The sequence below is a fragment of the Lepisosteus oculatus genome, chromosome 12, assembly GCF_040954835.1.
Source record: "Lepisosteus oculatus isolate fLepOcu1 chromosome 12, fLepOcu1.hap2, whole genome shotgun sequence".
Classification (NCBI taxonomy): Eukaryota; Metazoa; Chordata; class Actinopteri; order Semionotiformes; family Lepisosteidae; genus Lepisosteus; species Lepisosteus oculatus.
The window spans coordinates 11821365-11893453 of NC_090707.1; the positions used below are offsets into that span (position 1 = coordinate 11821365).

General features: G+C 34.9%; 2 protein-coding genes across 3 annotated transcripts; one reads left to right on the forward strand and one right to left on the reverse strand.

Annotated features, from left to right (window-relative positions):
* Positions 1-319: 319 nt before the first annotated feature.
* On the reverse strand, positions 320-28477 carry prpf40a (PRP40 pre-mRNA processing factor 40 homolog A). 2 transcript variants are annotated; one of them, XM_069196639.1, is made up of 27 exons: positions 28268-28477; positions 26763-26843; positions 26505-26630; positions 23232-23315; positions 18206-18236; positions 18090-18112; positions 17279-17356; positions 16298-16408; positions 15899-16019; positions 15640-15664; positions 13859-14062; positions 13622-13727; positions 12291-12355; positions 12034-12198; positions 9329-9437; positions 8783-8933; positions 8308-8441; positions 7415-7529; positions 6920-7011; positions 6634-6750; positions 5544-5681; positions 4980-5075; positions 4686-4772; positions 4506-4599; positions 3744-3805; positions 3432-3611; positions 320-708 (listed from the first exon to the last, which is right to left on the reverse strand). In XM_069196639.1, the coding sequence occupies exons 1-27, from the start codon at positions 28388-28390 to the stop codon at positions 619-621; spliced, it is 2808 nt and encodes a 935-aa protein (XP_069052740.1). In that variant the 5' UTR covers positions 28391-28477; the 3' UTR covers positions 320-618. The 2 variants fall into 2 exon arrangements, with proteins under 2 accessions (XP_069052740.1, XP_015214219.2); XM_015358733.2 differs by lacking the exon at positions 26763-26843 and having other exon boundaries at positions 28268-28476.
* A 50-nt stretch (positions 28478-28527) lies between these two features.
* Positions 28528-48399, forward strand: arl6ip6 (ADP-ribosylation factor-like 6 interacting protein 6). Its single transcript, XM_015358735.2, has 4 exons — positions 28528-29241; positions 29876-29929; positions 32788-32920; positions 46579-48399. The coding sequence occupies exons 1-4, from the start codon at positions 28902-28904 to the stop codon at positions 46670-46672; spliced, it is 621 nt and encodes a 206-aa protein (XP_015214221.1). The 5' UTR covers positions 28528-28901; the 3' UTR covers positions 46673-48399.
* Positions 48400-72089: the final 23690 nt, after the last annotated feature.

Genomic DNA, 72089 nt, shown 5'->3' on the forward strand with positions numbered 1-72089 from the left:
TAATGTTGCACATATGTAGTGGATTGGACATGAATCAGTTACTTAAAAATCTTGTATAAATGGGCTTGGCAAGGACTTGTCTGGACTGATGAGAAATTAAGAGAACAACAAAATAATCTTTGAAAGCACATGGGTAGCAAACTGAACTAGTCTATGCTCATATCACAGCTTTGTACCATAACCATTTCAGATATTAAGTTACGCTCATCCCTAACAATTATATACAGCTACCACAACTCAAAAATGTTGTTTTCAATTAGTTAAACTGGAAATATTCTAGTTTCGAACTAACGTTTAAAAAAAATACAAAAGGTTGTCATTTTTCATTAAACAATATATTCTGAAACGCATCAGTTACACTTTATGAACCTACACTGAACATAGATTAACAAAAAAGTAGAAAATGTGGATGGATTTCCCCTTGTGTAAGGAAACAATATATTTAACTGGTAGTAGTTCTGTTTGCATTGTATTCTTGGATTCATATATAGCTATTACAGATCACATGAATCCAGTGGTTTGCTAGAGCAAGACAAGCACATATGGGATGGGATTAAAAGGGGAATCGTAAAAATCCAAGGAATTAAAATGTAAATGAGCTCAAACAACAACAAGACATCATGGTGCATCCAGCTGCTCCAAAAGAGTTCTCCTCCGTTTCTCCAGTTCTCCTTCACTCAGTTCACTGCCCGAAGTGTCCCATCCACCCTAGAGAGCAAACAAAGCAAGTGAAGATCAAAAAATAATTTTAAACATAGGGCAAAACTCCCCAGAACAAAACACCTGCTAATCTTTAACACAAAGTTACCACATTCCATAGTACACATTCAAATTAACTTGCATATAGGCTAATTAGTCCTTGAAACTAAAGTCTAAAAAGTCAGGTCATCGGATATTTGGACATCATACAAATCAGATGAATTGTGTTAACAACAAGAAACTACAGCTATACATAGATGAACACTATACAATGTAAAGTCATCAGCACAAAAGTCACATTAACGTGTTTTCACAAATAAGGAACCACATTTAAAATGCAACATGTAAAACTAAATCAAAATAGAAATTACCATTGATGTAGTATGAACCCACTACACTCTGTATCTGGGGCTCGCCATTAGGTTTAGTGCAAATCATTTGCCACGTCTTCAGAAATCAAAATGCTACAAAAGCTTTGGTTTTTAAAAGTACAATCAAATTACAGAGAAATGTCAATAAGGTGATATGTGCCGTATGTAAGCCATCTGTTCATGTTCTGATTTAATATTTTTAGCATTATTTTACATAGGTTAGACCACATCTAGTGTAACTAAAAAGTGAATTTAAAATTGCAGAGGATATAAAAGAGGTACATTATGGATTTCCCGACACCTGCTGTTTGCTGGATGTTTATGAGAAAATGAGCAATAGCGGAAACAGTTCATAGATTATTTTTATAATGGTAAAAGCAAATAAAAAGCGAAAGATGTGTTTGTAGAAAAATATATTGTCTATAAGACCATATATGTGTATATTGGGTTTCAATTAGGAATTACTGGTGATCCTTGGCAAAACCTGAACCAGGAGCAGTTTTTGTCTATAATAGCATCTAAAAATGCACCTAGGAAATACAGCACTTAAAGAGTTCTTAACAATCCCATAAACAATTCAGAAACCATTTGCCAAGCATACACTTAGTCTAATTCCCACTGATGTTAACAGAGTAAGTGCCAGTACTCAGTATTCAGTGTTGTACTTTTAATGTATCACTTTGCACATACAAAACAAGTGATATTACTGTAACTTCGTAACAAACAGCATTCACTGTGCTTCCTCTACCTATGTTCAATTTATATTTAAATAAAATATTTTTTTCATAAATGTGAATGGGGAGCCAACATGCTTGATTTGTACAATAGGTAGCTGTTGTCAAACAGCAATAGTTGTAGAAATGAGTTTTTCCAATTATCATTACAGTCAGTCTCAGGGCGGAGTGGTGGCTCTGTGGTGAAGGATCTGCACCTGTGGCTGGAAGGTTGTCGGATCAAATCCCGCGGCCGGCAGAGGAATCCTACTCCGTTGGGCCCCTGAGCAAGGCTCTTAATCCCAGGTGCTCCAGGGGCACTATATAAATGGCTGACACTGCGCTCTGACCCCAAGCTTCTCTCTCCCTGTCTGTGTGCCTGTGTGTCTCATGGAGAGCAAGCTGGGGTATGCGAAAAGAAATTCCTACTGCAAGAAATTGTATATGGCAAATAAAGTGATCTTACCTTCTTATGTATGTAAAACTGGTGATAGTGACAGAGGAGTTTCCAAGTGATATTGATCACTAATCTCAGATCCCTCAAAACATTAAAACCATGAACTTTACCTGTGTATATACATTATACACCCATCCCTTGGGTTTAAAAAGACTATTCCTCAAAAACTGTTAGCAATGGGAAATTAAAAGAAAATTACCACCATTTAAGACCACATAACAAGATTAAAAATAATTTAAAAAACAAATCTCTCCTTTTCAGTCCTATTACTTCCAGGTTTTACAGCTAGGATAAACGCTTTCCATATTTTCTTTGTTTAGCATTGGCAATAAAAGCAATGGCAATAAGTTCTGCTCCCATCACATTACAATTATAAAGGATTAAACAGGTTGTTCAATGATCAAAATAACTAAGCTCACATAGTAAGTAGCTGCAAAGCAAAGCGCCTTCACTATGGTGAGAATAACTTCACACAGGAAAAAAAATTGGGATTAAAATACACCCCGCTTTTTTAGTAAAAATCTGTATAAACAAGCGTTTGCACAGCTGATTTATTTTTACCAGTAACAAAAACATAGTATTTTTTTTCCAATGGAACAGATTTAACGAGTGTACAGTAATCACAACAATATTTAAAATAATTCTGGTACATAACGCTAAAAATATTCAATACTAGGATGATTAAGAATTTAAAGTTTTGCTATACTGGCAAGATGCAATGACTGCTAATTGCATTTATTGTTAAAGGAACACCGATAACACAAAATGCTATATCATGGTTGTGGCTAGTATTTCTATAATTTATGGTACGTATGGCCCGCTTGAAATACATTTATAATTGTACCAAATAGGTTTGAATGCTCACTTACTGATCAGCAACAAATGCTCATATACAAAATTATATACCCCACACAGGTGTTGTATTTATTATTGTTTTGTCATTGCTACCTTACCGTGCAGATCTGCACCTATATAATATAATGCACATTACTGTGTTATAACAGGGCAAGAAGATTAGGTCAAAAAGTTAAGCACTTTTCCAGTGAAGCCTTTTCATGTACTGGACCTGGATTAATCACTGGTATACGAGATACCATGTTTACAAGCTTTTTAGAGTAACAATGATTGAAAATTTTCACACCAACAATGAAAACATGACAGTAGCAGAAGTTCCACCGATCAGGAACTTACTTCCTCCTTTGTAGGCTTTCTCTTCGGAGATTTCTGCTTGGATTCCGAACGGGATTTTCCTCTAGACTTTTCATTCTCCTTTTCTTTTTCCCGTTCTTTTTCCTTGTCACGCTCCCTGTCCCTCTCCCTTTCCCTCTCCCGTCCCTTCCTGTCCCTTTCACCATCGGACTCGGGTGAGGCCTTGAAAGGGTAAAATAAAAAAATATATAAAACAAGCATACAAATACCATGCTGCTTTCTTCCCAAATTGATTAATGGTTTCCGAGTGATACTTCACAGGGTTGGGGAAAATAATACAAGGGGGAGACTTACAGACTTGTGGCGCCTTTTTTTACCCTTCTTTTTGTGCTTCTTTGATTTCTTGTAACTCCTCTCTAAAAAACACAGGTCAGGCAATAGGAGTGAACAAAATGTAGTCAACTGAATACTAAAACGTAGCAAATAAATAACCACCTGGGATATAATTCTATATACAATGTTTTTAAAGTTGGCAAAACATATTTCGAGTTGCACAACTGTCACAATACAATATGTTTAAGAGGACAAACAACTACCAATGCATACTGCAGATGTCCAAAGACTACAATGCAATCGACTGAAATATTGCATTTTATGTTTTTTGTAAGTGATTAATAATGATATTACTTTAATATGCTTTACATCTTGTAAATGTTTTATTTACACTTGAGAATTAAAATTCAGAAGCAGGTAAAATTCCTTTGACCTAAAACCACAGCTTATTTTCTATTATTACATGATCTACTAACAGCTTCAGAAATAGTGAATTACTATGATCTGTAATGTGAAAGAAAACTACACGGCCAGTGTCTGCATTTGTCTTGAAAAAGATGCATCATAAAATGTACTACATATAAATCAAGTCTATAACATCACTGTAACTGAACTGAAAATATTTATCACCACGTCAAATATTTTTATATTGCCATTTTTTTATTAGTTGTTTTTTTCATATGTAACTTGCATTTCTGAGTTTCTCAGGTAAAGGAGAAATAAGAAATCAGCTGCAATCAGAATTTTCACAATGCTATTTTAAAGCATTTTAAATCAAATTACCCGATTCAGCACTAGAAGAACGCTCAGATGGGGATTTGGATGGAGATCGCTTCTTTTTCTTGGAATGATAGTCATCATCCTCTGAATCAGACCCCTGGAATAACACAAAGTCGGTTTCCTTGAGAAAATTAAGTTTTGGATTCGGCAAAGAGAATAACTGAAATTAAAATAAGATCTTACTGAGCGAGATCGGGAGCGCTTCCTGTGGTGCTTTTTGGATTTTTTAGAATGCTTCTTGTTCTTTGAATGATGATGCTGGCACTCGTGCTGTTAACAAAAAAACAAGTCTTACTTTTCAAACTAAGCACAATAATGTATGTTAAGTACAAGATTTCTAATAGGTTAAACATATATAGTTAATTAAAAAATTATTTCCAGCCAGGCAAGTGTTCCTGATGATGAGAGCAATGTCCAAATGAAGGAAAAAAATAAGTTGATTTTTTGACTGCATAGTATTTTCGGGGAATTAAGTACCTCTAAAACATGTATGAAATCTTTAAATATCCTTCTCCTTTCAGATTCAAGTGTTATATCTTCAAAGGCTGATTCCTTTATAAATCGGTCTCGAACCTAGGTAAAGAAACAAACAAATGAATTAATTATGGGTAAAAATCAACAGAACCTCACTTCCAAACTCCAATATAAATTAAACCACAAAAGGAGATGCTTTACAAAGTCATGTTGAGCAGTGCATTCAAAAAGATGGCCGCTAGAACAATATACTATATAGATTTAGTCAACATGGAAAGAGTAACTTCACTCTGTTAAAACAAGTGTCAAAAATTCAATTTCCAAGACCATTAAGGATGTTTAGATATGATCTCACACTTAATATATCACATACTTTTTCCCCCCACACACATAAAAAGAATATCATCCAATACAGCGAGATGAACACTGGCTTTCCTTTGGCATGTTAACTCGTGGATGGAATGTTTGGTATACATTTAAATCATCACTTTAAGGTTAATTAAAAAAAAAATCACACTTGACTAAATGAGTAGAAGCAAGCTTAGACAAAGCTGCAAGGAAACATACGCTCTCCCACACTGAATCGGGCTCGAGTGGTGGGGTGGCCTGCTTTAACATGCTCTTAAAAGCAGCTTCTTTTCTTTTCATCTTGCGGGCTTCTTCCTTCTCCCTCTCTCGCTCTCTTGCTTCTGCTTTCTCCAACAACTGAAACAAAAAGGATTTCCACAGAATACAAAGTATTATAATCCACTTTACCACTATAATCTGACAAAGTATGTCAAGAGTTTCACACTATATTCATTGGTTACAAATGAGATGAAGCCAATTGGTCTATCAAGCATGTTTTTGCAGCAGTTAAAGGATGTTATTCAGTGGTATTGTGAAAGAGACCATGGTATTGGCTTCAACAACATGGTTTGTTTGGTATCCCAATTCACACTACCACAACACTTGAAGTGAAAAGTGCTTCCTGTAGGTTTTAAAAGTACTTCCACATAGTTTTCACTTCACATCTTGATTTGTTTTTCTATATGCCTTTACCAAACAAAGAACTAACCAAAGACATTCCTTTACAACAAGTTAAAAATACTAGGAAAGGAATAGGTGGCCAAATTAATTTTCTTAATTAATTTACCATTATAATTTTATTAATAGAACGAATCTAAAGAGTCGAGAAGGTTCTACTTTTATAAACTAAAAAAGACTCAAGATTCTATTTTAATGAATTATCAGGTATTCTGGTCTTGGTAGGTGTGACATAGAAACCATTTAAGCATTTAAAATGGGCATGTAAAATTCTTTAACCGTCAATGTAGAACTATGAAATGAACACGGGAGGTTTTAAAAAAACTTGAAATATAATGGGTTAGTCTTTTTTTCTTACACATTTCTGTTTTAAATGTTACCCCGACTCTCGGCAGCAACATACACAAGCTCCTTTACTGTAAACACTTTGAAGGCTTTTCTGGTTATTAGCAAGAAAACAAACTTGATTTTTCCATTATCCTAAGTTTATTTGGATGAGGACGTGCAGGGCAATTATCCAACACGTACATATTTCTAAATATTAACTCCTTTTTTGTGCATAAATGAATTGGCTAATATCTGATGTGGCATGGTTCATAAAGGAATTGAAGAGAAAGAATTGCAAATTTACACTGTTGAAGGCGAGTTTGATGTTTCCAGCATCAAGTGTTGTGGCTCGTTTATCTGAACTGATAACGGTGCCAAAGTCTTCAAAGCTGGTATTGACTTCAACAGTAAATCCTTTGTCCTGCAAACAGAATAAAATAAGACTACTTTAACGGTAAGACTGGACAACAGTATTTATTTGATAAAAGGGGATTAGGGTCCCAATCCAGGATGCAATCCAGTCTTTTGCCATGTGCTTCCAGGACCAGCCCCAAATTTCCAAGATCCTGACGACTTTCCAGGTTGATTACCTTGAGTATGTCCTTTATAATTCTTTTCTCGTCATGATACCGTGCTTTTAAATCTTCAACATAAAACTTAAAAAGATCCAGTGGTGTAGTACCTAAGAACAAACATAAACAAGAGAAATGTTAAGTTCAAGTTTTCTGACCGAAGCCCTAATGTAGTTTTACTAAAACTGTTTATTTGTATTGATTTTAAAAGAGACAAGTGATAAAATTAAGCACCACATATTTACTATTTCTTGATTATAGTCCATGAGCCCCACCACATCTTATTTATGTATTCCTCCATTTGTTAATTTCTTATGTGTCTTATGTCACATAATACTGGCAAAAAACAATAATCAAAGTGTTTGGCTTTTCACAAAATAACTTGTGATCAACTTGATTGTATTGGTTTCTCTAGCTTGTTCATTTAATGGTTCTGTAAATTAGTGACTCAATAACTGTAGCAGAGAAATGCCTTTACAATTTCAGCTTATAACACAAACACAACATTCTTACCAGGCTGTCCCAGCATGTTCGCAAATCGGATGTCTGAGCTAACAGTTGGGTACATTTCCATCCATGCAGACATCGAATGTAGCTGACCATGATCATGAAGCTCATCCAAAAATTTCTTTAAAACAAAATTGAATTAATTAATTTCAGAGAACAAATTCAGAAAACCTTTAGGCCTTCCAAGAACTACATAAAAAGGTGAATGTTATTACCCCTTTGATGCATACCAAAAACCTTAAATATACCTAATTATTAATAATACATTTAAAAGACACTTAATATATGAAACATATATAATATATATATTACATATAATATATTATATATTATTAATATATAATATGAAACATGTTTCACACTGATAACAGTGTTAAGCAATTATTTTTGCATTTTTATCATATCATACAAATGACTTGCCTAGTATATATTAGTAGAGGCATCCCTTGCTTTTCATAAACTACATGCAGCCTTCAGCTTTGCTCCACATTGCCTATCTTCGCTTACGTGTGCATTGTCTGAATAATTTCAGCAATAAGTTTACTTTTACAGAGCTACCGTTTAAGTCATGGCTAAAAAGCATTGAAGTGATGTGAAAGACCCTACTGCTGTGAAAAAAAACACTGTACATTGTACTTTAATAAGACATTATTAGATGTTATTAATAATTATTAATAAGACGTGTTATTACAATTCTATAATAGCCAAACAACAACAGTCGTAAGTGAAAATGTATCGTATAATACGTTTGCATAGCATAAGCCTTACATTTGTCGATTAGACGTATAAAAAATGAGCAGGGAAATGTTTCTGCTTTTACATTTGCTATAGCTAACAATGCGCCGTATCCCTTGGTTCCCGACCTGCGCTACATTGCTGTTGGACAGCCAGTCTCTTACCTGAAAGGCCTCTCTGTTTTTGCGGTGTCGCCGTCTTTCCCTCAACAACGACTTCTGCTTTTCCTCTTCCTCTTCTTTCTCCAGGGCTCGTATATGTTCTTCAAAGCAGATAAGAGCATCCTCCTTATCCATATCTAGAAAACAAGCAGAAGTGCATGATAAATATATTCAAGATATCAGTCTTGCTAGAATAATCGATTACCTTGATATGCCAGGAAGACATTAAGTTAAAAGCTCTGAAATTATCTGATTCAATTCAAAAGGATCAAATGTTTATAGGATTTTCTTATGACTTAGCCATTTTTAGTCATCATATAGATGTTTTTTGATCAAGAAAAAATGACTGTGCTTTTAAATATACTGGGAAAGCTGTATGCAAAAGACTGTGAAAAATCTTATTGATTAGTAGCAGGATACCCAGTACTCACATCTGCAACTCAAGAAACAATCATCAAAATAAATTATTTCAACCTACTCTGCAGTTCTTCGTCCTCAGCAAATGTAGGGTTATCTAGCAGGTACTGCTGTGCCTCTGACCACGTTGTACGATACGTTACATTGGCCATGTTGTCCAAAATATTCTTCAGGGCTTCCCAGTTTCGCTTTCGTAACTGCTTTGCTTGTTCCTGAAAGTTATGTTTTTTATAGAAATTAAATAATCGATTCTGAATGCATTTTAGAAATGGCAGACAGACAAAAAAAAATAATCAGTTACCTAATTCTGTGCAGACCATGTGTAAAGACACGTGGTCCACACATCCATGAATATGTATTCATTTTCCAATAACCTTACAATGGGATTATTTTTTTTACATTTAATAGTGTACAAACAACAAGCACTTAATCAGACGAGGGACACTGATGAGAAAAGCAGTTGTAAAATTAAAATGGAAAAAAGTTTAATACAAAACTTTATCAAATGTATTATATATATTGCTGGCTATGAGTTATGCAGAATACATAAAGAAAACAAGTGGTTATAAATGAGAAGAGGCCACATCTACTGGTACATTTTCCCCACCTTCTCCTTTTTTGCCAAATAGAACAAAACATCTTCATAGATTTCCAGCCGATCACGCTCTGGAACAGCAGTCCATACCTCCGTCTCTCCAAACATCTGCTCAGCTTTCCTATTGTACAGATGTAATTTCATGAAAAAGGGGGCAAGGCAAAACAGTGTGGTAGAGACGTTGGTGGTGGTGGAGGGGAGTCCCCATTACCTGTAAAGCGCTTTGAGTGGTGTGTCCAGAAAAAGCGCTATATAAGTGTAAGCAATAATTATTATTATTATTATTATTATTATACAGCGAGACACAGCAAATAAAGTTAGATATAAATCAACCTGGATCCCAAATTATTGCATGAAACCAGTATTTTTACATATGTATGCACCATCCAAATTGACTACCCCATATCCCTATCTGCCACAAGATGGCAGTGTTGTACAAGAAAATAGCATTCAAAAATGTTTTTAACGAAAATCTAACTTTAATCCATGATTTGTATGTTTTGCAGATTTTTAAATGTAATTGTTGGTAACCAACAATAAGCATACCACTTAATTTAAGAATACAAATGTTTTAATAAACTCCCTTTTCATATTTTCAAACAACTCTATTTATGATCTGGCCAAGGTACAATAATCCAGATTGTTAAAATATTTCCATACAGTATATCAAAAGAACACTTTCAAAACTTGTAAAGGGTTTAATCTTGACTGAAATTATAACTTAAAACGCATGTGTTAATGCGCACACACACACAATTTCAGGTGTATGGGTGATGTTTCACCAAATGTTAACTAAAGCACATAGTGTGATGTCAATACAATGGCACCATGCCTTTAAGGAACTGCAACCAAGTTCTTTCAAAATGTAGTCCTTTTCCCTGAAGGCACACTGCCCATCCCATAACTGGATCAAAACTCCAGTCAGCCTACTCTTTAAAACACAGTTTGAAATGCACCTAAATAAGTGCAGGACCTTTATTTGTATACTCAAACCATATCTTACATGCAGGGTGAAGTCTTAATGCATCTTAAAAGCATAGCTATTATTTTTTGTTCCCCCCCAAACTTTCAATTACTATACATGTTAAGAAAACACTATTTGTAGAAATGTGAAGCAGGATACCAATAAAATAAAACACACTTTACAAGGTGCAGTATCAGTGAAGCTGTTGGTGTATTGGTGTACAACACTGCTATGGTACTTTTAACGCAATATTAATTGTATGATCCTGTGGTCATCTCTCAGCCTGTCTCGAAGAAACAATGTGCAGCTGTGCACTAAATAAAGGAACAGTCAGCTCCAGGAAACAAGCCTAATGACCATGACAATAATATGGCATGCACAATTGAAAGACAAGGTCATGAGCATACATTTTTGCCCTCAATATTTATTTTTTCCCCACAACTGTGTTCATTCCAGCACTGGTGAAGGTAAAAAATGCTCATAAGATATACAGAAGTTTGCATACCTGACATACTGTTAATAATCACAATAATAAAAGGGGTATCTGTTTTGCCTGTGAATAAAGAGCTATATTCTAACCATAGCCAAGACCAAAGAAGGTAGGAAGCTTTGGTGTGCAATACTGAGTTTAGAACAATTTTGGGGAAAAGAGAATGCCTCTAAATTTTAAATGATAAAACATTCCTTAGTCCTCAAAACCAAATGGCCAATACCTAGAGTATAAAAATTGAAAAAGGTTTAGGAGCATCATGGCTACCCTCAGAAACAACCACTAAATGCAGAACTAGTGGTTTACTCTATTGTTTAGTTTACTCTATTAAACATTACTATTGTACAACATTAACAACTTCAGTTTTCAATTTCAGATTTGCATAATTTGTTTCTGAAACTACTAGAGAATGAAAGTTATACTAAACTAGAAATGGAAGTCCAGCCTCTTTCTGATTTTGCTTAAAACCAAAAACAATCCTCCAGCTCATTTAACTATTGCTTAAATATGCCCACATTCAGCATTTATTTTTAGGATCGAGTCATATGCAGACATCTCATCAAAAAATATATATACACATTTATTTAGAATAGAGATATTGAGACTTGTCTTCATGCACAATTTAACTTAAAAATTTTAATATTAGACTTATTAGACTAAAATTATATCCAATCTTATTGTTATTGCGGCAATGTAATCATATTTCATTGCATGTAATGCATTTCTAAATAAATTGAAGTAATTACAGATATTTATAAATATTCTGAAGTGGGCTTAAAGCAGTCTTTTCGTGTGAATATTGAACTAATCTCATAAATCAATCCAGAAAGCAGAACTAAAGGAGAGAGGAATACCAACAGACAGCTTCTATTGCTATGGGGAAAAAACTAATATCTTGTTCAGAACCACTGTCAGAAACATTACAGGAAAATGTTTCATGAACCAAGAATAAATTCTAAGCAAAGGCTAAGGATTTGAATTCTGGTAAAATTTCTGTGCTAGGTTGAAAATGTCAGAGGAATAATGTAAGAAGCCATAAAACAGTTCAAACTGAGATGGCACTAACCTAATTAAGTAGAAACAGATGCTTCTAAATTCTTCATACAAATTCTCAGCTTCTTCTATAATATTACAATACTATTTTATACAATTTTAACTTATTTTATAATATCATTTGCCAGCTGTGACTTAACACTGAAGCCCGTTAGGTGTAAACAAATATGTATTAAATGTGCTTGAGTTTTCAAACACACTAACACTTACTTGTATCTAGTAGTTGATGTCATTTTCTCATGATTTTCCAGAAAGCGCTGAAATGTTTCTTTGGACTCCTTGTATTTAATCCTAGCCTCCTCCTTTTCTTCCTTTTCAGTTTGTACTTTGTATGCATTAAAAGCCTGCTTTTTTTCACTCAGTTTCGGCAAAGCACTTTAAAACAAAAACGGCAAATGATTAACATTTTGTAATAAAAATGTGCTTTTCTGAATGGCTACCAAAACTAGCAAACACACGATACTTACCTATACCTCGGATCGTTAATAATCATTTTCATGGCTTGCTCCCAAGACGCATTTGATGAAACACCCTACAACAAATTTCAAAAATGTAAATATGTACAGATCATAAAAACATAAAATACATGTAAAATGTTAATGTCTTAGCACAAAATATTTGGACATTCCATGTATACCAAAAAAAAACATTACACTTTTTTTATTGAATGAACTTTTATCTTGTATCATCTGTAGGATTTATACACCACAATCCAGTATCCAATGCTATTTTTCCTCCATTACTATGAACAAATCAAACTTTATAGCTGTAAAGGTGTTACTTTTTAAAACATTTCACAATACTCTTAACTTGAAAAAAAACATTAAATGGAATATTATCACCTAGGTGTTAAGTGTAACATTTTTTCAGTGCTGTAATACATGTATGTGCATGCTGTATAACGGCAGTAGATCCCCAACTATACACAGAGTATTGCAATACAAATTATTACTATAATTGTTGAAATTCTCTTTTTAGCTGATGGGATTATTACTGAAGTATTCTGAAAAGCCCACCTCCAGAAAATGGCAAGTAAGGAACTATCACTTACATAAGTGGCCTTTCCACAGGAGTAGCAAGGCTCCACAAAAGTAAAAATAATTGTCACCCCAGATGAAAAGCCCTTCTCTGTATAAATTTTTCATCATTGAGCAATTCAAATTCACTTCAGCATGCCGCTCAATAGCCCCAATCTGGGCCACGCTTTCATGCCAATACTTCTAATTATAAAAACAGCAATTAAGGTCCCTATGGAAATTATGAAACAATCCCTAGGGGCAGCTTCGTAAATAGGACTGAAAAACTAAAAATAGTGGTGTCTTCTTTGAACTCATTATTTCTGTGGAAAAAAGGAGCAAGCCACCTAACCTGAAAACTGAACTGAAATGGACAGGATAATGCAATTGTTGAACTGCACCTATGTTCAGATTCTATGAAAAAGAAATCTAAAATTACAATTTTGTGACTAACCTTACCTGCCTTCCACCTTTAAATCATAAACTGTCACAAAATACAATTTATTGAACAGTACTTTTTCAGTAACAGAAAATTCCCCTCAAAGAATGTAACAAATATGAAGAATCTAACTGCTGTACAATATAAAAGGGTTACATTTCCTTCTCCTAATTACTTTATAAAATAAAGATAGTTATACAAGTACACAGAATATTTTATAGCTTGTTTACCCATATCAGCAGAACAAATCAATTGGTTCTGCAGCTGGCCTTCAGACACAAGCACTTCAATATGCAAATACAAGAGAGAAAGAAGACAAAACCAGCTGCAAGTTGCATATTACCTTTTCTTTTAAGAGTTCTTTAAATGCTTGTTTGGCTTCCTCCTTTGTATTCCATTTGTACGATTTCTTGACAAGCTCCGGTCTCTCTTCCTTTTTAGGAACATCACTATTAAGATAAGGAAGAAAACTTAACTGAAATAACAGTGCTTATGTCCAGTTTCAGTTCTTATGATTGGAAATGTGAATAATGAACAGAAAAAAACATTTGATAAAAATAGGAAAATCTGAGCCACAAACTTTGCAGGAGTATCCTGATTAGGGGTTTCCTCTGTAGAATTGACAGTGGTGTCTGTACTTTCTTCAGTTGTCTGCACAGGCACTTGTGCTGGTTGTTCTTCCGTTACAACAGGGACTGCGGTCTCGGTATCTGCTGTTGTTGTGGAAACCGTTTCTGTTTGAGGCGCTGCAGCAGGGACAGAACTGGCAGAAACATCCACCGTCCTGAAAAATGTACAAAACAACTAAATATGGCACCTTTAGTTGAGATTTACAAACTTCCTGAGACGTTTATTCATAGGTAAGTGGGCAGAGATGGATGCCCATTTTTTCCATTCTCCCGTGTACGGTTGCAGGGTTTAGAGTCAAGACAAGAAACACGTAATTGACTATTCCAAGCTTTTGGCACAGCTAAACAACAAATCGGCAAAAGAATAAATGAGTGCAGATGAAAAAAGGAGAATATATTTTTTGAAGGAGCACATCAAATAGAAACCACGTTTCATGTACAAACCAATATCATAGCTTACAACTTTGTAGTTTTGTTTTAATCGACCATTCACAACCGGTTTATTAATTTAGCAATGCAGATTGTTAAATCCACCCAATGTTAAGCAAACGAACAATTGTTTTTTTCAAATCTAGGCTCAAGATCGCACGTCCCGAGAATATTAAGAATATGAGCATTATTCATTTCATATTTAAAATGTTGTTCAGGAAATATATTAGAAATACAATTTATTTCCAGTACTAAAAGCACAACAAATCAAATAAAATCAGAAATATTATCAGTCTTTTGAGGCCCAGCTGCTTTGGAATAATGTGCTTGGAGTTTACCATCTAGCAAATGACATGACTTGTAAAAAAGTTGCTCTCTCCCTCTCCTTCTATATGACACAATATTGGTCACTCACCTTGTCCCCTGGTGCATACAATACATACAAACAAGTAGTGCTTCATTCACGTCTTTAAATACCATTATATTCAGCACTGTTTATTGTATTAGAATACTTCTCTAAATAACTGTTGCTATTTATAACAGTATTTAAAGTGGCATATTCACTAATTTCAACATTGATAAGTCTCCTTTAAAATATTGAAGCTGCTAAGTATCACTTCGTTATATTACATGCAGACTTTCTACATCTAATATGAATCTGAAATCTTACAATATAGGATACAGCCAGTTTTAGAAATCAAAATTACAGTACAAAGCAAATGCTGTTGTATTAAAAGCTATAAATCCTATAGAGCTAAGAGCTATACTAAACTTTAGACCTTAACCTATATTATTGTTTACTCCAAACAAAAAGGATACACAACTGAGCTACATTGTCAGGCAATGACAGACAGCTCTAAGCAATACTTAGAGTCATGATGGGTGGCCAACTAAGTCATGATGGGTGGCCAGCAAGTTTCATAAGAATACTATCATCTAGGTGACTCTAGACAGTATTCTGCTATACATCCTGTACCACTGGTGAACATTAAAGTCTGGATTCAACCACGCTCCAGGTTTCAGGACACAACCTGGTAACTGTCCACAGGGTTTTGCCAGATGAGCCATTTGTGGACAATGTATGCTGACGTATATACGACTTAACCACATGAAAGATTAAACTAATCCGATCTTTAGTGAACATGCATCCTGCACATGTTTTTCTTCTAATAAACCTCAGAACCAAAATAAGCATTATGTCAATGCCTGTATGAACCGGAGACCATATCAATTTTACCATCTCCATCACAAGAAAGAATACATAGCAATAAAAGGAACGTCTTGAATGTTAAGTATAACATACCCATTTTCTTCAGCTTTGATCATCTCTGCAAAAAAGAAAGTGAATAAATTACAGAATACTGCACTAGGGGACAAATGTTATTCAATTCATGTGACATGTAGTTTGATCTGATAATTCATGTGAGAAAGGCTTTGGAATGGTCAAATTAAATAAATAACTTTTCACATAAAATCTACACATTAATTTATTGTATATCTAATCTGATGTTATGCTCAACCGACGTTTTCAAAGCAGAACTAAAGGTTCATAGTTTATTTACCTTCCAGATCCTCCAGCTCTTTAGGTTTGGTCCAGCGAGATTCTTTTGTTTGAGAATTATAATAATAAGGCTTCCCTGTGTCCGACTTATATTCCTTCCAAGGACATTTAGAAAGCAATTGCTGCAAAAATACAAATAATATACTTACATCTAATTCTGCTTGCACAAATTCATTTGCAAAATACTGAACTGAAATACTGAATCACTATGCTGTTCAAAACTTTGCTGTAAATGGAGACTTAACTAAAAAAAAAACTACAGATGAGAATGTAATTTTTCATTTCTAAAATCCAATCAATGTCAATCTGAAGCATTTTAAGAATAGTTTTTATTAGCAAAACATACACTGTAAATTTCTACCAGCTTAATGCAAATATTATTAACCCACAGATAAATTACCTCTGCTGGGGATTTAAGTTCATCTGGCTTTTCCCATGTGGACTGTTTTGTTTCAGTGTTGTAGAAATAAGTCCTTCCATCAGGAGATTTGTGCTCAGTCCACACAGATTTCTGGGATATAGACACACATTAGAATTATAAGCAAGCATAGTAGAAAGTATTTTAATTGACTCAAAATAAGTAAATATAAAGTCATTAAACAACTGAACATTGAAATATCACATTAACATAAGCATTTTCTTGTTACTGTAATGTAAATTGTGTAAGTGTTGTTTCGAGGTCTTAAAATAACGTTCTTTTCTAGTCTTCGTCAGAGAAAATAAATGTGCACCAACTGACAACCTCCTTATTACTTTTCAGTTCCATTAGGACCCTTTAAAGAATGCAATGAAGGATTTCTATCCATTCTAATTACCTAAAGAAATCTAAGCACTACTAAAATATTACACTTGTGATGCTCTTATCAAGTTATAGTGTGTGACTTTGAAATTAAAGAAATATGTATCAGTTATGCTGATCCATGTGGCAAATAAAAAAACTGTTTTATAACACTGGAATAAAAGTACTTGTACCTACCAAACATTTCAGAGCGGCAAAAATTAGAAGAAATTAGAAGGATCAAAATGCTGAATTTAAACAAAGCTGTGAACTTTCCATGTTTTCATATATAGATTAAACAAAAGACTACCACCTATTGTTTCCGGGTTTTTTATTTCTTTTTAAACAGAACTATTCTTACTGCAGTATTTTAACAGAATAGATCAGAAGGACATGAAAAATAATTGTGCATGGCACAGTGCTAGGGCCAAGCAGAATTTACTAAAGAAAATGAGAAATTACTGAAATCAAGCACTTGCTTGCACTACTAATAGAATTATAGTAATGTGGTTCTGAACTTAATCTTTTATTCTAATTAAAATACTCATCCTCAAAATCTCCTACACACGCAAACAAACCTAACCAGGCTCAAGTTCTCCTAACCTTCTTTGGTTGATCATCCTGTGGGGAACTGCTTGCTGCTGTAGCTTGCTGGACACCAGAAACAGCAGGATTTGTTGCCTTTTTAAAAACAACAATGTAAGAAATTAATTTCTGTTAGAGATTAGAAAAATAACCATTCAGTCTGAGAATACTTTGAGCTTTACACACTTACCATTTTTGTGGTTTCACTATGTGACAAATTAACCTTACCACTTTTACATAAAGTTCAATAGCTAAGCCAGTTCCTAAGTGTTCAATTTAGGAATCTATTACTGTCAGCACTCACTGCATGTCAGTGTCATCTATTTGCAAAACGCTAAACACTGTTAGGACCTTTTACATCTGTAATGGAATACTTTAGTATAATACAGCTAGACTAGCAAAACTTAACATTCACAAGCTTTTAGAGCACATTACAAGCAGCACTAAAGTTTTGTTAACCTTTAAGTACAGTTTAAAAATATCACCAAAATATCAGTATCTATTATGTTGCAGTTTCAATGCAATATAAAACTGTGGCTGCACTGCACGAACTGCAGCTCTTAAATCAATTTCCACAAATGACATGACAAAGAACAGGAACTACTGTCATATAATGTAATAGACTATATGAACACAGTTAATATGGCTTGTATTTAAAGTCTTGATGAAGATACACATTTATATCGGTCAAATCAATGTATCAGGGCAGCCATTGCTTAAATTAGAAAGCAATCTGATTATCCTTTTGAGAAAGATAAGATACTGATTACTTTAATACATCAGCTTCCATTGATTATAATTTTAAATACTTCTAAAATAACTCACTTACCAAAGTTCCAGATGCTGTTGACGCTAGAAGAGAAGAACATCAAAAAGGATGGTTATAAATAGGTCACAAATCTGAGCTTAAATTAAGTAAGAAAATGTATTTAAAAACATCCTTACCAACAGCAGTATCAGAAGAATTTACACCAGGCTGTAAACAAAAGAAGAGTTAGTTACGTAACAAAAAAGATATCCATCAAAACGCAACCCAGCCTCTTAGAAACTGCATGTCTTGTTTCTTACGATTTACAAGTAATCCTACATTGCAAGATTGCACATTAAATAACCATTTAACATCCATTGCAGGTTGTGAAGAGTTTCTTTCAACAGCTACATGCCAAATATATAATTTTTGTAGCAAGTTAAACGAATCTGCTCGTATATGAAATATAACTGCATCGTGTATCAGAAACATGGTCAGCTTTGAGGATATATGTACTGTATAACCAAGAAGGGCCTCAGAGTTAGTCATACTGCCATTTAGGGTTCAAATTACAGGGGAGCTTGATGAGGGCAGGTGAAGGCTGAGCTCACTTACCAAATACATATGAGAGACACCATAAGGGTTAAGAACTTTTTTCCCAGCTCAAGTGAACTCGAGACAAAATGACCCAGTATAACTTACAGGTCTACAGTGCTCTCAATGATTTTTCTTGTGCTCACACTTCAGCAACAGAAATGTGCATGTTGCACTCAATGGGATGCTCTTTTATTAAAGTCTTTGAATTGTTAAAAAGAAAACTAAATTTTCAATTTCACAAAGACCTCAACCTTGTCACAGAGAGGATTCAGACCTGTATATGACATACAGCCTGTTAAGTGAAGATTTCATAGCAGAAAAAGAAATGGGAAAATAGAATGCACGTTTAAAGAAAAGCAGCATTGAAAAACTATTCAATGGAGGAATAGTGGAAGAGTACAGTAACTTCGCACTCCTCTTCACCTAAAGGGGTATTGCCGTTGCCCGTTTTAAATGCTGTAAAACCACATAGTATAAGGAGAAAACCAAACTGAACTGTTCCTTGAATACAGGGCTAGGAACAGATACCTTTCATAACCCTGCTGGCTATGAATGCAGGTGTCTGGACCTGATCTCTAACTTTACATCCATGTCTTATTCAATGGATCCACACCTATTTAGTACAACTGGTGGCCAAGCTTGACAATGTGGGTTAAGAAGTTAGTTTCTAACAGTAAGACGCAGTAAAAGGAATGAAAAGAATTCTTGGGTGTTTTGCAATGAAGGAAAGCTAAGTACAAAGGTTATTCAGTTCAGCTATCAGAGGAGTAGTTGAAAAAGAAGAGATAACAGTATAGCTTGAGCTCTAGCGGCCTGTAAAACATATCTATTTTCGTGTTCTCCCAAGCGCATTTTTTACTTGTAAAGAAATTGTTAAAAAAATAGACTCCTTTCCTATTTTTTTCCCTTTCCTTTCTTCCCTAGATATGTAGAAACTAGAAGAGTTTGATTCTGCTCCACTGGCTACAATGGTCACTCTTATGGCGCAATCAGTATAACAAAAACTCCCACTGTGGTACCTAACCCCTTTCATTTTCTGTTATAGCTTAGAAATGTATTTTTTCTTCTTTCAAGGACATGTTTTTTTCTGATAACGAAAAGATCTTTTTGAATATAGGGTGTTCTTGCCCTTATTGTTTGAGATGGAGCTGCTGTTGCTGGTGGTACTACAGCAAAGCTAAGAACTTCATCTCTCTTGCCAACACCACTTTTGCTTAGCAGCTGGTGCTCTGTATTTATTGTTTATTCCCAGAACTTAACTTCTTCAACATTGGATATAGTTTAAGATACAAATGATTAATTTTTCTACTTTGTCCCAAAACATGCACATGCTACGTGTTCTAGCTATTTAAATTTGCTGAGATTGAGAAATAAAGATACTTATTAGATTGTGATACTGGACTCTCACTAGAATCCATAAGATGTTCATAGATCTGCATTCCTCTTCTACAGAGAGTAACTGGGACATTTTGCTTTATTATGTTATAAAATTCTATGCAAACAAATTCTACATCTGAGGAGATGAACTAAGCATAAAGGCATATTTTAAATCTAGTATTTAAGGAAAAGGGAACGTTTTAAGCATATGGACTTATGATTTTCAAACTAGATTTTTAATGCCTGAAATTAAAAATGACAAATAACCAATAAGTGGAATCTGCTGTATTAAGAAATCTGATCTGTGAGTAGCAGATGTATGACAGTCATTTAATCCCCTAGATCACGGAAATAATTTTATTTTTAGCTAGGCATTAAACAGTCTGTGGTACGGCATGGAGAGACACTACTTCACATTGTTTTTTTAATTTTATTGCTTCTCCTTTCTTTTATGTTCATTGGAGGTTTGGTTTAGTCTGGACTCTCCTGCATCTCGGTCTCCACCTGAACATCAATCAAGACTTAATTTATTCTGGGGTACCTCTTAAAATGTTGGATTTGCAATTTAACCCTATAATAAAGTAATAAGTGTATGGCTTCTCTTATTTTGAAAAAGGATGGCCTTCTGGTGCTTTATGACCTGCAGTCTTGGCAAGAACATCTGAACAGCTACAAATGAGAGGAGGCCACTTGGCCCACACAGCCCATTTTGTAGTATGTAGCTAATCCAAAGAGTTCATCCACTTATTTCTTGAAAGATGTAGCTTGTTCCATACTCTCACAACCCTTTTGGGTATCAGTGCTTGATTTTAAACATACTTCCGCATAGTTTCCACTTGTACCATTGTGGTTCATGTTTCACTGTTGTTTCTGAAAATGTTTGTTGGATTGACTTTGTCAAATTCCTTAGAGGATTCTTAATACTTGCATCAGGTCTCCTTGGTCTTCTCTTTCTGTCAGCATAAGATACTCCCTTTAGCACCAGAATCTATTCTTTGGACTGATTCTAGAGCAACAAGATATTTTCACTAACATGGCAAATAACATTGTACACAATATATTAAATACTGCATCAGACAATTTTACAATTCCCTCCATTGTTTTGAATTCTACATTTTAAACTGTATATCCTTCAATCTTACTCTTCCCACCTACTCAATATTGTCTATAAGATGTAAACGTGTCAACATAAATATCCAAGTCTTTTTAGTCAGCAGCCAACATTCGAGCTCAACATTTCTCATTTTTATTTATAGTTTGTTTTTCTACCTGAATGCAAGTCCTTGCACTTATCTACATTAAACACCTGACAGTCATGAATTTTATGTACATCTTTCTGAATTTTATTTTCTACTTCTACAGTTTTTGCTACCCTCACCTAGTTTAGTATCATCTGAAAACCTCACTACTGTACTAATTATACTTGAATATATCTCAAAATAGGAAAAGCAGTGGTCCTAGTACAAACACCTGTGGCACACCGCTAATTACATCACTAATATAATCATGCTGGGTCATTTTTCTTATCATCAGTGACCTGAATCAGCTTTTTTATTTTGACCAATTTTTCCTTTCAGAATTGCTTTAGGTCAGTACTATTTACTGAATCGAAGGGTTCACAAACGTATTCAAATACTTACAGTTGAATTATTATTAAATCAAAGTCAGAAATGTACCTTGTATTTAATCAATTTATCTTCATCTTTCAATAATAATTGTATGAAAATGTTTTATCCATTAAAATATATATTAGGTTTTCAAACTGCTTTTAAAAGCAATTGCTTGTAGTTATATCACCTGTATGAAACATTCACAGACAAGATCTTTAACCCCTCCCAAAAATCTAAATTATGTTTACTGTAATTTACCGTTTTTTATAACAAACTCACACCCACAAACATCAAATTAAGAGGTAGAATTATTTGTAACGATCTGATTGAAACCATTGTGTAACACTGGATGTGAACAGGAAGAAAAGATTATGTTAATCTCCTCTGATTACAGTTCATCTATGCAATGGAGGTTTACGAAATTTCTAACTTCATTTCCTGTTCTGCAGGTCAAAAGAAGACCCTCCTGGAGAAAATTAATACTCCACAAAGTATCAATGTCTTCTGGAGACAGAACACATCAAACTAGGAACATATTCACTGTTATGGTGTTGTATGGAAGAGGAAATGCAAGAAATTAATCTGCACATTTTATACATTCTTTGAACAAGAATACCAGCCAGTTATGTTTGAGTCTATCACTTGAAAATGAAAAGTGATGCTTATGTACCAGTTTCACTGATTCTTTCAATGTAGAATCATTTAATCTTTCAATTATGCGGGGATTTACACAGAAAAAGAATGTAATCCCCTAAGAACCTCAATTGTAATTTAAAATTAAGTTTTTTTTCTTTGTACATTTCTTCCCTGCAATACCAACAGATGTGCTTTCAAAGGATAAAAAAAACATCCTTTCTCTATATTAACTATTAATAGAATGTTGAACTAGTGAAAGAAAATATACCTTAAATAGTTAAATTGCAAACAAATTCAATTAGTAAACTCAAATTATGCAGTATTGACCCAACAGAAATAAAGAGGATGGACATTTCCAATTCCATTAAGGATAAGATACTGGATAAAAGGCAAGGAAAAACTACTTTGAAGTTTGTGGTAAGAGAATTGGAGACCTAGCAGATCTCATTATGAAATACATAATAGTCCAATGAACGCCTGACAAGAAATAATTTACAGAGTACACTTAAGGCATAGTTTAAAAGGAAATGGGGTTTCTCCAAATGCAAAGTTTATATTACAATTAGAACAAGCCCATCAACAGCCAACAACAAAAAGGGTGAACCAGAAATTATCATATGAAAAACGTGAGAAACAATTTGAGTTACAAAATCTGACATTGAATTAGCAATCCCAACACATAGTTGCCATTTATCTGACTTTTTATTATTATTATACTGTGTGTAGATTGAGAGGTTTTAAAAAACAGATGCTACTGATTCCAATTTTCATTTTAGGAATTTTTATGGCTGTGTATATATTACACCATATTGTACTTTCTTGTATAAATACATTTTTTCATAAACTACACAAACATCATAAACTACTAGAACATTTTTCCTTACAAAGCTTTACACTTTCCTTTTCTAAGCTTGTTATCCATATCAGTTCATTTTATTCATTTTGCTCTTAAGCAACCTGAAAAAAAAGTTATTTTTAAACATCTAAGAGCAAAATGAGTTACCGGTCCTGTAGGTTGCAATGGAGCAGCTGGCATACGAGGTGGCATCATCATTCCTGGCATCATTGGTGGCATCATGCCTGGCATCTAATAAAAGAACATCATGAAATATTCATCTGACCTGCTAATTTGCAGTCGCACTTCATGCACAACAAATATAAAAATAAACTCTGGTAGAGGCTGTAACGTGACTGTCGTACCCTTTTAAAGCAATAGACCTCAATCTGTGCTGTGAGGTACCAATTGCTATATCAGCACAATAAATCTTGTGGATTTGCTTAGTGTAAAAATGGCTTAATGTACTGCAATGCTGTTTGTATGTAAGAAACATTAAAAATATCATGTGCTGTTGTTCTGAGAAAGAAAATAAATGTTTCTATATACTGTATATAATATATATTAGCTTGCAGCTATATCACCCTGCAACTTATAACTGACAACCCACTGAAGCTAAGCAGGTGTGAGCCTGGCCAGTACCAGCATAGGACACCTCCCAGGAAGGTTAAGGCTGCTGTAAGAAGAGTTGTTTGTGGAACCAGTAGGGGTGCTCAACCTACAGTTTGTGTGGGTCATAATGCCCCAGTAAAGAGGGTCACCGTATTAAAAAAGGCGCTGTCCTTCAGATGAGATGCAAATCCAAGGGTCTGACTCTCCGTGGTCATTAAAAATTCCCGGCCAAATTTCCCCCTGGCCTTTAACAATCATGGCTTCCTAATAATCCCCATCTATGGATCTAGCTGTCCTCCTCCCCAATGATAGCTGATGTGTGGTGAGCGGACTGGCACAATTTAGCAGCAGTTGCATCATCCAGGTGGGGCTGCAGATTGCTGGTGGTGGAGAGGAGTTCCCATTAGCTGTAAAGCTCTTTAAGTCAAATGTCCAGAAAAAGCACTAAATAAGTGTAGGGAATTAATTATTTCAAAACTGACGACCTATTAGTAGCAACCATAATTTGCCTCCCTTTTGGAGCAGCACATACACATCCCATATCTGTAATGATCGCCAGCCAGCCCACCCACCCTGCCACAGATCAATCTTATTTCAATCAAGTGAGAAAATGATTCTACCATAAAACAGACTGCCACTCTTTCTCCTGTGGACATCAAACCACTTAGAAGCGTTGAAAAAGAAACAGCAAATTGAGTAACTGCAAGTTGTAGTTTAATGCTCTAAATTTAGTATGAATTTTCAATCAAACGATGTCCTGGCAGCTGTTGAGAAGGTTTTGCCTTTTGACAATAACGGGATGCCCAAAGTTTGTTTTGCATATATTAGTCAACTGTAGACAAGTACAATAACAAACAGTCCCTTTCACTGACACTGAACTATGTTGGATATTAACACACTGTTAATCATGTAGTACCTTCTACATAGGGTAGGGTCTTGACATCTACAAATTGAACATTTGTGAATTCACTGATTGTGATTTGATCTAGCCAACCGGGTCTTGAATGGGAGAAGAACAGAGAGGGAGGAAACGGCGCTAAAGGTTGCTAAGAGCAACTTTCAAATTAGCCACGCAACAGACTAGGAATTGCAAGACAAATCTAGATATCTGAGTGAGCCTCTCCCTGCCCCCTAGCCAAGCACCCACTACCCAGCAGGCACATCTGAACATGGTCTTGTTTATGTATTGTAACAAATACTCCTGGTACTGGGTTGGCAGCTTGGGGCTCCCCAACAATGGCGACAACTGGCGACAGTATGGCGACAGCTGCAGGCTCCCCAACAATTTCATTGCCCTTTTCATTACAGAAGCAGAGAGAGTGCATACCTGATTCTGGAATCAGAGGAAGGATTCAGGTTATTTTAGCTAATTACTTTGTTTAGTTGACCAATGTTATTTATACTTAAAGTCAATGTATTAGTATTATATAAAGGAGGGTTACTTTCAACCATACATACTGTAGCACATTATACAATGGATGGGTTAGACTTGTTTATATGCAAATTTGGCTGTTAAAGTCAGTTCTCGGCACCGAACCCTTTTTGATTGTCGAGCTCATACTGTATGTAGTGCCTGGAATACATACTCTGTAATTCACAAAAGAAAAAAAAGCAATAATTGTATAAAATAAGTCTAATGTAATAGCTCAGATTTGTATTCAATAACAATAATTAAATGTGCATGTGAGAAATCTTGTGCCAAAGTACAATTTATTTAAACATGTACGGGTTTGATTGCAATTGTGTCAAAATCTCTTTGCATTACTTTGAAAAAGTAAGTTGTGGCCTAAAACATTTACAAATGTTGTGAAGGAGGAATCACTCTAGTAAGGTCACACATGAGCATACTAAAAGCACTTAAGCAATGCTCACTCTCTCCAAAAAAAATATATTTGGAGGAGAAAAGTCAATGATCCTGCTAACAATACTGTAAACACAGTACACAGGCCAGGTCTAAGGAGGTGTCTTAATGACAAAAACTTAAAATCCTTGTCAGAAATGTTTGTTGAAATGCACTCATCAATGCTGATTCTTTCTAACCCCAAAATATAAAAAAAGTGTTGCAGTTGCCCTTTACAACTAGACATAAGAAAACAAGTGTTAACATCCTAGTGAATCTTTTTCCCCCCCAAAGTTGATTGAGCAAAGTTGTGGCACACTGATTAAAACTGCCGCCTCACAGCACTGGAGTGCAATATTCAAACCCTGACCTGGGGTGCTATCTGTATGGAGGTTGTATGTTCTCCCCACATTCACAAAAAAAAAAGGGCGGAGCGGTGGCTCTATGCCTAAGGATCTGCGGCCGTGGCTGGAAGGTTGCCGGTCCAAATCCCGCGGCCGGCGGAGGAATCCTGCTCCGTTGGGCCCCTGAGCAAGGCCCTTAACCCCCAGCTGCTCCAGGGGCGCCGTACAATGGCAGACCCTGCGCTCTGACCCCAAGCTTCTCTCCCTGTCTGTGTGTCTGTGTCTCCGTGGAGAAAAGCTGGGGTATGCGAAAAGACGCATTCCTAATGCAAGAAATTGTATAGGGCTAATAAAGAAACATTGTTATTATATTACATGGGTTTCCACCGGGTGAACATGGGGAGAACATATAACCTCCACGTATATATGACCCTGGCTTGCGCCCGTCACTTGCCGAGCCAGAGTCCAGGTCCTCTGAGACAGCGAATCGATGGAATTAGAAAACAGACGGATGGAGGGATTTAGTAAAGTTTGCAAAACAACCACGACTGTTAGGAGAGGGACTGAATGAAAATAAAACATCTTCAGGCTCTGAGGTGCTGTGTTCTATTTAGCAAACTGAAAGGAGCATTATATTTCTCCCACCTGTCCAATTGGTGGCATCATCGGAGGCATCATTCCCGGCGGCATGGGCGCCATGTTTGGAGGTCTTTGCCCCATGGGCGGCATTCCCATGGGAGGGAAGTGAGGTGGCATTCCAGGTGGTCCCATCTTAAAACACACAGAAGACAAGACAAGAAAAACAAAACCGGTAAGAATTATTTTATTTTCCGCTGTCAAAGGGAAAAAGAAGAACTAAACTGAAACACTCAAGAATAAATGAACTGTCCAACACCAACTTACAAATGGCGGTGGCATCCCTGAAGGTGGGACACCTGGGAAAGGTGCCGCTTGGCTCGGGCCATTATTACCATCTGTTGAAGACTGTCATAAACAAGAAACTCCATACAGTTATTACTGCATGTGTCTACGCTGGAACACTGGGAGGTACTGGAGTCAAAACCTGAAACAAGTATTGTAACTCAAAGCCTCCCAAAAAAAAATAGCAGAGTTAGCTATAAAGGAAAATCGAGATCAGTGGTTCAGAACCATTTGTGCAACAGTAAGAAAGAATGCCCTAGATCTGCATATTCAAGCAAATCATTTTTTTTCTGTAATTCACGAGTATTTGAAGTTTTCACTAAGGATAGTAAATGTTTTAAAGTCTGTCCTACTTTTAAGAAGTATTTGTGGTCAATCTTATGCATCTGAACCTGAATGGCACGCTGAATACTGTATATTTGTCCAAACTGGCTTCTAGTCTTTGTCTAGATGTTAACTACTCCTTCATTCAACATTACTACTGTTACACAGCAGTGAAGTAGAACAGGGAACACAGATGAAAACATGGCCATTTCATTGTTTTTTTTAACTCATTTAAACTACTCAAGATCACGTCTATCAGCATTCTTGACATTGCCTCAGAATTTCCCATATATTGCGAGATCAACAAAAGGCACGACTAGGTACGTTTCTTTACAGGTCTCGCAACTGAAGCAATTGCTGAAAAAAAAAACATATACCGTCGAAAAATATGGCAGGATTCAATGTTAATGATTTAACATACAATCATCGGTCACTGAAATGTATTAAAAAGCTCATTTGCAGCTACATATTAAATCTATATTAAATTTCCAAGCACCAAAACTGAGTTTCTAGGGCAGTCTATCATTTAATCAAGCTCATAGTACTATCTTAAATCTCCATTCACTATTTTAATCCCATTAACAACTTCCAGAACTGTTTCGATTTGTTGATCATTTCTGGTTTTTCAACGAGGGGCTGCACACTCCTAAATTATAGGATTATGGGCTCAATCGGTATCCTCGCTTTGCGCATACACCCCCCACTGACCACCTCTGTGCCAATTTGATGGTAAAACCTTACATAAACGACAGGGACATACCGCGAAAACGTTTCTAAGCAAATGCTGTTTTTCAAAAAACTATCGCGTTCATAAGAGGCCCAGACATTATGTCGAGTCACTGCAGTTCGGAAATTTATTTATCTGCAGTCTCGAGCCTCCGTAACCATTATATAGAAATACAGTCCATAAAAAATCATGCACATCCGAGATTTCCGAGGGAAAACACCCTTTCTATTCAATAAAGGGGTCCCCTGAATTGCAGGAAATCCCTAACACGAACACAAACGATGGTTAAGCTTGTAATGTGAAAAGGCAAGGGCTGATTTTCCATTTAAATAAATAATGACAGAGATGTTCACTCCTAGTATCTGTTGTTATTTTTTGTATATACCATAAAGTCTGCGTAAAATATATGAAAAAGTATATCACAAACTTTACTCACCATGTTGGCTGTGTACTCTCTAACCCAACTTCTCCACCCGGCAATAAACTGCAACACAATAGGCTCATTCGCTCCGGGTTGAAAGGGCAAAGTTAAAAACTGATCGAGGCCATTTGTAGTCATTGTGTGGCTCAATTGAACACGCTTTGCGATGGATTGACATCGAAAGTAGCCAATAGCAGCGCCTTTTACAGCAATAACGGTTGTCAGGATTGGCGGTTTGCGATATGAGTGGAAAATGGTTTCCGTATGGTGGAAGGATTGCGGAAGTGAGCGCCGCGATGTTTTGAAAGAATGAAAATAGCAACAGGGAGAGAGGGATGAATGTAGATCGGTGATCGGAGCATGATGTGTAGTGTTTGTAATTGCTTTCTTTGACCGTGTGTTAGCCCAGACTGTTATAAAACAGAAACAGAATCATTCAAAAAAAACATTCAAATAAAATCAGGAGCCTATGTAAAATTTCCTAGATGGCTAGGTAACTTCAAAAAGACCTCCATTACTTAACTTCTTAGGTTTTGTTTCTATTTTTATTACTTCTTGAAATCAGAACGTTTTCATTTTTTGATTAAGGCGCCTTTGGTTAATTACTGTAGTCAGTCCGGCAGATCAGTTGTGATATTGCTGTTTTAATATGCCTCGGGGTGTTAGACGGGTCAGCGCTCATCAGGCAGTTGAAGGGTCTGACTCTGTGGTCTGGGAATCAGGCAATGTTACGCGAAGTCTGGACGAGGAATTGGAGACTTTAGAGCACCCCGCTAGGTTAGACGTAAATTCGACTTTAATGATCAGCCGCGCTCCGTTACCAGCAAGTTCAGAGATGCCGTTGCGCACAAACACGATTGCAGTACCTCATAAAAAATACTTGAGAAATGGAAGACAGTGGCCAGCCAGAATATTTTCAATGATTTGTTGTTTAGTTATATTTTCCGCCATTGCATTCCTCTTGGCGATCTTCTATGTTATTTTAAAAGGTAACCATCTTGTTCTTTTTTGTATTAATTTTCCGCCTAATTTGAAACACAGTTTCAACAGTAAGGGCTACAGGACTAGCTTAATTGTTAACCTTGTGGTAGCAGTTGAAAAACATTTTCTGTGGTAGATTCAGATTAGATTTACTTTCGCATTCAAGACGCGAAAAAGCTGTATTTAATCGGGTTTATGTCAATGTTCTTATTTCTCAGGATTTATTTTACTAAATATGGCAAAGACTGCTGGGTGTATCGTGCATGACATAATGATGGGGTATAAAATTAACTTAATCTACTGAGTAATTATCTCAACTCTGGGTCGTGTCTTACTTTCATAATTTAATAGCACGAAAAGTATGTAAAAACCTGCCAAAACCACGGTAAACGAATTTCCCACCGTTTTTATTTATTTTTTTCATTAAGAAACTGAATTATAACATCTCCATGCAGACAGCAATACGCTTTCGTATACTATGTACAATTAATGTCACGACGTCACGCAACTTTACGGAAGCAAATTAGCCTATCTTACCCTTGTTTTTAGTGCCAACTTGTTTTTTAAGGATATGTCTTTTTAGTACATAACGTTAGTTATGTAGTATAACGTTACACTTTGGTACATTTCATTCTCTTTCAGACTTGCGTTCAGAGACGTTAACAACTGAAGACGGCACAGAGATAAACCTGTTAGGTAAAAACCACTGAGACAACTAATACTTCAGTTGAAATAACCGTAGTTCTAATGTCCTCTGATTTTGTATGTTTGAATTTAAAACTGACCCATAAGAACAAGCATGCAATTCTCCATGTGTTCTCGGTACCAGCTATTTTCTTTCAACTAGTGCCAGCAGCCATATCACCCTGCAACCCACTAAGCAGGTGTAGGCCTGGTCAGTACCTGGATGGAGACCTCCTGGAAAAAACTAAGGTTGCTGCTGGAAGAGGTGTTAGTGGGGCCAGCAGGGGGCGCTCACCCTGCGGCTCATGTGGGTCCTAATGCCCCAGTGTAGTGACGGGGACACTATACTGTAAACAGGCGCTGTCCTTCGGATGAGATGTAAAACCGAGGTCCTGACTCTCTGTGGTCATTAAAAATCCCAGGGCATTTCTCGAAAAGACCGGGGGTGTACCCCGGCGTCCTGGCCAAGTTTCCCATTGGCCTTTAACAATCATGGCCTAAGATTTGGCTTCATTACTCTGCTCTCCTCCCCACTTATAGCTGATGTGTGGTGAGCGTTCTGGCGCACTATGGCTGCCGTCGCATCATCCAGGTGGATGCTGCACATTGGTGGTGGTGGAGGGGAGTCCCCATTACCTGTAAAGCCCTTTGTCCAAAAAAGTGCTATATAAGTGTAAGCAATTATTATTATTATAACTTACTGGTTTCTGTCACCTTAAGGTTAAATAGGCATGCTGCACAGACACTACCATGCAATTTGTACATTGTAATTGTATCTTTTTAAAACACCTTTATCTGTTAACTGCTAAGTATGTGTTATTTTGATATATGTTATAATATATAATATATAAAGAATAATTTATTTCATTATTTAGATGGTATGATAAGGATAGGATGAATATCTCATTTAGGAGAAAGTGTTGTGGCGAAAATGTACTAATTCTTTAAATTTCTAAAGAAAAGCTAGAATTCCAGGACAATTAGAATGTCAGTACATGGAAAGTGCACTAGTTCTTGAAGAAGGGTTAGTGCGTGGAAGTATATCATGGGATTGTTTTCCATATGAATGGAGGTTGCTAAACTATACAGGCACTCTCACTGCATCTATTAATATTAAAGCAGTAGTTCCCTTTCATTTTGTTTGTTTAATATTAGAAAATATAGATGTAATTATTGATATCTTGTTGGGACGTCTGTGGGAGCTAGTTTTGTATGAATTGTGCATGTATATGACAATCCAGAGTAAAAAACGTACTGTATGTTAACAGTGTCTCTTAGAAAACAGTGATTTCAGAATAGTTTTGGTTTGTAAAAAATGGTGGAAAAATGTCTAAAAAAATAAAATATTGTAATATTTTATATGGTACAGTAGGAGCAAATTTCACACGTTACTGAAATTATTTACAGATGTATAGAATGATTACATAAAATGCCAGTTGGGTTATTAAGGATTTCAGCTAAAAGAAAAATGCATCGGATTAAGAGCTCATGTTACTTGTGTGCAAATGCTAGAATCTTTAAAGCAATTTAAATCCACAGACTCTGCTCTGGTAAAGAGTGATGATGTAACATGGTGTGTCTTACAGAGGGTTTTTGATGAAGAACAAGGTGTGTTTTAACATTGTTTAATGCAAGTCAACCAACAAAGCACCTGGAACAAGTAAAGGTTTATTGAGCATGGAATAAATCTTTACTTTGTCCTTTGCAGCCTACGCTTGCTGACGCATCTACTATACCTGCTTGAACTACAATAAAGCACGTGAATGTCATTTAAAAGTAAAGTTATTGAGCCAAGAAAGGGTGTATGAACTAGTCATAGAGTTTTTGTACAGTTTAAAGTTGAAAAAGAGCAAAATAGTATGAATGGCCTCTAACTATTGTTGTGTTCCCATGAGAGAGAGAGAGAGAGAGAGAGAGAGAGAGAGAGAGAGAGAGTTTTTGTGTTTCTAGTGAATAATATGGATAAACGGAAGGCAAAAAAAACATTAATTCTGTCAATCAGAAGTCTTTGTAAGTCTTGGTGTTTTACCTAGCCTCTTGAGTTTTATTTTTATAAAGAGTGAATGTAAAGGTGTTTACATGACTTGTATGAAATGCCTTTGTGAGCACTGTTCAAATTTCAAGATTGTATTCTGCTGTTTATCAAAGTTCTGCTACTCACACCTCTGCCACAAATTGTTCATTAAACTCATTCAAGCTCCCCTGTTCACGTTCTTCGTGGTCTTTGAAAGTGAGAGTTTTGAAGTGCTTGAGGAGATCTTCAACAAGGGAGTTTAATGGAGTTGAAGGGATGGTGATTGGAGTGGGTGTGATTGGCAAGTCTCTTCTTGATGAATAGGGTTGAATGCAGGTTGTGTCGTTTTGTTGCAGATTCTTGCAGTTGTGCACAGCTCTTCACCTTTGCATGTTCCTCAAGGGCTGCTGTATGAGGTCATGCAGGTATTTTAGCAAACATATTTGCAGTTTCTCCTCAGCTAAATACAGCTTTCAAAAGTAAAAGCAGCAGGCTGGCTGTGACTGTGAACATCCAGGATATACTGTAGCAGAGGTTAAGAGAAGCCTTAGTTCAAAGTATTTAGTGCTCCTTTATGATTTTTTCTACCTCTACAGTATGTAGTTCTAACATTTTTAACCAGCTGGCTAAAATAATGTTTCCAATGAATGTCATCACTTGCTTTACAGGACGTTGTTTTTGTAGAAGCTGCCTATAATATCGAGTGGCCATCAGTCATGCGCAACCAGAACACAATCTTAAAACTATTTCAACCCACTTCTGATTTCATCTGTGTCAATTGGGAAACTACTGTATAGCAGAAACCCCCTGATGGTATTTTGTGTATTTTTGTTGTTTCATTCTAAATTTCGTACAGGGTTTTGGAGTTTGCTGATTTTGTCTGTGATAGCTGGGATCTCATGCTGCAGTTTCTCGTGGACCCTGACGTACTTCGATTCTTTTGAGCCTGGCATGTTCCCACCAACTCCTCTGTCCCCGGCTCGGTATAGGTATGGTGCATTTATTACTTTGGATTTCATTTTAACCCAGATTCATTGTTAAAACTCAAATCATGGTTAGCACAGGCCAAAAAAATTAATCAGCCATAGAAGGTAAGCATATCTCTTACTTCCAAAGTTTTTCTAGCGTAACAGGTGGAGATTTATTGGACTGTGTCGAATATCTTCTGCACTGAGAATGACATAACGTCATCTTCAGAATGACAGAAATACTGACAGAAATAGAAGCTTTATCCTGCAGTTTATTCAGTATTTTTGTTTGTTCTAATGTAAACCAGTATTAAAATAATAACAGAATCTACTATCATATTTTTTTCTTGTGTCTCTTTGAGGGTTCTTTTACAGTAAACCTCCATAACAGTGCTTTATTCTTAAACTGCTGTGTAAGAAACACATTTATAAACGTCTGTAAGAATAAAATATAAATTAGTTGCCCAGTGAACTTCATTTAGGGCTTAATAATAAGATGGTCTTGTCATGGATTTTAATAACTAAAGAGGGGGAAAATGCACAGAAAATAGCACAGAAAGCAAAGCTTAAATCCTTATTATATATAAAACAGTGGGTTATTCCATTATGGTTTCAGATTCCTTTAGGCAATGCATTAGAATACAGATTTGTTGTGCTTTATAACCAGTTAATTTATCAAACAATGATTACTATTAATGTTCTAATTCAGAGGCAGATTGGAGTAGAATATCAGGAAAAGTTCCTGCTTTGTTTATTAAACACTAATATCTTGTGATTATTTACATTAGCAGATTATACCTGATACTAATATGGCGTGTTCAAATTAAAGGAATGACATCATAAATTATTATACATTTAACCATATGATTTGGTACTTTTGATTATCAGCACTATGATCTGGTTGCACAACTGAGACAAAATATAGCTATGGGTATCTACTGTATATTTGTTTGCATTCACTGTGGAAAAATTTGGTTTGGCAACTACCAACTTAGATTATTTGTAAGACAACAAAATAGAAAGACTTGTTATGAAGGTGACAATCTGATTTGTGCCATGTACAAGAAATTAATGACCCCGCCTGAAGCATAGTAATAAGATGATAAGTTCTTAGGGAGAAAGACTGGAAACAAGCTGTTGTCTATGTACAGGCTTCTTTGAAAATTAGTTTGTTCACTCTAAACACCATGGATCATTGGTCTTTTTATGCTTGATCATGTTCCTTTTCACTTAGGTTTTAACCGTATTTTTTGTAGTAGGCATGCTTTATTGAGACACAAATCGTATTTCACTATAACATTTCTTTCATTTCTTTTGTTCATACATTTTTTTAACTTTTCTAAATTGCTATTGCTATAAATTACTATGAAAACTGTTTGATCGTGTTGCAAAACGTCAGCAGCTAATTTAAGTACCATTATAATTGTTCTAAAATTCCAGATACATTAAATACACATTCTTGTTTGAGTTTGTGACATCTACATGCATTTGTAAGCAACTGAGGCATTGGCTCCTCATTTTGCCTGATCTCAGCTCCAGTGAATAGTTATAGAGATTGTCAGGAGAGCAAAAAAGAACATAGTTACTAAAGTAAATAGGTTCTGCAAGATAATCAGAACTGAATGGACAAGGTTAGTTGAGTGACAGAAAACCAAGTCAAAAGGAAGCTTGCAGAAAAAGATGTTTTGATTAGAAAGTTTTCACTAAGTTGCCTGCATAAATCTTTTCTGCAGCTTCTTTCCTTGGGAAGTACAGTATAGTATATTTTCACATATCAGAATTTAATGTTTTGTAGTACCACCTTGCATAGCATTTTTGAATTTTTGCTTGGTTGCATTTCCCAAATGGTGCACCAGGAAATGAAATATTAGGTGCAATTGATTTTCATATACAGTAAATCATACAGGGATCTGAAAAAGAAAATGTAATTTTCCTGTGACTGGCTTTCATCATTCCTCAGTAATCCTAGTGCCAGGAAACCATTTTCTTCAAAGAGTTTAGAAAATTGGGATGAGGAGTTGTAGTAAAGATCTTTTATGTTATTTTATTTTTAGTTTGATAGTTTTTCCTGCTTGAATCTTTTTTTATGAACGAACAGTTAAGTGTCTTGAAAGTTTAGCCAGTTTTGTATTCTTTAATAAAAGAATGTATTCTTCATTGTGTCTCCTTTAGGATTAGAAATGCCTTTTTATTTGAATGTGGTGCTTCTGATGCTCATTTACCTAAATCAGCTGAAACCTGAGATGTGTTCCTTAAAATACACCTTACAAGAAAATAATTCAGCTGTGAATTTCTGCCAATGTGTCTTTTACACCATATTTTATAATGATCCACTTTAAAACAGTAGGACTACTCAAGAAAAGGAACTGTTTTTCAGTGGTAAATTGATGTCTGAAATTAAATGAGTTTCTCTGTGGTCGGCAGAGTATTTCTGACATTTAATGTGGAACTGGGAGTTAAAGGGCAGCTTCTGACAGTTGTGCTTTTCATAGAGGTATCAGTGACAGTTGTGATGAAGCCACTATAGGAAAGTCCATTTATCTGAAACGGGAATTTAATGAAAAAGGTAAAAGTGCTTCTGTAGAGTCAGTCTGCCTTTGCAGATGAGAGCAGCGTAGATACTCTTCGAGTTCACTGCAGCTCTTCCGTTTCAATGACACAACTCATTTATCAGTTCTTTGGTGTATATTCCTCTGTGTAGCCTTTTGTTCTGCTCTCATCCTTCATAATTTTGGCTCTAAATGGGAGCATATTTCACACAAGCAGTCAGGCAAAATGAGGTCAAATGGTACACCTGTTAAACAATTTGTTGTAAATTCCTATATGAAATGTGTTAAATGATCCAGTAAATGCATGGACGTCCAAATGCAGAAATAACTTTTCCATTCTGTGTTTTTTTCAGATGTACAGATTACGCAGGAATGAAATTTATGGGCTGTAAAAACAAAAGTACAGGGTGTCCTTGTAGGTTATACATCTCTTGAGGGGAGGAATTCCAGAGAATGCAGCTAGACAAAAATTAATGTGTTTACAGTTTCAAAATATTCATAAACCATAAAGTACAGTTCATTGAGATATGTAAAGGATAGGATAATAGGATAATTTATGCCTTGTATTATTAAAAGTAATGCAAAAACAATCAAATCAGGGCCTTTGTTAATATCATGTAATCATGAGCGTACTGTACCAACATCAAATTATGGTCAGTGACTTGATTGATTGAACTCAGACAAAACTTTTTGTTTTGTTTGAAAAGCAGCCCTGCTTAGCTTGTGCATGTGTATTTCAGTGTTTCATTTAATCAATATATTGCTTCTGGCAAAAGTGCAGTGATTTAGAATTAATTTGTTTACAGGTTTGAGCTGTAATGTTCTTTAGAAAAATGAAAATCGGGGGCACACATGCCTCCTAATATGAGCACTGATTGCGAGATTGCGAATTATAGTTTTAATTATACAGCACAAACTTAAAAAAATAACACCACTTTTAAAATCAAGCATGATGATGGTTAAAATGCATATCTATTAAGACTTTCAGACTTCCTGATGTCTGTTCATTGCTCCATTTCAGCACAATTATTTTGTTTAATAATTTAACATTGATATACTTTAGTTTTCCACATCACGCTCACCTCCCTGTTCTAACCAATATATTGTATCTTAAGACAATATTCTGAACGCATTAGGAAGATTTGATTGGACTGAAATTTGGAATTGCAAGAAAAGGGGAGTCTTGCAGACTGCAATCAATGTACACTGGTAAATGCAGGTTCATACTTATATGGATTAGTGCTATCCTGTATAAAAAAAATCTCAGCTCTCAGAATGTTATGTTCATAAACATTTTAACCTCAATTCTAAAATAGTATTATAACCAATCATATATATATATATCATATTGTTATATTGCAGTTTGTTTTTTTGGAAGATCATAATTTTATCTTTTGGGCATCATTTAAATTAAAATGTTTTAACAAAAACATCAGTTATGTCTGACAGTGACTTACTGAAAGAAAGATTAATCAAGAAAGCACAGAACTGTATTTTTTACAGTTCAATTCATTTTCAAATTCAAAAATACTTCATTCATTCCCGGGGGGGAATTTAAGATTGCATGGACATCATTATTTAGAAAAGAATAATGTCCTGGAATAAGTTTAGTAAGTAAGTCACCTGTCAATAAATAATACAATTTTATAAACACTTGTCAATAAACAATACAGTTTTATTCGATACACAGGTTGATATCTGTGAGGTTTGTTTCTGTAAGTAAATTAAGAACATGCTTTTCTTGCAGTAAGTGCACATACATTTGTATAATTTGTCATTTTGGTGAAATTGTTTCATGCATTCAGTGACCTTTTAATATTTCATGTCCTGAAGCCTAATGCAGACCCAACGAGTTCCACAACCCATATACTGTATGTAAAAGTATTGAAGTCAACAAAATTCTATTTTGCCAAACTCAAGATCAGATTGAACAGAATGATTAGTTGTTTTTTGAATGAGTTTGGCTTAGGGTTAGGGTTAGATCTAAAAAGTAAGTATACATAATGGAAAATGTTTGATTTTTAACAAAATAATTTAGCCAATTAACCATCTAATTTATTTATCCTGGAGTGAGCCTTTTGCATTAAGTATTTGCAAATGAATGATTAGACCTCTGCTCTTTGATCTGATTAGAGTCACCATGTGTATGAAATGAAAGTGTTGTTCACAGGTTATTTTAAATTTCAGATTTACAGGCAATATTTGTTTTTTTTTTATTTAATATTTATTTATCTGTTGACTGATTAAATAAAACATGTTTGTCCCTGATGAGTTCAACCATGATTTGAATTCAGCAACATCCGTCTTCTATAGTCATTTAGAAGATACTTTATCTCAGGTTTTGCCGCAGGTACAGGTAATATTATGTGTATTTCTGAGTAACCATGCTTTCCTGTATGCTGTGCATTCCTAGCACGATTAATGTGGTTGGGCTGCTACTGCACAGGGAGGTTCCGGTAAATATCTGATACAAGCTCTGCTCACCCTATTCCCATTTGTCATCCTATTAGTGTAGGTTTGTGTCATTTTGGACTTCAAGCTTCATTGAGTTGGTTTAATGGATGTAATAAACTTGATCAAATTGATTACAGGTTTACAGATTTTATATAAATAGCTCATTGGCCCAGAAAAAATACATTTATGTTTTAAACAACAGAAGGTTTTCAACTGTACACACATAGATTGGGATATTACTGTGGGGATTACTAGAGATGATATACATGGACTCCTTAGTAGGATATTTCGACACTCATTTAAAATAGAAGTGATTCTCACAGATTAGAGAATTTAAAGTGTATTACCCATTCATAAAAAAACAGAACCAATAAACCACAGACCAATCGGTCTTCTTTTATTAGTCAAGTTATAGAAGGTATATAGATCTAAATGAGAAGAATGCTTATAAGACAGTGGCATTTAAGAAATGGCCACAATGGATTCAGAAAGGGAACTTAATTATATTCTTCGAAATATCAGCAAAGAATTGATAATGCAAAAGTACATTATATGGCAAGTTAATGTGTTTCCATCGAGAGCTCTTTAATGAATGGAACAGGCCTTTATAGGTGGCATAAAATCTTTTTATGTAGAAGTAAGAAAAGGTGTGCCACACTGATTCAATTTAGGTCTGTTAATCAATACAGTAGGCAAGCAATAAAATAAACTCCCAGTGGACTGTTTCACACAATGTAGAAAATCAATATGATAGGAAATTCTAGAAATAATTGTGAGTAGAACACTCTACTTATGTAAGTAGAACATAATTCAGTCAAGAAGCGACTGAAGAACATTTAAGATTCACTTAACTCTTAAACTATCTAATGAACAAGATGGGACCAAGTGGCCTCCTCTTGTTTACAACCTGTCTTGGTTTAGAAAGTTTTATTGATTTCCAGACTTAATGTTCATGGAAGACATACCTCATACCGAATGTTTGGCAGTGTCTCATGTTTTATTCTTTGATCTGTATATTTGTGTCAAATTTGGAATTAATTCAATAGGACCCATTTCTTTGTGCATCAGCAGATGTATGTGTAAGTGGATATAAAAAGAGTGGAGGCACAGTGGTTAGTCCTGCTGTTCAGCAGCGCTGGAGCCCTGGGTTCAATTCCAGACCTAAGGTGCCCTCTAAATGGAGTCTGTATTTTCTCCCCATGTTTGTGTGAGTTTTCACCAGTCCAAAGACATGCTGATAGGTTAATTCTGAGAAAATGTGTCCTGGCTTGAGTGTGTGCGTGTTTGTGTCTGCGTGTGCCCTGCCATGGACTGGCATCCCCTCCAGGGTGTATCCTGCCTTGCACCCAACTGCCTGCCAGGATAGGCTCTGGTTCTCCCACAGCCCTGAATTGGATGAATTGGTTTAAAAAAAAATTCCTTCACAGTTCGGTTTGTATTGGTTAAGTGCTTCAGCATGTGTTCAGGTTCATTAATTAGATTAGCACAGTGTTTCTTCTTATGAAATACCTTGTGTCGGCACGTCAAGAAGCTATAGTGCACTTTTTTTATTTTTCATTATCAAGTCATTTGCATAATCTCAGCTTTCATGTGCAGTCAGTTTTCTGAAGAAAAAAATAAATAATGGCTTATGTGCCTCCCTGCGTGGACGTGTTTCCATAGAGACCGTTTGTCAAGATGCATCAGCTGGAGCATCTTTACCAGATATGCGCTTTAAAATGTCAGCACCGTTAGCCTCGTTAAAATTAATTCTCTCAATTGTGTGTTAAATTTAATTGTAGGCTGCCATCTGTTATATAACTAGAGAGTTTACACATTTATTCACTTCAGATTGAATGTTAATAATGGATGCTGCACAATTCCCTATTCCCTTTTTAGTCTGAGACCAAAGTGTTTTCTGTTCCCTTAGATTTCTTTATTTTGATTTTGTTCTTTAATGATTATTAGTCAGAACACAACCTTGTATTTTAAATCATGAATTATCAGGCATAATTCAGAAAGTGTAACAGGAAAAATCTCCAAGAGTGATGTCTAATACAGCTACTTTGTCTTCAAGGTTTATAAGAACAGAGGGCACTCCACATTAGTTTGAAAAAAAGCTTATGTTTGTAAGCTCTAATGAGCCACTGGATATTTCATTATAACAAATTGTGACTTGTTATTCTGTTCTAAAGAGTTCTGAAATGATCGGATTGTTTTATAAAAACGGGGGAACGAATATGGATGGTTGACCTTTATAGTACTGTATGGTTAGTTGGGTATTAGGCAGTAATTGCTTGTAAAGATCTAAATGCCTAAAATAGCAACACACTGTTAGCTGACAGGAAGGACGAAATTGCAAAACAACAAGGTCTCCTGCTGATGATGTACCCTGTTACAATGTATAACTTCTCTTCCATGTATTCTAATATATGATACAGAATTAAGAATGTATATCCCAGTGTACACTATATGTTTCATTAATTTTCTTCAATTGTAATAGCAATGGCAGAATATAGGTCTGCAAATGTAAAATGTCTTGCCATTTATTATACTGTTGTGAATTTGAGATAATGCCATTAAGAACATTTTTCATTTAATAAACTCTTTTCCTGTCCCTGCCTGTAAACTGATTGTAGATTAGTCTTAATTGAATCTGAAACATTACACAACTTTCCTTCACAACCATTTTAGAAAGTGGCAACTTTTTTAAACACTCCTACACAATGCTTAAATGAATAAAAATGAGTCATGAAGATTGTGATTTATTGCAATTCCTTGGACGAGAGTTCACTTAAGTAATTAGTATATGCAGGAGGAAGAGATTTGGGTAGGATAGACTGAGAAATCTTAAACTGGAATTGTTGGGTCTTAAAGGGGAACTGCAATGCTATTTTTATATTTTGGGGTTAGAATCAGCTTTGAGGAGTACATTTCATACCATAATGAATGTCAAATGTACGCAGTAAAACCTCCAATTTACATTAAAAAACAGACAGAATTTCAAGGTGCGATGCCATATTCTACGATTCAGTACGAGGCAACCAAACATTCGGGGAGGTGAAGCGGCCCTAGTACATTGTGAACAAGCAGGCTTGTGAATATGTCTCTTGTGATCCAAAGGAAATATTGCTCTAGACTTTGAGACGGTTTTGCCGAAAAACTTGACTTGTTGACTCTGCATGTAGATCACGTTGAAACATTTTTGCAGTGAAAACGCCTGTTCCCCAACCTCTATTTATTTGTTCGTAAATTGCGTGACATTAGTCATTACAGTGACTCACGACCAGGAAAGACCCCATCACAATTCATGCACACTCTTGTTCTCGCACGAGGCAAGGCCATAACTTTGCTAAAACATGGCAACTGCACAGCACTTTCACAAAGTTCACGATTCGGTGCTTCATTCGGAATTTGTAAAATTTTGCAGTACTGTCAATTTATTTTGCTACCAAGATTTAATTGAGAAATTGGGACTACGGTTTCCCTTTAAAAGCTCAGAATGAACCAGGGCCTAGCTTTTCAAATCTTTGCTGAAAAATGTCATCTTTGTACAACAGTGTCCATAATAGGGGAGACTGATGCCTACTAGAACACTGATAACACCAGCATCTTGACTTTTCCTAAGGGCTTTCCACAGGCAAGTGTTGCTTAGTTTCTGCAATCTGGCTGTATACATCTGCTTGACAGTCTCAATAAATACAGTTGGAGGCCACATGTTTTTCATTTAGAGTTAGGTCTCACATTTTATACTCCTAAATTCCAGTAGTTGAAATTCAGAGTCAAAAGAAGAAGAAAAAATAACCAGGCACTTCTTTTGTCTAAAGTTCTCCAAATTCCTCTTAGGAAATGTCGGCCTTTCTTATTTCTGCTGTGTTCTAAGAGAACAGATGATCTGTATGTAGCATTAAACATGTCTTCCTGTCATTAAGCTGTGGCAGCTTATGATAAACTATAGCGTACTTCACATTACTGTTTCTCCTCAAGCTGTGTCTGTTTTCCTTATCTGTTTTGCATCAACTTAAAAGGTCAGTAACTGTTACTGAGTTTCAGTGCTGAATGCAGTACTGTATTTGTATTTCCCACTCTATTAATTTAACATGTTTATTACTGATTGTAGCAGTATGGTCGTGTAGTGCTGAATTAGACATTTAGGCTGCAGGAATAATTAGTGGAAAAAAACTTAATCGAGTAGAGAAATATTGCTGAGCTGATCTCTAGATTTTATTTTACTGTTACACAATCGGTACATCACATCATTAAGATTCTTGGTTCACAGAATTCATTTTTACTTGTGATTTGGGATTTAGTTTTTATAGAACTTGAAGCAGAGCTTTTTAAAATTTCAAAGGGCCATTTCTAAAGTCTGTTCACAATATGCAATGCATGAGGCAGGACTTTTCACTTGGTTTCTCTCATTGGTATTTCACACACTGTTTACGTCAAGGCTCATATTCCAAAAAAGACTATTTTACTGCTTTATTACGTTTTACTATTTTTATTATACTTTCCATATGTTATAAGTGTCTTGATAGTTATTAATGCTTTTAAAATAAGTCACAATTTATTATTCTTCTGAAATAGTATTGCATAACGCTCAGATGTTTTGCCATTCCCATTTCTGCTTTTAATCTCATTTTACGTACCAGTTGTCTTACAGTTGTGATTAGAGTCTGCGTAACATTTTGGTAGATGCTAGTGTATATTCGGCTGAGCAGTTATCAGGCTTTTCCAGACTTTCAGACACAGGAGTACAGAAGTTACAAGAGAAGTACATGATGTGGTAAAGAGTCCCCTCAAGAGCACAGCAAGATGGTAGTCAGTTATTGAAGTATATTTGTTTGAAGCTTATCAGCCTTTGAAAAGTAAACCCTTTATATCTGTGTTTATGCAACTGTAAAAAAAAGATGATAAGCTAGGTGGCTACATATCTTTTGCCGATATGTAACAGGTTTTGAACAAACTCACACTGATTGTGCACCTAAATTTAATATTTTGAGTATATTTTTGTAATTGGACCTCGATTAAACTTTTAACTGGGAGATTAAGTTAGTCTTGCAGATGCTATATGTCCATTGTTCATCACTGACATACTGATATTATTTTATTTTGCCTTCTTCTATATGAACATTAATTACTTTACTGTTTAATATTATGAGATTTAACAAAGGAGTCTCCAGGCAACATTTGTTTGCCTCAGTAAATTGGTGCTATATTCTCCACACACCACAAGCAGTATAATAATCAGATTAAAACTGCTCAAACTGTGAGTCATATTACATTCACTCATTGCAGTATTAACACCTTCATTGAAGAAGTAGAAGGCTTGATATCTGTTGTGTGTTCGCACTTTTTAAAAATAGTTTTTTAATTTGGGGTCCAGTGATTCACTCTATACAATGCTGTAAACATCACTTTTTTATGTAAAACATGGAGAAAGCTAAAGTAGTTTATTTGAAATGTCCTGTTTGGAACATAGAGGACACAGCAAGTTTCAGCAGATGGTAAATTTACCCATGATCAGTCTCTTTACCAGTCAGTACTTAGAAAAACATCCTGGAAACTAGGACAGCCTATAATATAGATTTTGGCCTCTGGGGAAAAGCAAATGGCACTTCTTATGCTTTTGCCAGCCGGTATATAGATTATTGGTTCCTCCTGTATGTATTAAGGTCAACATCTCACCATATTACTTTCTTGGCAATCAAAGAGAATGATAAAGAAGACTGCTGTATGTCTGGTTCCAGCAATGGGAGTCTGGAGCAAGCTACTGTACCTTGTCATGTGGTTTAGGTCAATACCCTGGTTTCTTTCAAGAAACAGCTGCATGAGATCAATTAGTTACTGGCTATCAAATAAACCACATGGGCTGACAGGCCTTGTCTTCTTTGTAACCATTCTGTTTTTCATGTTTTTATGTTCAACTCTTTTAAAACACTGTTTTGAAACTCATTCTTTTGAGGCTGGAAGATTTCTTAAAGTTTGGACTTGAATGATTTAAAACACAGTGCTATATGGCTTCATAGTGCTGTTCAATTTAGATATTTATAATGAAATGTACTGTACATCTTATGGTAACTAGTTTATGTACCATAAAATAGTTGATTCTTCTGTATTACTGTTTTCAATTAGTGTATGATGCTTTTAATGTTCAATCTAAGTATACACATGAAGATTTAAATTTTATAGGGTTTCCTATTTTGCCCAATTCCCCATGTAAACAAGTGTTTTTTTCTAGAGCGAAAGCTTGTGAAAATTGGCAAAAACATGAGATTTATTGAAGAACAATATTCCCAGTAATAATAACATTTTTGCAAGGTGCAACATCTCAAATTCATGTGGATCTCCAAGTGGACAATGAATACATATGACTGTAACAATAAACACAGATATTGCATCATATTAAAAATAATTTTTACTTTTTTAGTCAAAATGGGAATTCCAGCAGTAAATGACAATTATATAAAATATTAATACTGTATTACAAACTGTATAATGCATTCAAATTTATAATCATTTGCAAACAATCTGCCGGTAGCAAATATTACAATATAATATTGTGCGTCAAAGAAGGTACAGATAACTTGATGACAAATAAGGACAACACTTAATAATGCATTCATTAATTCTGACTGGGTGTGATGCTGTGGCAGTCTAGAGGAAATACATTTCAGCCATACCAAGCAAAAAATAGTGAAGATAAGAAATCAGGGCAGTACAAATAGACAGATGGTATGATGACAGAAGGCAGCCTCGTGGTGACAATTGAGTAAGTACTTATTTAATAATACTCACTTTAGTGATCATCACAACTACAGTATATAGTAGTAACAATTATAATGCTGATCATTTTTGCATAAACATACTAGGTTTCATCCAAAATGATCATACATACAAAGGACTATACATACAGGAGTTAAAGCAAACCTTCATTGGTACCATACCATAACATTGGTACCGATACTAATATGTTGCCTTTTTAAAATGCCTTAGTATTTAGTTTCAGTCCCGTAAAGAAGATGCAGTTCTCCAGCCATATTCATCTTTTGTAGAAGGAAATTTAAGGATCACAATATTCTTATTTCCATCGTTCCAGCACTGTTTCTGGTGATTCTTGTCCTTGATGTAACTTACAAAAGAGAAGCAGGGGGACATTATCATAGCTGACTTTAGGCAGAACTTTTTTTGCAGTATGTCCAGACGGTGGCACTGCATTGCTACTGTGGTGTTTAAAACTAAAGCCCAAGGGGGGATTTATTAGTTCAGTTAGTTTAAGAATTTGCTGTAAAATGATTGCTTACATTTTCCATTTTTGTCTGATACAATTTAATGTTTTTTTTTCCATTGACAGTCTACTGTTTTAAATTTAGCATTGTTTTGTATATATGTGGGTCTACTAATACAAGACTGCTCATACACATCTGTGTATACTGTATATTATGTAGTTTATTTCTATAGAGTTAAATACATATATAGACATATATTGTGTGTGTATTTAATATGTGGCTAATACAATTTGAAATTGACTCTTGACTTAGCTATCAAGCCTTTTTCATCTTAGTAAACTTAATCAGGGGATGATCCTCAGTGACAGCTCTTTACATTAAGTTAATTATCTAGATTGTCTGTTTTTTGTTGTTTTGTTGTTTGTTTTTTTTCTTGAAAATTGCAACAATCACAACATAATACAACATTCTTTGGAGATCACAACAATTTGGTAATGACACTCCGTTTAAACCAGATCATGCATCTATTCAAAACCTGCTTGAATTATTTTACAGTGTAATATTCTTCCACATTTCCAGTTATTAATTGATTTTTCTCTAAATGGTGATGTATCATAGTATTGTAATAAACAATAAAAAGCCACTTATAAGCACCTTATGTAGGCTAAAGAGTCTGGTTAAGAACTGTTTACTTTCGATGGAAAATTCCAGGCAAGCATCCATTAATTTTCAGGCATTGTAGCCTGTTGTGTGTCAAGCAGTAATAGAATAGAGGAGCTCTAAACTTTGGGATGCAGATGAAAAGTTTAATGTAGTGAAAGGGCTGTAGTGTTGAAAAGGGAAATTTACATCAGAGGTATTCACTGAGGAAGAAGAAGCCCCTTCTTTTTAAATGTATGTTTACACAGATAATTGAGGGTTTTTTTACAAGAAAATAAAACACTGCAAGACAAATACCAAATGTAATGTTAAGATTGCAATCACTGGTAAAGCACATTAATCTGTTAGTAATGATAGCAGCACCCTGCCTTTCAGTTGTGTGTTTGGGAAGTGTTTGAATTTCTAAATAAATGTCGAGCAGATTCATGAGAATTACAATCACCTACTTAACTGGAAAACGTCAAAACATGAAAAATATTTACCATGAATCTTTGCTAGTTCTTCTGCTGTAGCACTCTGGAATGAATGAAAATGTCACTGCTGCACCTCAAGAATGTATTTTGAAACCATCTACTAATAATTGAAGGGTGGGACATTGTCAGGCTGCATTTGAAAAAATCTAACCAGGAAAAATAAAACTTACTTTTAGATACAGTACTTTATGGTATATCCTGTTTTAGAATGTGTTTATCCGACATTTTCTGACATTATGATTCCATCTGCTAAAACTCCACTGTGTGCTGTATGTAGATTCTGAAATATGTAAGGTATGCTTAATAATTTTTTCTGACTTTTTTTCTTTTTTTTCCAGAAAACTAACAGGTCATTCCTTTCACATGGGCTACAGCATGGCGATACTAAATGGAATTGTGGCAGCGTTGACGGTAATATGGTGTCTGATATGATGCCATCATCAGGAAAAGCTGTTTTTAAACTTAAAGGATTTCTTTTTGAAGACTAATTTATATTCTCTGAAAGTCTAGAACAGCCCCGTCTCCAACCAAAGTCATAGAGAATTTCAGTATTTTTAGTTTTATTGGAATTATCAACCAATTTGTTTGATATCACATTAATATTCACTGCTTAAACCAAGAAATTCTGAATGTTCTGAAAAACAGAAAGCCACATGATGGTGTCGCTGTCATGGATTAAGGCTGGAGATCCCCTGTGTTTTTTAACTCTCTTTTTTACTGTGCTAGTGTCTGATTTTGTACTCTTATTTGTAATGCAAACAAAGCTAATAGTACAATTTTTTATTTATATTTTTAAATTTGGAATCACACATTTTCTTTTAACAACTAAAGTAATTTGCCAATAATTGATCTGTACCAAAACTGAGAGAAAAAGCGCTCTGAATTCTAAATTCCGGCATGTCTTTTGGGATGCTCACTATTCACACACAGTTCAGGCTCCATACTGCCTTACCGGAGCTGAAAAGTGATTGGGGAAGTAATGTCTCCTGTCAATGACACTGCAAGTTCACCACTGCCTGACATGTTACAGGGGCGGCTGTAACATGGCAAGCCCAACCCTAATGGGACTTTGCCAGCTGTATACCACTACTTGGTAATTCTTTTCACATTTATCTAGTTCCATTGCTTATTTCCTGGTTTCCCACTAACAGGCTATTTAAATTTTCAGTGCTTTTCGTGCGCATGAAAATCCAACACTGATGCAGCTATTACATTTAAATGCACTGACTGCCATTTTTGTAAATTATATTTATGTCTTCTTTTGAATTGCTTAGCATAGTAAACCAGGAAATAATATTTTTTTCTACATAAACAAATATTTGAATTGGATGTACAAAGTAATTGTAAGCTATAGGGTTCTTAAAAATCACTATTATGATTTTTTTAACTAATATCTCGCTAGAAACACTGAAGCTTAAACACTTTATTATGTGTAAAACATTTGGGTTTTTTTTCTTCAAGGTGTTCCTTCACTATAAAAAATAATTCTGTTTCACTGGGTGCATTCACATTACCCTTCAGATTATAAAGTCTTTAAAATAACTTGGATCTTTACAGCAAATAAGGTGTGTATAGCAAATTCACTTTCTGAAGCATACTAAAATATATGAAAAAATATATAAAAAATATATGATTTTAGAATTAAGAAAATGTTGCAATCTTGTTTTCATTGATTTCGTGCTTTTATTTTTTTTCTTGAAATAATTGGACATCTGTAATCTAAGCTACAGAAAATGGTGATCTGTGTATAGAGGCTTTTAGTTTTTAGATAAGGTTAATGGGAAGGAAAAGATAAGTATCCTTTTTTTCTGTCTGTTTAAATTTCAATTGGTTTTTCATGGGGAGAACAAAACATTTCTTTGATTTTTTTATTATAAACACAACTGCAAAATTCTGACAAATAAGTTTATATTAATATCTTTATGGAACAACTAAACTAAAAAGTAGATGTTTATGGAGTTCGTTTATGTTTATGGAGTCGTCAAGTTCAATACAAGGCAACATGGGTTTATAATTTGGTGAATTGTTAATATCTGCTGTTTTTTGTTGCATATTATTGTTCAATGGGTATTTTATATTAAAGGGTTTTTAATGCCATACTGTGTATAAACTGTTTGAATATTACTGTACATTTTGACTAATAAAATGTTTTCCAAGTTTCCAAAGTCTACATTTCATCACTATTTCTGAAGTTGTTCATAAATTACATTTTTTGTACAAAATATACCCTTTGTAGAACACATGACTGGCATACAGGGGTGGAAACTTGGAGTCAGAGCTCCTACTGCCTGCAGCCCTCTCTATACATTTTAGTTGCAATAGGTGGAAGTGAGCTCTCAGATATCTGTTGTTTAGCAACTGATCTAGAAGACTGACATTTCAAGTGAACCAAGGCAAACAGAAAAAGTTCTGTGATACACAGTGAAAATGGAAGGTTTGGAAGGCAACATGGTGAAGCAGGAATACCATATCCGTCATAACAGCTTCCAAATACTGTACATATTGCACCTCTTGTCAGAGGAAACTAAGTGGGACCAAAAAATCAATCACTGTATAGTTTTCAGGTTTGACAAAACTAGGATTTGGAAAGCACACACCCAATCTACTCAACAGCACTTCTGGAGGTTGCAACAAGCCTTGTGTGTATTTATGCAAACTATCACTACAAAATACAAATAAAATTGGAAATGAAGGGCATTTTGATGAACAGAAGCTTAGCAGTGGCAAAAACATGCATTCACCTTTTGTAGTAATTGGTGTTTAATGAATATTGCATGCAGAGACCCTGCATTGTTCTATACATTTTATTTTGTATTTGTGCTATTTGCAATCACAAGGAAACTGTCAACAGAGTATAATTAGCATATCTTTTGGGATAAAGCAGCAGGAAGGAAACATGGCTAGCATTATTTTTTTATGGATCACCTATTCCCATCACACAAAACAAGAGTATTCTGTGGACCACAGTTTGGGAAGTAAATAATCCAAAAATTGAGACATCACAAAAGCAAAAAAAACTACAATGCTTCCCAAAATTATTTTCCTTGGATTCAAAGTGTTGGTATCAGCTAAGGCAGGTTTGTCAAAGTATGCCTAAGAAGGAACATATTTAATTTAAACACAAAAAGGTTTGAAAAAACACTAATGTACCTACAGTATATTTTGCACAATCAGAGCTAGGATTTGATCCACCATCTCCACTGTCCAAACAACTGTCAAAAAAGAAGAACTAGCAGAACATTTTGGTGTTGTGAATTTCTTCAGGTATGTCGAGGTAACAAAGGCAGGAATATCGGGATAAGGAGAACAAAAGAAAGTGTGAGAATGAGTAAGGGGGAGACTGGGAAAGGGGATCCATAGAGATGAAAATCTGGAAGACATATTCATTTGCAAGGTAGATTGAAATCTGGAAATTAACTGATTTTAAAAGAACTCAATTCCTGAAAGCTGGACAAGGGGGAATTGTGGTTTTATCCATTGTTGCTATTCTTTTTCAGGTATCATTTAACAGGTGTTTTGTGATATTTTGTTGGATATTTTTGTATATGCTGTTTTTGTATATAATGTTTCAGTAGTCTAAGGCTTTTGTGGATTTGTCCTAAAACATATCTTTCAATAATTTTGTAAATACTTATTTGTATACATAATCATATCTCTTACCATTGTCAAGGACACCAACTGTGCCAAAATCCTGCTATAGCAATATAGCAAGTGGAAGGTCCTTTAGAATCAAAGGTTTATCTAGTACAGTGATGTAATCAAAACAATGTTGTTCCCAGAATTTCATACATAAAAATAAACCTTTATTTTTATAAAATGTGAAACATTTCTGAAGAACAAAATTAAAGTATTAATCTATACAGTGATAGACAGCCTTCTAGGTCAGAATTAGCTTACTAGATTTATAATAATCTTTGTTCTCTAGAGTTCTGTAAATGTATATGTTAGGCAAAAAACTAAAGCAAATATAATTCAATCTAATAACAAGAACTTGTTTCTGAATACATTTTTTTTTGTTTGCAGCATGTATCCAAACAATGTTTTACTTTTATTGCTATTTATAAGAGGCGGTTGACAATCTCTGTTTATATCTATAGCATACATATTATGAATAACTGTATTCGTAAATGTGAAAGTTTGGTCTACTCTTGAGACTATGAGACTGTGCTCACTCCAAACCAAAATAGTGCTGATGAAACTAACTGAATGGATACTCATGAATATTCAGAAATAGCACAGTTTGTTTATGCAGGTTTATTCTTGATGGAATAGAGATTGGTGAAGGACTGAAAAGCTAATCTGGCAAATCTCCAGCATTGCTTTCTTAATGAAGTTGAAATGACAAGAAACAATGTAATTATTTACCTGAAAGAGTAGTCTCAAAGGTTTTGAGGGGTAATTCTTACAAAATAAGATAGGGATTAAACTAGGAAAGATGATAAAAGACAAATACGATCCAGAATTGTGGGTATACTTTGAAATCATGATGCAGTGTAGGATATCACTGGATTGTGAATGCATTTGTCTTTTCAGCAAGCACCAGAGAACAGTTAAAAAATGAAAAGAGAGCGATACTGTGCAGTAATAATGTAAGAGGGCTACTTTGGTATAATGCTTTGGATTTATAATCCTTAACCTCAAATTTAATCAAATGTCTGCTTCTCCTTTTTGTGTGATAATGAGGTGTTAAACTCTGCCTCACATGAACCAAAGTTCAAACTTGGTAGGATATCTGTTGCTCTGAATATATTACGTTTCCCATTTGGCTCAGGGAGAAAAGAAAAATGTACACCTTTTTTCTATTTATGAAGGTATATGCATCACAGGATAATTCATTTAAATTAAATTCTTTCAAAGCAAAGGTTTAACTGTTGGATGTTTCATGTTCTGATTAATTTATTTCCCATGAGTCACAACTTTGCCTTTACGTTAATACTTTAAATAATATGACAATTGACAATATAAAATTGCAATTAATTAATTAAGGATGAGACCTGAAATCATATCAACTGAGCGAACAAAGCAATGATTTCTTTGAATTTATTTCCACTATTTCATTATGAAACAGTTGATTAAAGCTTGATGTCTACAAATACAAGCAAATAAAACTACATCCTCTAAGACTCTAATAATGTAAATGTGACAAAAGATTTGATGGCATCTTCTCCCTTCTAGTTTCAGTATTCAATCTAATCAAGAGATAAAATAAAATATCAATTTTTCTGACAAAAGTGCCAATGTAAACTCAGTTCTTGAGCACATTTACATGAAATATTTTCCAGATTTCATCATTGTAAAGTGAGCAATAGTGTGCTTTTGTAATATTGGAACAGCATTATTGGAGAAGCTGATTGAGAACTGAAGAGCTGAAGTTATTCAAGCCTGGGTATGCTGTGTATACCTCATATGTAGGTTTTACATGAGATGAAAATGGTGTAAGGAACAGTGTCAGTATGTTATTTTCAAAAACCTGTTAAACTTGAAGCGACCTATCACTTCATTAAGGGTATCGAATAGTCTTATTTTCTTCTAAAACAAATGCTTACATTCGCGAACAAACCTTAAAGTTATGATCACAGTAATAACGATAAATTAACATATTAATTTATTATCCAAGCTGTCCAACAACCACTTAGTTTCGGGAGACTTCAGGGGTGAAACCAGAGGTTCTCCATAGGGTTTAACTAGATGGACTTCAGCTTACATTTCAGATACATACATCTTTTTATTTGTGTTCTTTAAAGTTTAAAGCAACAGTCATGTGTTGTATCTAAATGTAAGAAATTGTTGATCTGTTATTTTTTTAAAATCCTATTATTTCATTAATTTAAGGAAACCAAGAATAGTCCATAATATTGTTAAATGGTGATGCTGTTCACTGAAATTAAAGCCAGTATTTGTCCAGTAGCTTTAACACACAGGAACATCAGCCTTTTCTGACATGTGTCACCCATCACAATACAACAATACATCTACAGATCACTGGGGAGTTTTGGAAAACCTTGACCTAATGTGCATCCAGTATTTACTAGAGAATAAATGAGTCACTTTCGTAGACATGGTCTGGAAATTATTTAAACCAAGAAATGCATTAGTCTAGAGTAGACCTTTCCTAACCAACCGGAAAACAAAACGTTTCATTAATAAAGCAAGACTGAAATTAATTTAGATTAATAAAATAAAAATAGACTTTAGGCCGGAGGTGACAAATTGATTTAAATCTTACCTCTTTGATTGAGGTGTCAGGCACCAGTGTTCCACTGGAGTCTCCTATCAGATCCTGTGTAACAGAAAAATACAATGACTGTTCTTCATTTCTTTGCAGTTAGAGAACTGAAATGTCATATACTGATAAAAACTGAACACAGCTCTGAATTACCTTGCTTTTTTGATAGGGATGCAATTTGCTGCTATGAAGAAGACATCAGTTATCAAACTCATTTCACAGCCCCCCAGACACCAGTCTACAGTTTATTGTCTTGTATCTTCAGATGAAAACAGCTGGCAAATCAGATAAATTGGCATCCTGCTGTGATTTATTCATTTTGGAAATACATGTCCTGTTCAAAAACGCAACATTGTTTTGGTGAAATGGAACATCTTTCTGGGGAAGTACACAGAAAACACACATATATATATATTCTAAAGAACAATTTGATTTTGTGACTTTTTGTGCTGCCAAAGAACATGTACTGTATCTTCATAGAATTTAAGCGTTCCCCCATCTATTTAGAATAGAACAAAAATAAAATTGCTCTAATTAAAATTAAATAAATTTTCCAAAATAAAAATGAACTGTTAGCCTGAATGTATTTGAATCATGGTATAAAGTGAATTTTAAAAATGAGGAATTTCATTCCTTTTTTATGCACGTTTAATTTAAGAAGGCATCTTCGTTCTGTATTACTTAGTTCTTCTTTATTTCATTCATGCTGACCAACAAAAAAGAAAGGAAAACTTAAATGACACACTATCCTAATGCTTAATTAGCAGTCTTTATGATTTGGAATCACAATTAGTGCTATGATTATTATGTTCTGTTTGAGGAATCCTGTTCATGTGTTCATAGGTTAAGACATACAGTATATTGCATTAAAGACAATAATCACATCATTAATGATATTAAAATAATTTAAATTAAAAATATTATGACATATTGTCCAAAGGCAGTATATTTGAATTTTGAACATTTAAATCATTTTAAATAGTGTTTATACAGTGATTTGAAAAACTCTGAAAGCATTTCACAGAATACGAAAAAAGAAAATTGCATAAGATAAAATAAATGTATACATTATAAAAAGTTGGTACTGTATATTATAGGAATGTCAGCTGTTTCTGGGTCATTTGATAGACTTTGGAAAATAATTTCAGATTTATATGGCCATAATACAAAGACAGAATATTCCATGGGACAATACTGTGAGGTTGGTACACAGCAAATGTTACATATGTGTGGTTTATGTTTTTGGAGGATTATTACTCAATTATCCTTTACTTATCCCAGTAATATAAAACAAAATATCAATAAACAGGAACTACTAGTCACATTATGCTAAAATAATTTGAACTGTCAATAGATTTTGTTAAAAAAATGTATTTGACTTATTAATGCATTAAATAGTGAATGTGATTTAAGGTTTATTTGGTAAAAAAAACTCTCAAGCACTTAACATGGTTGCAGAAGTTTTTTTTTAAACCACCCTGTCAAAACAAGAACAAATAATTATCTCAGCTTGGAAAGGGTAAGAGTAATGATAGAAAATGGCTTGAATAAAACACTGAGAATGTTCTGTCTTGGCATTTCAAACTCTTTAATTGTTCTCTAGTAAAGCAATCAGAGAGAAGACAGGAGTTTCTTATAAAACACATTCCATCTAAGTACACTATCAGACTTAAAACTCAGATTTATTACAACATTCATACTGACGCTTTTGGCTTACTTAAGAGGAAAATTTCAACAACTCATCGTGAATGAATTCATAGAATTCATAAGTGGTTTTGGGTGGTGACCAGTGCCAAAATTGTTTATAATTACCTTCAAATAAGAAAGCAGATTGTACCTACTCCTGAAAGTTAAAATTGATAGAAATATCTTATACAGGAACAAATATAGGTCAGTATTGTATAAAATGTAAGTTAGTGAACACTTTAATGAATGTTAAATGCATTGCAAGTGGAATGTGTATCATACCACTCAGACACTACCTAGATATAGCTGTTCCTCCTAAAACTGGTTAAGGATGTGACTACAAGGTCAATATTGACTGAAAGAGTTCAGTGTCTGAGATGCAAGATGTGCAGGAGTCAAAAATATCCTTGTCACCCCAAAGAGCTGGCTTTTATGGCCAAGTGAAAACCCATTTATAACCCAGGATGGAGTTTGCAACAGAGAATACAGTATAAGTAAAACTACAAACCTGTTGCAAAAGGTTTTGCAGTCCATAAATTAGAACTTTATGGTCTAAATGCAAAGCATTACATCTGACACAAACCCAACATAGTGCATCACTAAAATAACACCATTCCTACAGTCAAGTGTGGTGTAAGGAGCGTTATTAGGTTATACTTCTGTTTCTAATCAGTAGAGACTGAAAAAACTTGAAAAAAGACATAGCTGAAGCAAAAGACTGGGAATTCCTAGAGGAAAACATGCTTCATACAGTTCCTAAAACTGGGACATAAAAGTCACCTTTCAGTTAGATAGTGATTTCAAATTACAAGGCCATGGCTAAACAGGAGTGGCATAAAAATGAAAAAAGTGAATATCAGTCAGTCTGACTTACCCAGTCAGTCAAAGTCCTGACTTGAATCCTATTGAGAGCCTGTGGAAAGGCTTGATAACTGCTGTCCATAACTAATCCCCGTGCAACTTGAGAGATTGGACAAATCAGTTAAGATGAATGGGCCAAATTGGCATCAAACTGGTGTGCAAAGCTGATAGACTCTTGGCTGATAAGACTTGCAACTGTAATTGCTGCCAAAGGTGTTTCCACCAAATATTGAGTCCATAGGCCTGCATACTTATGAAATCAACACATTTTGTTTTTTTCTCTTACATTGTGCTGGAATTTACTCTAATTTGTGTTACAGTTAGAAGCCTCTCAGTTTGAGAATTCAGGTTTTAAAATTAAATTTAAAGTTTTAAAAAATTTTCAACATCAAACTGAGATACCATAGGAAGGGTCTGAATACTTTTGAAAGGTACTGTATGTTGCATTTTGTAGAGATGTAAGATACAGACCAACAAAAGAGAGGGAGATAGAATAACACAATTTTACTGTTTTTCTAAAAGAACACATCTGCTCATTGATTACATGACAAATTGCAGGCTTCAGGTCTTTACCAAACAGTAACATTTTCTGTGCTTCTTGCAGCTACATTATGTCTGACATTTTTTATAATATCTGTTAAATGGCATCTGTTCCTCTTGTGCCTTTAAATGTTACTGTAGACAGTGTGTGTGTGCTCGTGACAGAGTAGCAAAAAAATCTTGAAGTGCTTTGAGTAAAACTGGGCTGTCAAGAGAAATAAATTGCAGCCAGCCTCCATTTAGAGAGCCGTAGAGAAAAAAAATGCAACTACCAGAAATGCATGTGTGAATAAAATAATTCTTCTCCCACTGTTGAAAAAATACAGTGACCCCAAGCTGATATTAGTAACTCATTTTAAGCAAGTAACTTTTCATACAGCTATACTCATATGTTTGTAACTTATTGGTTCATTGACATTCTATGCCTGTAGGATAGCATGTGCTGTATCTAATAATGAGAAATTCATTATTTTGCTGTAGTATTTCATTTTTTAAAGAGTAATGGCATACGTATGACAGGGAAAGTTGCATAAACGTTTTATGCACCTACAAAATGCAATAACTGTCAGAATTCACATACCCTAATGGAATTATTGACAACAGTATGAGGGAAGATGTGCCACTAAAAAACAAATGGTTGTCATGTTTATTATTTTCTTTAAAATGATTAAATACCCTATATACTGTAGCTCCATTTTAAAAGCTTGAGCAACTTCTTTGGAATTTAGTGTTTTTTTTCTCGAAACAAAGCTATAAAAACAGAATCATTTCTAGATTTCAACATAACAAAAATAAGTAATTTAATGTGAAATATATTTACCAGATTGTGAATAACGGCTGATAGAGTTACATATTGTGGCAAAAAAGGTATATGATAAATATAAACTTTGCACTAATTTTTCATTCTGGTTTGTGGGATTAGAAGATTTGTAATTAGTTATCAGAGTGCATGATGTCGACACTGTACTGGTAAAAATGGAGTCCCTAATTTTATATTAATATCTAAACACAGATATTTGTTTTCTTTTTGAGGCGTAAAGGTGTTGTGGTTTCTATCTGCTGATATTGATATTGTAACTGGTCCCCTGGCTCAGAGGTCTGGTGCTCAATAGAATCTACAGAGTTGAGTTGTCAGAATGAATACTCATAATACCAGGAAAAATCATAAGACATAATTTATGTTAAAAGACTCTTAATCTTCATAGACCACAAGTCAACAATGGAATATATTTAAAATTGCGCTTCAGCGATTTGATATCTGTATGTGTAACAAATCCCTCCATAATTCAGTTACATATTTTCTATTTACAAAAGCTTTAAAAATGAAGACCAAATATACACTGACAAATCCACAACTATTATAAACATAAACTACAATGGCCAAAACATTTTTGGCATGAGAACCTACTAACAACCAACCCAAATAAGTAAAAGATGGTGAAGTTAGTAACCTTGTGTTCTTCTAAACCGATACATTTAGAATTGATCAGTGTCCTTCATTTTCTGATGTAGTCATCAAAATACAGAGGTACATGCTGTTCCTCTGATTTACAATACCTTGCAATTATTTGGAGGAAATTGGTACAGTATTAGCAGACCACTGTCAGGATACCATATGAATAAAATACATTCTGTAGCATTCAGATTTCTGTCAGTGTTTGAAAAACCAGAGGCATATAAGAAAGGCTTTGACTGAAGTGTTAAACTTTGCAGCTGTGATGATAAAAATGTCAGAAAAATAAATGGGAATGATCTCATCACTCTGTGTTTAGAGATTTTAATAGAAAACAAAGTCTGTATCTATGCACTCTAGTTAGGTGGCAAGTGGTAATAAATGGGACAAGCTTTCTAGGCTTGATTATTTGAGAAAATATTAATTGAGCCTTGTGGAAAAGAAAAACAAAAATTCCTCTACAGCATAATGACCAAGCAAAGCAGAATATAGAATAAACAAGAAATATAATAAATGTAAAATAATAGAGACATCATTTACTTTAAAGTACATACAATAATGCTGTGGTTAACTTCAGAACTTCAGAACATCTTAAAGGTTTCAAGTCTTACATGTGTTCTGAGAGACAATGTATTGTAATTCCATGAGAGACATGACTCCATGAAGGTCCCTACCGCAAATACAGTCATTAGTTCAGTGTACCAATGCACTAAGCAGAGGAAACAACGATCCACAATTGTATTGACAAGGAAGCAACCAGAAAATGCAAAGGGGTCAACGATGCTTGTGAATGAGTGTCCGCACACATGACTGAAGGTGACAAAGGATTGGCTGAAACAGATGTACACAACTTCAAGGCCTGTAAAAAATGCTATATAGTCTGTGGCTGTACTGTGTTTTGTTGCCGAGCACAATGACACAGCTTGTTGCACAGGTATTCGATTGGATTCAAAAGATATTCAAAAGATTGCTTGTGTAACCCTAGCTGCATGAGGGAAAGCACTGAAATACTGGAAAATGAGCTGACAGTATGCATTAGCTGAAGGAGTGCTGGTTGCAAGATACTGTCTTCCTGTCAAAGAGCCATGAGACTACACCATACAACAGGTACTGATAGGACTTCAACATTCAACGTTTGTACTGCACCAAACTGATCTCATTCAACAGTAGAGTCATATGCATATCAGTCAGCTCGGCATCAACAAATAACACAATCGACCCTCAGCAATGTTTATATTAAAGCTTGATTAATAATGAGAAATCACATCTTTCCAACTTCAGTGACAGAGAATACCTCTATTTAGTTCCCAAGATAGCTATGCAAATTGATATTTAAGATTACTTGTACAATCTAGTGCATCAGAATGTTCTGTTTCAAAGAATTGGTTCAGAATCCCAATGACAACACTTGCTCTAGCTTTGGCAGATTGAAACCAAACCTCATAAAGATACCATAACTATCTTGCTGTGGTGACATGTAGGTACTATCAGGTACTATACATTACCTGCTCTCTTAACAGGTTTAGCAGATGAGAAGTGGCTGCTGGGTGGCTTTTGTATAATATGTAAGCAACTGCTGCAATATTCCAGTGTCTGACCTTCTCAAAGAATGACATTGCAACAAAATGCAACAAATTAAATGACGCAGCTTAAAACGCAAGATGCAACATATGTTGCACACCTTTCACCATCCCAGAAACACTAGCAAAATATCGTAGTCCAAAGCAGTTCATAGGTATTTATTTTAATTAGGGAAAAAAAGTAACCTAGCGATTTACTGCAGGATCTTTTCTGATGGGATGTCGTTGACATTAAAATCTTCCTAAACTGGATATCAGTGAGTTTTTATTTCCTCTCAGTAAAGTATTCCATGACATTTATTTGTGTCTATTTAATATTGCTTTTCTTCTTCTGAACAAGAGAACAATTTAAAGTACAGTGCTTAACACAGAACACATATATTCCTTTAACACTGATTCTTTCACAGCATTTCTTCTGTTTATGGACAAAACAGCAATGTCTGCTGTCATTAACCCTTAAGGTTATGTAAAGTAAGAAACATTAAGAGTAAAATGTGGGTGTGAAGGGGATTGCTTCTCTGCCTTTTGATGTCATTTGGATGTCACCTGGATTTCTGTTTGACAAAAGACATTTGTGGTAGATTGGATCCCTTTTGAGAAAGTGCTGATATACAGTAAGAACTGAGAATTGACACTAACCCCTTTTTTGAGGTAACTCCTGCTCTTACATTAATCAACATGTACCATAAGCCTGAGAAGGACAAATTCTAATCTTCAAGGATTACAGATGCGCAGAAATTGTGTACTGTATATATGCAGAAACAAAAATGTTGTGTAATTACAATAATCCTTTTTTTCGTACATGCATGGAAAAAAATATCCATTACATATTCATGTTAATATGTGCTTTATTATAAACGACAGATTTCATCAGGTCATTTAAAAGAAAATATGTAGTTTTCTGCACTGGTATCTTAGAACTATGATTCTAAGATCATAGATCGTAAACTTGCTCGTAAACGTGCTAGTTGGTATTATCAACATTATCTAAGGCAGTGATTTGAAGTTTTCGTTGTCAGTACCAGAGACATTATTGAAAGTGTTGTTTGATGGAAGGCATACAATTCATCTAAAATATCAGACTCGTAAAGCATATTTCCAAAAAGAGTTAGACATTTCAAATCTATGGCTACACTATGCTTCTGTCTTTACATCTTGATGAATCTGTACAGATAACAAACACTAATGAGTCCAGAGTCACACAGCCACTGCAGATCACACATAGGCCCCTGGATATCTGCCACTTAATGAAGATCGATTGTTGCACATATAGATCAGAAGCATTGATTTTAGACAGGTTTACTGATGGCAAAATCATATACCCCAACTCTGCAGTAGAACACAACTGAAACTGTGCACATACTGTACAGTATTTAGTGATTATATGTATGAATACTAGACACTCTACTGAATGTTTTGTTTGTAATTGTGGTTGGTTTCCAATTTGTATGTCTTTGAAGTATGTTTATAGATACTATTCGATCTGCACATTACATTTCTGTGAGCTGTGAGCTCTATTTCTCAGTATTTAGAGTAAGTTGGGTTGAATATTGGCTGGAAAAAGATAGCCCAACCATTGATTTAGGAAGACATGTCAGAAAAGTGAAAACCTCCAATCTGATAGTTCCCTGATTTTTGCCTCTCTCAGTCATGATTACATAGACCATTCTCTCTGCATCCTTTCATTGGGACTCCAACTCCAGAAATACCCTAGAAGCCAATATTATCCTTAAATTAGGTTTGCACCTTTCCTAAAATCTCAATGATCATCTAATGTCCTTCTAAAATCTCTAGGTTCATTTGCAGATTTCTGCCTGGACATGTAACGATGTGTAGGTCAGGACCCTATGCAGGTTGACAAACAGGGGGCGTGACGACAGTAAACTGGTGCTTGGGGGAGGGTGTGGCGATGGCGAACAAGTCCAAGGGAGTCCAAAGGGAAATCCAGGGTGAAGTCCAAAAGTCCAAAAACTGGGAATTTTTTTTCCAAATGAGACGAAAACAAGACACAGTTAAAAACTGGAACGGGGTCCGGTGCAGGGACAGGGAATAAAAGCAGGATCACGAGGCCGGGCGCTCTGAACCCCGGACTCAGCAGGGTCAGGACACCAATAGGAGGCCTATGCCCTCAAGCCGTGGACGTAGGACGACTTGGTGGTAGGCGGGTCTCCAGGCGTCCGTTTTCTAATGCAGAGCCAGGAGTAGCGAGAGGGCCCGGCTTAAATAAGGCGGGGCAGGATTGAGGGCAGGTGCACGGAATCAGCCAAAATGTGAAAGAGCCAGAGCGCCCTTAAGAGGATGGATTATGATCATGACAGGACACTTCTCCTGGAAGTCATTTCCCTCATTTTTATTTCTTTAGACCCCCCATCTGACCTCTCCCTAATCTTTCTCAGGTTGTCGTTCTTTTGTCCTTCTTACGCTCATATTCATACATTCTCCCTAGTTTCCCCACATACTTCAAGAAGGCAGCAGAGCTAAACCAGCTGTTTTGTTGTTTTTTTTTTCTTTTCACAGTTTGAAAATAACCATCTTTGGTAACTTTTATTGCAACGTGTAGGAATCTTGTTTTCCCTGTAATTAAACAAAGGATCTTAAATTAGATTAGGTTCTGAAATGAAAGCTTCATGTAAACTATTCCCTGATATAAGAAAGTGTAGCAAGTGAATCCGAAATTTGTCATTTTTGAATAAGCCATTCACCCGCAATTAACAGAACTGCCAAAACTGAATGTTTTAAAATCATTCCTCAGCCGAAAGAATCATTGGAGGAGCAAGGAGGAAAGAATACTGTAACAGAGATTACCACAGCTTGCTGTTGTAACTGCAGGAAACAGATGAATTATTTAGTGCCCTAAAAAAGAACAGAGTAAAATCCTTAGAAATGTGGTTTTCTGTGTGTAATATCACAATAAAAAGAAAATAGTGTATTATTAATGATATATTCAAATACATCAGGAAAATCAGGGCTAATTTTCAAAAGGGTAAAAAAGAAAAAGCTAAACATAACTCACAGATATTTGACTACATATATAGTATTTTGTAGGAACAGCAAGTCTCATTTTAAGTGCACCATTGACTATTATGTGCCCAACAGAAGGCATACATATTGAGTACAGTATATGAAAATTAGTTTTTCTTCTATCTGAGTTTTAGAAAATGAAACACATGGCTGACAAGGTTAAAAATGAGAGTTTAACATCTGCTGTCTCCACATGTGGTAGATATTACCACTTCACCATTGGGAGTTTTGTCTGCTGATTAATTTTTAATAATGTGTTTCATTTTTGTCTCCACCAAATGCTATGGTCAATAAGCAGCATATAATGCACTAGATATGAAAAAACCTATCATGGTGTGAGTATTTTATGCAGAGAATTTACTGATGTCTTGATTGGTCAAATAGTTTATTAATATTACTCGCACAAGCTATAATTTAGTTATTTAAATTAGGATTTTGAAATGTGCATCCTATTAACACTCTTGTAAATTTTGAATCACCACATTTTTTAATCATCACATGTGTTTTCTTGTAAATGAAAGTGATGAACAGAAAATACTTTTAAAAGTCAGAAAAGATGACATGCAACATTTTCCTCCAAAAAGAAAATGAATAAATTTGTATGTAGATGTATGCATTTAACATTTTACCATCCATTATAACTTGATTTAACATTATAAGATGCGTTGGTATTGTGCTCACATTTATAAAGTTAGTATAAAAAAATTCAGTCATTTGAACATGTTGTACTTATAACCTTCACCATTTCAAATCATAAGGTGTTCCTTGCTTACATGGTTGTACAGTGTATGGTTTCTGTAGATCTTTTTTATTTTTTCAACTAAATGATATTGCATTAGAATAGGCATTCAATTAGTAGTTCCACTCCATTTCTTTTTCGCTGTTAGTAACATAAGCTGTCATTCAATGACTTATCACCAGTAACAAGATCTCCAGTAAATGTAGTGCCACTTAGTTACACTGCAAAATCTCATTATACTCAAATCTGCTTCTAAATTCTGATAAGAAATGAAATAGAATCACTACAAGAATTACTTTTCAAATGCCATTAAAAAATTCTACATCATTCCCTTTCTTCTTTGTTACTTATTTTTGCATATATTGTAAGTAACCTAATATTTCAGCAATCAGGCTCAGATAAGCATCTTTACAAGTAATTAATGCTGGTCAGCTGTGCTTACCCTCTCGAATTCATCTTTCCTAATGCTCACTCTGAAGTCATCTCTCACTGGAATTTCACTTGGCAGCATTTTGATTGTCTACATAATACTTTTATGGCCTAATAAACATGTTTTAGGGTTAAATATTAAACAGCCCAAAACATGTAATTTATGCTTTCCTTTAGTTGTCTTATTTTTCTGCGTTTAAGACATGACTGAAAATGCTCACTAGGCACTTATTTCACTCCATTATGTAATTCAGAATATTCATCTGAGATTAGACCATTCATAATGTGTTGAATTGATTTAGACATTTTGCTCCTCGTTCTTCTCCCCCAAAATAATAATTTGGTTTTTAGTTTTATATCTTAAGAAGATAAGGACAGGTTTTAAAATCATTGCATTTTTTTTTTTAAAAAGCAATGGCCTTTTTAATTTAACCAGAAAGTATCAATTGCAACTCTTGTTACCTACATTTACCAGTTGCTCTGTTTCGTTAGATTTAAAATAAAAGATGCTTAAGAAAGGTGACTTACTGATACTTACTGATGAGACAATACTAGATGAGGAATTCAGACAATGTCTGAGTAAGGATGTATCCTGTGAGTAATGTCCTATTTTAAATAGCACTTAAACACATAGACACATTGCTCGGGAGATGTTTAATCCTTTCCGATAGCAGATTGTCATGAAGCGCAAGCCAGCTACCTACAGTGGTGAGCAACGTGGTGGGATGTGCATGCTGTTGAGCAAGGTAAAGCACCATGAAAGTAATGGAGAACCACCTACTGAAAAAGTGGATTAGTTATTAATAATATTCCAATTTGCCTTTCTACTTTTTAAATGTCATATGAAATATTAAAAGACACACAATTCTGGATATAAAATGCTGCACACACCCGTTTTTATCCGACAGCTAATTTGTTCATTTCACCTGCTATTTCTACAGCTGGGTGAAAGTGATGGAAAAGGGTGTTGTTAGAACTTCTTCGCCATTGCAAAATCCATTTGGTTACTGTCAGTGGTTTTCTTTCTAGCCTTATCATTCAAATGAAGTAACAATTTACTTTAACCTTATAAATATGTTTCATCCCTTGTAATCCCATTCCACACTTCTTTTAGGTTCTACTGTTCTAGTCAACATGCAATGCGCAAATCAGATTCAACAAGTTCAGATTTTACTTTCTGTCAACACCTATACTGGCTTATGTTTGAATACAATGTGCAGTAGGTAGGGAATGTGATATGACAGTTTTATGTACTGTTTCCAGGAAGATATGCATTTTCCTTTCACAGGTCAAGTCCCCTGACACCAGTGAAAACAGGATATTTCAAGTCTGTGTGTTAAAGGGGCCAAGCTGTCATTGCAAGTGTCTTGGGGCTGTGGTTGACAAACCTGCACCATTTTAATGAAATCTGCTAGCTCGACAAAATGGCCAGGCTTTCCACCCTAAATTCTCAGTTGTTTCACTCTATTTCCTTTGTGAAGAGTTAACCAGATTTGGAATTACAGAATATAAATGCGCCGTTCCAACTAGTGTTGACAGTTTTCTGGATTCTTCTAGCCCTGTGTAGAAAGTGATAAGGTAAACATGATTAAAACACATCAGTCAATGCCTGAGTTAACTCTTCGTCATGCTCTCACTTTCATTGTTCCATGATGACAGTGTCCACTTGGACAGGCACAGCTTTAGCTTTGTCTAAAATACAATATTGACACTGCAGACTAGACATATTAGCCATGGGATGACGTTATTTAGTTTCCAGAGTTTCTATTGATTTTATAAAGTTGCCTAGCAACAGGGGATGCCACTGGAAATATTAAATAAAAATGCCTGAAAAAGAAAATACGTTTATCCAAATCCAGGAAATGGTTTCAAGCTGAACAGCAACTAGCATGTCAGGGCTAAGAGAGGAGAGTTTTGGTTCACTGATTCAGAACGGTAAATCTCTGAATACCAACACACACAGCTGTTAAATATACTCTAGCAGAAATAATAAAGTAAACTTAAGAAGAAAGGGGTAATTTAGGGGGATTGGCATGATGACAATATGACATGATATGAACATTAAAATATGATAAATATGAAAATATGTTTTTTTTAAAAAGGTAACATGGATTTCAAAATTGAAATCAAATACAAAAAAGTCAGTTTTAATAGTCTCCATTGTATTAATTGATCAAATTGTATACCTTTATCAAATTATTTTTCTCTGCCTTTGAAATTGATTTTGGTCTGTGAATATCAGCAGCAGTACATACAGAAAAGTGAAATTAGTCATAGGACGCTACGGGCTGGACAACTGAAATGACAATGGCTGCGAATGAGAGCTTCCCTCCCACACCTTATCTCAATTTACAGATGCTGCAAATTTTTGTGGAAAAGAAGGTCTTCAGCTTCAGACCAACTCCAGCAGCAGATTGCAAATTGATTCTATTTCCCTCTGAGATGGGGTAGATGCTGTGATAAGGTCAGGCAGACTGTGCATGGCTCATTTATCTTAGTCTCTTAAAATGCACTCAAGATTATGCACCACTTGTAATTTAAAATGGTTAATACCTGAAATGTATTTCATGTCCCCCTGAATTTCCTTGATTGCGTCCTATTGAAGAGAGATTCATTCTCCCTTTCAACTGATTATATAATCAGAGCAATCTGAGCCATTTCATAAGCCTTGTTTACAGACTGGAGATTTTGAGCAATTTGAAGGGATACACATGTCCATATTTTATATTTTAAAACACTTTCAACACTCCAATGCATACTTGCTTTTTGCTTGTGATTTTATTCAATTAAGCAAATGTTCCCAGCACCTCATTCAAATTTCATGTAATTTTCCACCTATTGTGTATAATCACTTATCTTTTTGATCCAAGAGTTAACAATTTAAAAATTAAATGACTTACACTTTGGTATTTGGTATAGCGTTTCTCCAATTGTTCCTATTCAAGTGCTAGTTTTCAGACTCATTGTTTCAGTAGAGGGATGTGAAAGAAGGTAGTACAATACAGTGTAACAAGAAAAAAAAACAGTAAATGTGAAGGTAACCAGAAATATTAGATCTATAACTACTAATATACAGTATCATTTCACTTCACAGTGCTGATTATGAAATAAATCACAGTCTTAGTTTCAATGGGCCACATTGAGCAATTTATCTTATTTGCATACAACTGATGCTTTAGATAAGCCTCACTCTTCACATGCTTGCAAAAATACAGTGAAAAACAATACCTGTAAAAACGCCTCACAACTCTTTTGTTTTATCAAACACAAGATAAAATCACATTCAAAGTGCCATTTACAATTATTAATGCCTGAGAAATCCTAGCATAAGAAAGCATCAAATAGTTTAAAACAACAACGCTGCAGTTTCTAACAGATACTGTATGGAGACGACACTATTATGGATTTGGCTGAGGCTGAACAGTTAAGGTTGCTTTCAGCTTTGGGGGTCTAAAATGAGGAGCCACCTCAGCAGTTTTTAAGCTCTGAGGTGAAATAGACACAGGTTTGCTGACAAGGAGGAAAAAGAGAAGTGCTGGCAGAAGGGAGAGGGCAGTCACGGCATTATTGTTTCATCTGTCATGTAACCTTGGTGTCAGATTAATAACATTTTGAATATTTTTAGAAATGTAAAACCATTACAGTATTTATACAGCTTCCCAGAAATGACTGCAGAACAAGGTGATTAGGGAAATTATGGTAAATGGTACTCTTTATTAATTCACCATTTAGCTTTTTAGGATAGAAAGGAAAACTACAAAAATAGTAGGTTTTCCCTGACAAATGTACCTGAACTTCCATCAGGTACTGAGTGCTATGGCTTCAAATTGGCTGACAAAGTAAATAGAGGAAATTTTCCAAATCAAAATGCTTAATATTTTCCCTCCTCTTAGGCATATGAGACACAGCTGTCACTTCACTGTCAAAAAAGATTAGTATGAAAACAGATATCTCAGAATTCAATCTCATCTGAAATTGATTTTTTTTCTTCAGAAATGTATTATAATCTAAATTATGTTAGCTAAGCTTTGTATTTATGCATGATATAGATTCATGGAAGAAATATTTCTGATATTAGGCTGCTTTACTGTTATTAAGTGCCTTTTCTCGATGTGTAATTATTATTTGCCTGCATGCATAGCCTCCATGTTATTACATGCAACTTGTATAAATTATTCAGGTGGGTAGCTGCGTCAACATGCATAGTCTACAAAGGAACAAGTAATGGTTTATTCCATGCTGGAAAGAGAAAAGAGATAACACAACATTTCGACTGCATAGCCATCTTCAGGTGAGACATTATGTCATGACTCCATTATGTCCAATTTTAACCACAGGAAAGTGGTTGCATGTATAGGATATTCATATTTTTGCATGTAAAGAGCTTAATTCTGATATCAATTTGATCATTAGGGTCTATTCGTTTATCTGGAGGATTGCATATGTTTACATGGCTTTGTTGATTATTTTCATTGACAGTCTGATTCAATCTAGACAAATCTGTGACTTGATGTTTCATCAGACTGACCTATACCACTGTCACGTTGTCCTTACACTTGTGCTCTGCCCTTGCATATCTAGGTAACCCCCACTGCTTGTTTTTGTCATTATTAAAACTGTATGATAAAATATTTTCTCCATGTGCATTGTAAGACCTGGCAATGGCACAGTACACCATTGGGGCATTGTAACCATGATAGACCAAGATAATTTAGATCTTAAAAACCTGCAATTAAAGTGAATACTGATTAGAAGCATTAGAAATGTGAGAAAAAGAAGAAGGAGGTGAACAAAAATCCATGAAAAAAAAACTGCAGTCATTGGAATTGACAATTTATTCACAATAGAAAAAAAAAGGGTCATTAATAGCCATAGACCATATGACTTAAAATCCTCTTAGGGAATAAAAAAAAGTTGGATATGATTATGCTCACTTTCAGGAGACAAGGATAACTGATTCCACTATTTATGTTAATGTAATAATGTGACAAATGCAGCTCTGCCTACATTAGGATTCAATAATGGCAACTCATAGCCAGCCCCGGATTACAGCCAAGCAGTGTCACACCCTACACAGCGGTGAATTGTGTTGTGATAAAAGAGCAGGCTTACTGCTGTGTGAGAATTCAGTCCTCCCTATGCTTTAAGAAGGTGATGTCACCTTCTGTAATGTATGCAGTTCAAAAGAGCCTTTACACTTGGTTTACCTTTACTTTGGTTTATATGTTAATCAAGTAATAATTATTAGTATAAGAAGTATTAGTATATAATTAGTATGCATATTATATATGTATACTGTATATGCATATTATATATCATCTCCTACTACACATGTATACAAGTAATCGAGTGACAGACTTTACCTCCCATGTTTAGAAAGGAAATTAAGTGCTTCAGCTGTTTGGAAAATTGCAGGTCTCTTCCTTAAATCCCTTCAGTGTCTGACATGTCATGGGTCATCAGTGAACCCCATGGTGTTGGTAACCTTTTGCTCCAATCTCTTCTCCCTTGATTCTTTCTTCTAGCTTCTCCTAATTGTGGAGCTGGCTGGTCAGCTCGGGACAATTTCCGCTCCGGAGTTTGCCAAGCCTTCTGGTCCCCACTCAAGTGGGGTTGCTGTCACAGTGGATTACTCCGAGCCGTGAAGGCACTGTCAATAGATCTTATCCCCCTTCTAGCGAGCGACTCAGATTGACCTGGGTGCCAGAGGCCCTGCTGGGCAAAAAAATAATCAATGCAGACAGGCAAAACAGGGAAGTAATGGCCTGCACATCCAACACGTACTCAGTTCATAACAGTACAAATGTTATTGGAAATAATTGCTGATGTGAATATAATGCAAATTATGCATTGTAGTTTTTTATGTAGACCTTGAGGCAAGGTAATATTAATTTTGGGTGTCCTGCTTAATTACTAATGTAATTTTACCTTGTCAATATAGTACTGTATTAGGTCAAATCTGTTTTACACACAAAAATAAAATAAAAAATGTCATTTTCACTATATAACCACTTTGTCTGTTGTTTTCATATTGAATTTTATTACTGCTGTATATGTATGCATTGTCCACTGGATGATGTGCAAGGCAGTCAAGACAAATGCTGATATTGTTACATTATCATGGGTACATATACTTTTATCACTCCAGTAACTTTCTTTGTAATTACATTTAAAATAACTACATTAATATTAATGAGTCTCATTTTGCCATAAGAGAAGCTCCAAGTCTTCAGTGATTCCCACAGTACAAAGTTGTGTAAGAGTAACAGTAATAATTGAAGTCAAAAGGCCTCAATACAGTATTATAGATTAATTAATTTTTTAAAATAATTTTAATTTAATTAAGTGTTTGAATTTAAATGCACGTGTTTAATCATTTTAGACTATTTTTTTTACTAATTGTAAGAAAATGTACCACCACAGTCTATCTAAATTTTATTTTCAAAAAACTGTACCAGACCTCATTCTGAAGCATTTATAGATTTTGTATTTGTAACAAAGTGTACAGTAGGTGGGCTGAAAGATGCTTGAAATAAAGACTCTTAGAAGGCAGAAATGAAATGTGAAAAGAAAATCAACTTCAAATCGGCGCCCTGGCCCTGGAATGTCACACATTTACTGGTTTTCATGTCACCAGAGTCTGATTACAGTAATTAAATTAAGATGTTGTATTTATAACTAAAAGTTTGGGATTTTATTTTAATTTTGAAACTCATTAGTTTAAAAGTCCCAACTCCCAACATGTTTAAAAGCTGATCATATTATTAATCAGATTATTAAATTAACAAAGTATTTAATTGTGCAACAGAGAGCTTAGCTGAAACAAAAAAATGACAGGTACAGTATGTGGTCCTCCAGGATACTGTATACTGTCTTACAAAGCCATTTCCCTGGATAAAAAAATAACTGGTCTTTTTGAAGGCATTATTCATTTTTCACATGATTCACACACTGTGTACCAAATATTCAACAACAATGCATGGTTAGTAGTACCTTTCATTAATCATCCAAGAAGTGAGAGCCTGCAGTGATTGTAAAGATTGTTAGACGTCCAAATACTGAAATCTTATAATGCTTGTAATAATATTTAGGCTTTCAAACTTATTGTGGTGGTATTTTTTTTTCTTTGCCCCATTTTGAACTTGCTCATCTTTCAAAACCAGCAGCCTATCCGCTTCATGACAGGCAGGTTTACCGGGATAGATAAGCCATTAAATTTGTGACAAAACCAAGATGACAGCTTGACCTGTACTTCCCAAAACCCTTTCAAAAATTTTTTTTTCTGATGAACTTTTGCAACAGTGGCAGATTTCATCAACAACCAAGGCTTATTAAAATTTGGTCCTGAAAAGTTGCTAAGATAGTTTTTTCACCTGCGGTCGGTCATATTCTTTTTTTAGATTCATGACCTATCATGCAAACTGCTCCAGCTCAAATATTTTTTAGCACCATAACTACAGGCTTTGTAGGTATGGTTCTATTACCAACTGAAAGAATGTTTATGAAAATGTGATTTCCTCGAAAATAGCTGCCTAATCACCATTTTCATTGTTGATAAGTGATTCTTCACAGTAATTCCTCTAGTTTAATATCTGTTTAACTATTTAACACTAAACATGGTGACTGTCATTCCGCTGCACTCACCATTAACATGTGACACACTGTCATTCCTGCTAACTCCAACATGTTTGTTAATACGGTACCTTCAATTTATTCTCACAACAGAACAGTCTGGGGAATCAATTTGCCAAATTGACTTGATAATGCAAATTTCATTAGCAACCATTAATCTGTTAATGCTTTTGATTTGAACCTCGCAATTATCACTTTGCTAATTTTTTTGATAATTTTCTTCCTAGAGCTGATCAACTTCTTGGCAAAACAGGGTCATACTGTATATGCAAATTGATCCTTTTTAAAGTAAAGGCCAATTAACTCAAAATTTGTTAAGGATCATTCTAACAACAATGTAATTAGAATTGACAAGGTGGGGTTTCAACATAACCTGGAAGGGCTGCCTGACTGTAGTAATGTTTTAACAACAATGAATTTCAGACCACAAACTGCACCTGAGCAAAAGCTGTTTGTCCAAATTCCAAACTTTGTTGGTATATACAGTATCTTTGAAGTGACAATAAGTACTGTAAACTGAAATGGGGCTCCTGCTTAAACCAAGTATTTGGTTTAAGCAGGAGTTTTTTTGAAAACTGGTATTTTTCATCACACTAAACCTTCCTTCAGACTATTTACTCAGGAGTTACTTTTGACATCCATAATGAGTTAAGGAAGGCTTGGCAAATGTACCCTGTTTCACTTACTGCTCTTCTTCAAAAATTGTTTGGCCAATGAAATCCAGACATGGTAGATATCATTGAAGTGACAAACCAATTACATCTAGTAAAACAGTAGATACTGAGTATACCAGGACAGATGCCTTTTGCCACTGTTTTGTTCTCTTTATTCTACCATAAACCACTGCTGTGCAAAAAAACTTCAAACTTGATAGATACTATTTTTGTGGTGATGATGATGATGATACACTTTAAATTTGTACTTAAACTTTTATTTAATTGTCCTGGACATTGGATAATGAACAACATGAACATTTATGCTAGTATACTACTACAGCTTCACAGTAGAATAAATTATTTAAATTTCAAACTTCTCACATTTGCACAGCTCTAAAAAAACTAGCAGAACTCCATGCTAATCATAGATTTTGTGACAACATTAATGCCTTACGAATCTGTTACAGTGTGTCACATTCTGCTCAAGGTCCCCTTCCATTCTCAGTCTCTTGTATTAATATTTAGATATAAAATAATGACAAATGTCCATTTCGCACAGTAGAATTAGGTCAGCCCTATTTCACAGGCAGGTTTCACAGAGAGGGTTTAAAGTGAGATGACAAAAATCTGACATTATCGAAGTATCTATTTACAGCCAGGTCACCAAGGGTTGTGGTGTGTTATTGTTACTGAAGAATTGGATAGGAAGAAACTGTGGGAGACTATTGATGACAAATCTCTGCAATCTTGCACCTCTGCAACAGTAACATTGTTCTAGGTTACCTCCAAGTGTTTTAGAACATCGTATTTTTCAAAATATGGTTTACACCTGAAAAATGTTCTTTTTACAGCTTGTTATATTGGCTACCATTTTGTGACGAATGCAATGTCCCTGTTAATTAGTTAACAAAAATGCCAAATGATTTTCAAGTACAGTATGACAATAATACAGTGACTTACTTTCTAAAACATAAAATGAAAAAATGTCAGATAACCATTTTTAAAATCCAATATAAAAAAATAAAA

Bases quoted from the DNA above. Each gene is read 5' to 3' on its own strand.
- prpf40a (XM_069196639.1), bottom strand. From the start codon at position 28,390: ATGACTACAAATGGCCTCGATCAGTTTTTAACTTTGCCCTTTCAACCC. The intron at 8,442-8,782 runs GTAGGTTGAAAT...CTTGTTTTCTAG, and splicing joins TGAGGACGAAGAACTGCAGA to ATATGGATAAGGAGGATGCT. The intron at 5,076-5,543 runs GTATGTTTCCTT...TTCTTTACCTAG, and splicing joins CCGATTCAGTGTGGGAGAGC to GTTCGAGACCGATTTATAAA.
- arl6ip6 (XM_015358735.2), top strand. From the start codon at position 28,902: ATGCCTCGGGGTGTTAGACGGGTCAGCGCTCATCAGGCAGTTGAAGGG. The intron at 29,930-32,787 runs GTAAAAACCACT...AATTTCGTACAG, and splicing joins CACAGAGATAAACCTGTTAG to GGTTTTGGAGTTTGCTGATT. The intron at 32,921-46,578 runs GTATGGTGCATT...TTTTTTTTCCAG, and splicing joins CTGTCCCCGGCTCGGTATAG to AAAACTAACAGGTCATTCCT.